The sequence below is a fragment of the Schistocerca cancellata genome, chromosome 1, assembly GCF_023864275.1.
Source record: "Schistocerca cancellata isolate TAMUIC-IGC-003103 chromosome 1, iqSchCanc2.1, whole genome shotgun sequence".
Taxonomy (NCBI): domain Eukaryota; kingdom Metazoa; phylum Arthropoda; class Insecta; order Orthoptera; family Acrididae; genus Schistocerca; species Schistocerca cancellata.
This window is the reverse complement of record NC_064626.1, coordinates 713,754,201-713,826,289: the sequence shown is the minus strand read 5'-3', so window position 1 is coordinate 713,826,289 and position 72,089 is coordinate 713,754,201. Positions and strand designations below refer to the sequence as shown.

Here is a 72,089-nt window from a genome sequence, read left to right as displayed (position 1 = left end):
AGAAATAGTGGTACAGCGCTATGGCAATGAATTACAAAAGCTGTCTCAAATTAAGAACATTTAATAAGGTTTCATAAATCTTGACAATTTTTTGTTGACATTTACTCACGTTTCCATAGCAATAATTAAATAATACTGACAATATTTATTTAGCTTTTGATCATTAATTTGTACAATCATATAGACAAGTCATTTCCTAAAGAAAATCCCAATCTGGCTGACAGAATGGAAATAAATGGAAATAATACCACGTGGAATCAAACTTGTGTATCTTAAATAGGTATAAATTCACTTAAATCTTACATTCAAATACTTACACTTACTCATCAACTCTAAAGTTGTATGTACATTTACACATTGCACTGACACCATTGCTCTCACAACATTTCACACACTCCACTTTATGCATTCAGCTGTTCTGTTTCTTTCCTAGGTTCACTTCAACACCCTGCTTAATACCTGACTACACTGAAGCAATTGCGGGGGATGCAGCAGTGATTATGTCGGCTGATACAGGAAACACTCTGGGTCAGCAGTTAGCTCTGTACCAGGGTGATCTTTGGAGTCAGTTCATTCTGAGCCTCTTTAGCATGCAAATTGGTTGTGATATATTGCTGTCAAGCACAAAAGTTTATACACTCCTGGAAATTGAAATAAGAACACCGTGAATTCATTGTCCCAGGAAGGGGAAACTTTATTGACACATTCCTGGGGTCAGATACATCACATGATCACACTGACAGAACCACAGGCACATAGACACAGGCAACAGAGCATGCACAATGTCGGCATTAGTACAGTGTATATCCACCTTTCGCAGCAATGCAGGCTGCTATTCTCCCATGGAGACGATCGTAGAGATGCTGGATGTAGTCCTGTGGAACGGCTTGCCATGCCATTTCCACCTGGCGCCTCAGTTGGACCAGCGTTCGTGCTGGACGTGCAGACCGCGTGAGACGACGCTTCATCCAGTCCCAAACATGCTCAATGGGGGACAGATCCGGAGATCTTGCTGGCCAGGGTAGTTGACGTACACCTTCTAGAGCACGTTAGGTGGCACGGGATACATGCGGACGTGCATTGTCCTGTTGGAACAGCAAGTTCCCTTGCCAGTCTAGGAATGGTAGAACGATGGGTTCGATGACGGTTTGGATGTACCGTGCACTATTCAGCGTCCCCTCGACGATCACCAGCGGTGTACGGCCAGTGTAGGAGATCGCTCCCCACACCATGATGCCGGGTGTTGGCCCTGTGTGCCTCGGTCGTATGCAGTCCTGATTGTGGCGCTCACCTGCACGGCGCCAAACACGCATACGACCATCATTGGCACCAAGGCAGAAGCGACTCTCATCGCTGAAGACGACACGTCTCCATTCGTCCCTCCATTCACGCCTGTCGCGACACCACTGGAGGCGGGCTGCACAATGTTGGGGCGTGAGCGGAAGACGGCCTAACGGTGTGCGGGACCGTAGCCCAGCGTCATGGAGACGGTTGCGAATGGTCCTCCCGATACCCCAGGAGCAACAGTGTCCCTAATTTGCTGGGAAGTGGCGGTGCGGTCCCCTACGGCACTGCGTAGGATCCTACGGTCTTGGTGTGCATCCGTGCGTCGCTGCGGTCCGGTCCCAGGTCGACGGGCACGTGCACCTTCCGCCGACCACTGGCGACAACATCGATGTACTGTGGAGACCTCACGCCCCACGTGTTGAGCAATTCGGCGGTACGTCCACCCGGCCTCCCGCATGCCCACTAAACGCCCTCGCTCAAAGTCCGTCAACTGCACATACGGTTCACGTCCACGCTGTCGCGGCATGCTACCAGTGTTAAAGACTGCGATGGAGCTCTGTATGCCACGGCAAACTGGCTGACACTGACGGCGGCGGTGCACAAATGCTGCGCAGCTAGCGCCATTCGACGGCCAACACCGCGGTTCCTGGTGTGTCCGCTGTGCCGTGCGTGTGATCATTGCTTGTACAGCCTTCTCGCAGTGTCCGGAGCAAGTATGGTGGTTCTGACACACCGGTGTCAATGTGTTCTTTTTTCCATTTCCAGGAGTGTATGTTCAACACTTGTAGTTTCAGTCATTTTACACAGCACATCCTCTGCTAGTGTTGTCTATAATGGTGACACTGTAATGAATGTCAGTACCCATTATGGATTACCCTATACACTTCATCTCATGTTCTATGAGACAACAATGGAACTATCTTACCACTGTGGTGCTGAAGAAGTATGAATTCAAAACAATGACCCCTATAGTATTCAATTTAGTTCTTTGCATCAACAGGAATAACCTTTGCCTTTTGTAAAATGTGGAAATAGCATTTTCTTGTGCAGTGGCAGTAGTGTCAACAATATCCCCCCCCCCCCCCCCCCCCGCCCCTGTACCCCAACAGACCAACAAGATGCAATTCAAGAAACTGTCACAGATGGATACAGTGGAATGTTGCTCAATTCTGTCATGCCTAGTGCATCATATACAATTTTGCCAAACTAAACTACTACGAAGCCTACCTGGCTGGACCACACATGAACCATTTCATGGGATTTCCTTCTGTGTCATGGCCATCCCAAGGCAGTCCATTGTTGATCTCTGACCAATTGTAATACCACATGCATTGCAGAATTTTGACAACAGTCCTGTTCACCTCAGCTCACGAACCAAACTACCACCTTTCTGGCAAAAATGACCAGCTTTGTAGCTGTTGCCAGAATGACAATTGCTAGGTGCATTCCCTACAACCATGTCATATCTGATGACAGTTCCAAGTCTGTCATGTTAATGAGCCACATATGCAAGAACGCAGACATTATAAGTGATATTGTTTTGTCTCCCCCAAGGAATGAACCAAAAAGGCATGGTGAAGTCAGTGCTCTTCCATCACCTCACTAAGATGTCAGAACAGCAGTTGCACCAAATTATTTATGCTGAACATTTAGGCATCAAGGCACCTTGTCACCTTTGGAGATGACTTAGAACATTTATTGATGCAATCCTCATGCCACCTTACACTCTAAGGACACCATGGATTGTACATACAACTCCTCAGTTACAAGTACCAGTGATCTCACATGCGGGTGAACCATTAGAAAAGAACGTAATTTTGGGAGATACATTTCTCAATGTATTACAGCATTGGTAATGCATTAACTCAGCAGACAACAATGACCAGCTAGACTTCAAGCAGGGACCTTGGCACAATGGTGGCAGCAGGCAGCCAAGCAGAACCAAGCCTGCAATGGATTTCACCTAAGATAGTGTTACTTGCACTCACCCGGGCAGCAACTTCCTGGCAGTAAAAATAGACAGACATCCAGCTGACAACAAAACCTCACCTACTGAGAAGAAGATGCCACCATGCCTTTCTTGGTTTGACATACATTTTGTGCTAAAGCAGACTGTACACCTTGTGATCACTCAAATTGGAAAAATAATCTGGACTGTTGCACAAATACAAAGCATTTTTCTACTCAACATGTCAGCCAATCAAGTTGCACAGCATCTCCATGTGAGGGCAGTAGATTCTACATCCAGGATCATACTCACAAACAATATTTTCTTGTCTACATTATGTCTGAGGTGAATACCATGCCACACAAGCTGCCACAACCAGAACAAACTTTATCAACTTTCAAACTCTATACTGCAAACAATTCACGTGTTACATACAGAACCATATCTCTAACCTTGGACATGTTTTTAGAAGACATGTTTTCATTGTAGTTTCTAATTGATGGAGTAAAGGAACCCACATTGGAGCTGACTTTCTAATATGTTATCTTCTCTCCCCTGATTTGGCACATGTAACTCTTCTAAATCACTGCAGCAGATGTTCTGTGACTGGGATACTGGCACTCCACTGCTATCAACACTGTCAACTTCTGCAAACTTCAGCTTGCAAATCCTTCTTTCTACTTCCACACACAAACAGGATCAACGAATACTTCAAGACTGTCTAGCTACAGCATTGAAGTTGCAGGAACTTGTAATGTTCTCCTCGGATAATTAACACTTAAATCTTGTTTGCCTGAGTTTCATTGATGATTGAAGGCAAAGATTTCAAGCTTCACAATATTTATTTACATTAGTTGACAACCAAACTAAACACTCCACACGTAAACAAAACACTGACTGACTGACCACTTTGCAGCATTGCTGTGTCGCTTTATATAGAACTTTAACATTAAATTTCAAAATAACCCATTTTTAATTTTGTACAATTTTGATGTTACATCTAAAATTTACAAAATGTAAGGAAACTCATGTTACAGCCGAATAAGGTAAAATTACAATATCAAATGCCATAATTTTTGTAGTATTATCTGTAGTTTTCCATAAGAAAATCAATCTGAACTTTAATTTCAATAATGTCTTTTGTATTATTTTAGTTACATGATTAATTACAGTTTGGATTTAGTTACTAACATTCAATGATAGTACAGAGCTCATGCTTTATCTGATTACATACTTAAAAATTCACAAATAAGGCCTCAAATTCTGGAAATAAAAAAGTTTTGTTATGTAAACAATTGGAGAGTTAATTAGAAATGTAACTACAAACAATATTAATTACAGAGGAGGACATAAAAATAGATAACAAATGAAAATACATTCCTTGGTGATAATTTTTAAGCTGTTTATCAAGATACCGGTAGTGAGGTTTTCTGTTACTGGATATTTAGATTACCATTTTGTTAATTAGAAGTATTGACTGATAACATCTCTGCAGTCTCTAGTTATTTATTGCTAAACACTTATTACTTCAATTTCTCAGTTAGATATTTAATTTAGCATTTGTACATAATTTTGTTAACAACAACAATCTATTGACAATAATGATAATGTACGTCCTTCCAGAATATTCTATACGGTTTTAGAAAGAATATTTGGTGTTTTAGCAAATTCGATTGAATCATATCTATAAAGAAACACATACAAGGCCTTGGGAAGCACTGAATCATCCGATAACTAGCTGGGTGCATATAAAAAGGTGGTATCAGACACTTCATAATAATCTTGAGGGAGTCTGTATAATTATACACTCCCTGAGCCACTCTTTCAAGTATTACTTGTATGAATGGCCCCAAATACATACTTTCAAATTACATATTTTAACATATTTAAATTTTCATAGAAAAAATTACTTTTTTTCCATTAGCTGTCATCCCAGTCACTGGTTCACATTGCACATCTTAAAGAATTTGCAGCTCACAATCATCAGTCCTTTTGCACTGTCCATCGTGTGTCTGCAACCCCTCTTTTCCTGGCAGTCTCTACACTGCAATAGCACAGTCCACTATTAGTTTTACAGTTTTTTTTTTAATTTTTATTTCCAAGTCAGGTAAGGATCTTGGATACAGTTCTGTGGGTAGGAACAGGGATGAATGCATTTCTCAAGGTACTTGTATAGGTTACAATTAAGGTCACATCAGGTATAAATACATCAAAATCATTCACATATTATCCTATACCATTAGCATATTTATAAGCAAAGTCACATATAGATAAGCATCTATAAACTGTAAAGCTTTAGCTATATATAGGTTAAAGTCAATGAACAAAAATAAATTATATATGTATCCTTTCTTTTTGATTAATATTTCAGTATATTCCACTATACAGTATATTTGACCCCCAGATCTCATTTAACTCTTTATCATATCAAACATAAACTCAAGAGACTGTTCATCATCACATCGTCTTGTAATGACAAACTTTTCACAAAATGTCTTTTGTCACAGTGCAACTTGTCCATTTAGTAACATGTGTACATTTGTACATCTCATTAGCAAATTCATAAAATCATGACCATGCCTGTATATCTCAAAGAACCACCCACAAAATCAAATATGTGCTTTACAGAGTCTAACTACAATAATTGGTCAATCACTACTGTAAGAAGTGATGTTTAAAGCTTTCCCGGCGTACTGATTGTTCCATAAAAACACAGAATAACTGCTAGATATCAGTAATATCCTGCCACAATATTTCAGTGCAGAGTCTTCTGGCTATCTTCAGGTGAGTGTCACTGTAGTAGTACTGGCGAGTACGCACTGTGCTCTGCTATTTAAAGCCATACTGAGGTGACATTGCGCATGCGCTGCCCAGCATGCGCGTTCATAACAACTCCATGCGCTGTGCCTCGCACCCTCCACGGTGAAAGCTTGGCGTAACGATATCAGGTCAATTTTCATCTTTATGCAGATAACTACGTCGACTACGAAATTTCTTTATAACGGGACTCCAAGCAGAGTTTAGCTGATAACCGCTATCTCAATTGATGAGACACTCATTGTCAGGCAATCTTAATTCCACAGATTCATTGATAATCGAGCTCCAAATATTTGATGTATGGGCCACAATTTTTGTGTCGTCATAATTCATGGAATGGTCTGTGGAAATACTATGTTCGGCGATTGTGGACTTGGTGGGTTGGAGAAGGCGGGTATGCCGTTGGTCTTCCACAATGCATTCCTGCACAGTTCGTGTTGTTTGCCCTATATATGATTTTCCGCATTAACACGGAATTTTGTAAACTACTGATTTATGCAGGCTCAGGTCATCTTTAACGGATCCCACCAATGATGAAATTTTGGAAGGAGGGCGAAAGATGACTCTCAGTTGACATTTTCTCAATATTCTGCCTATCTGTGAAGAAATATTCCCAATAAATGGTAGATAAGCAGTCGACCTGAAGGCCTCTTCCTCTTCCTTGTTCCGTTGTTTGTAGGTCTTCATCACTCTGTTCACTTGCCTAGGTGATAAGCCATTCTTCATAAATACTTTTTGCAGGTGTTCCAGTACCGCAACTAACGGATTTCATCAGTGCCGTCGAAGAAGCTGTACACCGTCTTGATACAGATGAAGCGGAGGAAGTTTGTCAAGAGTCTTGCCGTGTATTAACCAGAGGTGCACCAATGAAGAGTAACATCTCGCCCATGGAGAGAATAGCCCTCCGTAACTTACGAGCACATGTGGATACAGTAGTCTTAAAATCTGACAAAGGAAACGCTACTGTCCTCATACAAAGGGATGACTATATTAATAGGATCAATGTTTTATTATGTGACTCAACATATCGCAAAATTGATAAGGATCCCACGAGCCAAGTGGTGCGAAAAACAGCAGAACTTTTATCAAATAGTTCTCTACCAAAGGAGGTCATCAAGAGACTGAAACCAAACAGTTCAGTTCCACCAAGGCTATATGGGCTGCCTAAGATCCACAAGGAAAATGTGCCATTACGTCCAATTGTGAGTAACATTGGAGCAGCCACCTACGACCTAGCAAAATTCTTGGCATCTTTGCTCAAACCAATGATATGCAAGTGTACACATCACATAAGGAATTCTGGTGATTTTATCAGCTGACTTCAGTCACTACAACTGCAAAGTAACGACTTATTGGTCAGTCTTGATGTGGTTTCACTTTTCACAAAGGTGCCTCTAGTGGACTCACTGCACCTCATTGGCAATACGTTTGGTGGAGACATTACAGCGAGAGAGCACTCGACTCTGCCATTTTTAAACCAACAGTACTTTGGCGATACATTGACGACACTTTTATAGTGTGGCCTCATGGTCTGGACCGTCTCCAAGAATTTTTACATCACATGAAATCCGTACATGAAAACATAAAGTTTACCATGGAGGTAGAGAAAGATGGTTGTCTGCCTTTTTTAGAAGTCTTGGTGCAACAGAAGAGTGATGGCACACTTGGTCACTTGGTGTACAGAAAGCCGACTCATACAGATCTGTATCTGCAAGCTACTAGTTGCCACCATCCATCACAAACAATGGGTGTCCTCAAAACCTTGATCCACCATGCCCATACCATCTCTGACACAGACAGTCTTCAAGCAGAACTGGAACACCTGCAAAAAGTATTTCTAAAGAATGGCTTTTCACCTAGGCAAGTGAACAGAGTGATGAAGACCTACAAACAACAGAACAAGGAAGTGGAAGAGGCCTCAGGTCGACTGCTTATCTACAATTTATTGGGAATATTTCTTCACAGATAGGCAGAATATTGAGAAAATATCAACTGAGAGTCATCTTTCGCCCTCCTTCCAAAATTTCATCACTGGTGGGATCTGTTAAAGATGACCTGGGCCTGCATAAATCAGGAGTTTACAAAATTCCGTGTGAATGCGGCAAACCATATATAGGGCAAACAACATGAACTGTGCGGGAACGCATTGTGGAACACCAACAGCATACCCACCTTCTCCAACCCACCAAGTCCGCAATTGCCGAACGCATTGTGGAACACCAACAGCATACCCACCTTCTCCAACCCACCAAGTCCGCAATTGCCGAACATTGTATTTCCACAAACCATTCCATGAATTACAATGACACAAAAATTTTGGGCCATACATGAAATTTTTGGAGCTCGTTTATCAATGAATCTGTGGAAATAAGACTGTATGACAATGAGAGTCTCATTAATTGAGATAGCGGTTATCAGTTAAACTCTGTTTGGAATCCTGTTACAGAGAAACTTTGTAGTCGACGTAGTTATCTGCATAAAGATGAAAATTGACCTGATATCGTTACGGCAAGCTTTCACCGTGGAGGGCGCGAGGCGCAGCACACGGAGTTGTTATGAAAGTGCATGCTGAGCAGTGCATGTGCAATGTCACCTCAGTATGGCTTTAAATATTGGAGCTCAGGATGTGCTCACCAGTACTGCTACAGTGGCACTCACCTGATGATGGCCAGAAGACTCTGCGCCAAAATATCGTGGCAGGACGTTACTGATATCCGACAGTTCTTCCGTTTTTTTGTGGAACTACTGTAGGAAAGTCAAATTTAGTACACAGTTTACATTTTTACATTAGTCCTCAAATAATGTCACTCAATAGTCATATTACATACGGAAAACATATACTACAGAGAATGGATAGTATTTTCAGTAAGAGATAACTTCATTACAGGTATATAGATGAGTGAAAGATGTAGCATCCAAAAACAAAAAGGAAGAAAGTAGAATGCTACATAGCTTGGAGACCTAGTGCTCACCACACACTTGACACAAAGCTGTGGTGTCCTCCTGAGGACATTTACATCATCTTATTTTTTCTTGGTGTTTGACACTTGCTTATAGGGTTTCAGTTCAGTTATGTTACATAAACCAAGTAACTTTCCAGATTTTGGATACACTAACCTGTATGCATTTGGGTGTGGCATAGACTAAATTTTGATTGGACCAATATAGATGTCAAAGAATTTCTTTAGTTCATGGCTTATAGCCTTAGATTTTTCATGTGTCTTCACCAGAACCATTGATTTTAAAATTTGTAGGGTTCAACTTCTTATCATGTTTTTTTTTTTTTCCTCAATTTCCCTTGTTGTCCCATTACTTTCTTGACTATTTCTTATCTTTCCTGTGAACTCATAGCCTTGCATGCTGGGAATTCAATTAATTCATTGATCAGATTCGGTGGTTTCTTGTGATTATTTCATATGGGCGAAACCCAGTAGGCGAATGCTGTAAGCTGTTCAGTATATCTTCAAAGCTGTCTACATACTCTATCCAACTTACATGACTTTTGTTGCAATAACTTCTAAATAATCTCCCTATTTCTCTCATGTAACGACCAGCCAGGTTGCTTGAGGGGTGATAAGCAGATATCAGAATATGGTTTATGTTCTCATCCTCAACAAATGTTTCCTAAATTTTAGAAGTAAATTGTGCTCCATTGTCAGATAGTATGCTCTTCGGTTTTCCTACCTTTGTGAAATAGTCTCTTCTAATTTTCAAAATGATGTTCTTACTTGTTGCTTTCTTCAATGGATATAGTTTAATGAATTTTGAAAAAAGATCCGCCATGACAAATATGTAACAAAATCCTCCTTTAGCCTTAGGCAATGATCCATAAAGATCAACTGCTGAAAGTTGTAGTTGTTCTTTTGGCAAGATGTCTTCATATATCCTTTGCACGTTTGATTACTAACTTTTACCCTCTGGCACTTGTCATATGTAGATAATTGCTTCCTCGTCGTCCTGGCAATGTTCTAAAAGTACACATTTTCCTGAATATTTTGGATACATTTCTGTGTCCCACAATGTCCGAACTGCTCTGACCAAGAAAATCTCCAGGCAAGTCTGCACTGTATCTTCTGAAAAGTGTACCCATGTGTACTTTATAATACTGCTCTACTTTCTCGTATCCTCTCTTACCCAGATAACTTTTAACTAACTTCCAGTTGGAATCATGGTTCTGATATCTATGGATGTCATGACATATTTTTCTGATTTCATTATCATCTTTCACCCCTTTTAAATACATAATCCAAAATTTCCTTTCACACTCATCAATGTTATTTTCGCCTTTTCCCCCCCATTGTCAATCTTGATAGAGCATCAGCAATTAGATTTTCTTCACCTTTTATATACTTTACTGTATAGTTGAACTGCTGGAGGAATAGTGTCCACCTGGTTATCCTGCTGTGATGCAAAGTACACTTTGTATATAGATTAAAGCCTTATTGTCTGCATATACTAACACTTGATGGCCTTATAAGTAATTCTGGAATTTCCACTTGGAAAGAGTTGGTGTGGATAAAAAAGACCAAATTCTTGGACAGCACCATCAACCATCAGATGAGCAACAGTTTATTTTGTTAATTGTGTTCTGTGACAGTGATAAATGTTTGTGTGGGAAATTTTGTATTTTCTAATGTACTATGGGTGATAACGAGAATACAAAAATGAGTGAGGAAAAATGTCTAGGCTATGAATCTGTAGAAAACATTTCATACCTAGGGGCAAGTATCAGTGAACTATCGTCCACAGGGTGTATACGTGGACGAGAAAAAAAAATTCCCGGATTTTTCCCGGATTTCCCAGTTAAAAATACTCTTTCTCCCAGATGAAAATACACTTTTTCCATGTTAAGTAACAGTATAATTTTCCTCAGAACTGTAAAACTTATCAATCCTTTCAGTTGTTGTGGTTTTATACACTGGCGTAGAATTTCCACGCACTTTAGAAAACGAAACTCAGGGGAAAAAACACGTTTTGGAAAGATGTCTGATGTGCAGCAACATGCACACTGCATATTTTCATATTACGAAAGTATAAATTCCAATTCCACCAAACACCACAGGTTACTTTCCGAAGGACTGAATAGAGATTGTGATGCACTTTTGTAAGCCAGTCATAACTCATGACAAACAATCTCGCCAGCCGATTACAGAGGATATTCAGAGCATACGACACGTGATGTAGTCAGCCAAAAGCAACATCAGTGTTAAGCAGCGCTAACATACAAACAGGAAAAGGTAATGGTTTAAATTAATATACATAGTGTTGCTACAAGAAAAGAAATGCTTTTACGTATAATATTGGTCTCTAAGATTAATAAGCTGCAAGAGAAGCTAAGGTTTCACACATAATGTTGATTTTTTTTGCGTGTGTTACACTTTAAGATATATTACACAAAGTGCCAGTAAAATTTTTAACAATGACATAAATGTCTGATCTTCCGTGCTTGAAAATATTGTAAATGGTCATTCTCAAATTTTGATTGAGAGTCAAACGCTCTCTGATTTCAGAAATTCATCAGACATCCGCCCACAGAGTTCTTCTTGCATAAAAGGAAATTTACTTTGAAAGTAACGCTTGTCAAAGAACCATTCAGAATACTTTCCTGCAACCTGTTAGAAACAGATTCGTTTCAGCAGTTGCCAAAGAGTGCCAGATAACAGGCATCGCCACGCTTGCGCAGCAACGATGATGTGGGAAGCCCGCACATTCATACGTGTAAAACATTAAAAGATCTTTTGAAGGCATAATGCCATACTTGCAAGAAGATGAAAACGTGAACTTGATATGCAGCTAACAGTTGAAACTAGCCAACAGTGTGGAATTAAACACTTTATTTCAAATAAACTGTCTCAGCAGAAAAGATTAACAAAAGTCAAATTTCTTTAACAAAGCGACAAAAATAACTTCATTGTTATGCAAGGCGATCAACACTTGACTGTCAGAAAGGTGGAAACAAAATAAAATCTGAAACTAACAACCTATTTTAGCCTCCCGTAATTATGTGAATGTATTTTAATTCACTTGATAGCTCCTGGCGAAGACATCTGTTTTCTTTTCATTTGACGTGAGAGAATAAACAAAGAGGAAACAGCAAAATCACTTAACGTAAACATGGGTCACATAGAGACTACCAGCTCCCCACTAAAATTCAGACTACTCTGTGCATTAGGTCCAGATCTACAATATTTCCAAACCGGGGCAATACTAGATAGTGGCGCTGCCCCTCCCTCGAGCATTTGAGGTTGGACGCCAAAAATTAAAAAAAAAAATCGACTTTTATAAAATATCTTCATTTTGTAGCACACATCTTTTTGAAGAGTCTGATACATAAAACATATATGTTTGAGGGAACATAAGGCATGTTATTTGGTCTTACGTGTGCCAAGGTGCAGTGCCATGTCTCTTCACACAGCATTCTTCTATCGCACGTCTCTGCATTTCGGCTCTGTGGAATTCAAACATGTAATACTTTGTAATGGGTGCCATCAAACTATATTCAGGGCAGTGGAAGTTAAAATGTACTGTGGTGCCTCTCCTGCTCCCAGTCGGCTGGTTTGACATCCTGCCCCTCTTTTAAAAAATCTCGCAATTGATACTGGATGGGATTATTTGTAACCGGCAGAACGAGAACTCTAGAAAATTTGCAGTCTTTACTGCCTATTAGCTAATAACTTGCTGTTTTGTGTGACATAAAATTAAATATAGGGTACATAAAATGAGTAAAGACAAGTGACAAGCAAGACAGTACACATTTCTTCAATCATTAAGTCCTAGCTTTTTTTCTCTCTAACCTTGCTGCAGCTCTACATGGTGTCCTTTCCTTTCTGTGAAAGGATCTATTATCTCATCAAACTTCATCAAACGTTTTGCCACTTGAAAAAATGAAATGTTGTTGTGTAACACTAAAAAAGCTGTTAATAGAAATTGTACCCAAGACTGGTGTGGTTCCTCGATCTGATTACGGGTATTTTGTCACTGCTAGATAAAACGAAATAGGCCTGCCTAATATTGCTTGTTACACACACCAAATAAACGAGTCTGTTTTGGAACAAATGGTCATTTTTATAACACGACGGAATATAATTCACGAAGTACCTATATCAAATGCCTACAAGCAAAAAGTTTTATGTTAGGAAATGGTTTCACATTTCATTCATACTCTAGCTCCTGAAGCATTAGATCGAAAAGTAGTAGTACAAAATTTTTAGATAAATTTTGAATCCTCATATTCTTCCATAATTTGTGTGAGTCCCCGTTTCTTCTCCATCCTTGTTTTAACAAACAATTTTGTCATCACTAATTCTGTAACTATTTATGCCAGTGTCAAAACTTATTCTCTGGTTAACTTCACTAACCCTGTCACAATCACTGGTTTAGTTATCCCACATTTATTCTCCGGTTAGGCATCATTACGTGTTCGTACAACTCGTTTTCCACACTACTGCCAGAATAGAGCTTTAGTGGCTGCTAGCCAGGGACCGTATAACTGGCCCATAGTGGTGTAGCGGTCTGGCCAAAAATTTTCTGACAAAATTTCATTTTCTTGGATACACAGAGGAAACAATACGCAATATTTTTGCCTGTTATTCCTTTTAGTCGTTTATTTCCACTCTAGTAGTATGAATCTATGGAATTCGGTAGTAGTTATAACAACACTGATCATTTGCAAACCCAATGAACCACATAAACAGTGATTGGCATTCTCCCGTTCGCCTTTATTCCGCTCAGCTCGTATACACCTGTCCCCTTTGGTCTACAGGAAAGTTTATTTCTAGATGTGACGGGGATTCCCCTGGCAGAGACATCATGTACACCCTGCACACATTCAAAAATCAACTTACGATTATTTCAGAAATCAACTTAGAATTTGTTCAAAAATTTTGAAAAACCCAACAGGGATGCGTTCAAAATCATATGAATAAAAGATATACTAACGCGCGCTGGATGTTAGGCGCTTTGTGAAACAAGGTCTATTTCCTTAATAATATGAATTTGGCGACCCCCCCTCCCCCCTCTGAAACTACTGCCCGGGGCAGATACCCCTGTTCGCCCCCGCCCCCTAGTTCTGGGCCTGTTGCGCATAAGTGGATCTGGCAGCATACGCACACCAGTAAAATTTTTCCGGATAGCATCTGGCTGCTTGCCGCTATTGCTTATACTGCTAACTGCCACACTTCTGTAGCCAGAAGCAGGAGAAGGTACTACTCAAACGCGACTCAAGTGCGCGTGCGCATAAGCTTGCTCGCAACCGCCCAAACAAATCTAATGTAAACGGTTGTGACGTTATGCTCATCAGAGGTAATTTGTTGTTATGAAACACTGCATAGTCTTCCAAAAGCCTTTGACACATTTTGCTGTCGGCAAACGCTTGTATGAGCACTGTGTTTTGTTGATGTATATGGTGTATTTCCTTTGCAACTTTAAGTTTCATTTTCTTTTTTTTTCTCTTGTTCATTTTTTATTGCTGCAGTATTATTCTGCAGTAGCGAGATATTAGGAGAAAGAAAACTGGCATTCTACGGATCGGAACGTGGAATGTCAGATCCCTTAATCGGGCAGGTACGTTAGAAAATTTAAAAAGGGAAATGGATAGGTTAAAGTTAGATATAGTGGGAATTAGTGAAGTTCGGTGGCAGGAGGAACAAGACTTTTGGTCACGTGAATACAGGGTTATAAATACAAAATCAAATAGGGCTAATACAGGAGTAGGTTTAATAATGAATAAAAAAATAGGAGTGCGGGTAAGCTACTACAAACAGCATAGTGAACGTATTATAGTGGCCAAGATAGATATGAAGCCCATGCCTACTACAGTAGTACAAGTTTATATGCCAACTAGCTCTGCAGATGACGAAGAAATTGAAGAAATGTATGATGAGATAAAAGAAATTACTCAGGTAGTGAAGGGAGGTGAAAATGTAATAGTCATGGGTGACTGGAATTCGACAGTAGGAAAAGGGAGAGAAGGAAACATAGTAGGTGAATATGGATTGGGGCTAAGAAATGAAACAGGAAGCCGCCTGGTAGAATTTTGCATAGAGCATAACTTAATCATAGCTAACACTTGGTTCAAGAATCATAAAAGAAGGTTGTATACATGGAAGAAGAACCCTGGAGATACTAAAAGGTATCAGACAGATTATATAATGGTAAGACAGATTTAGGAACCAGGTTTTAAATTGTAGTACATTTCCAGGGGCAGATGTGGACTCTGACCACAATTTATTGGTTATGAACTGTAGATTAAAACTGAAGAAATTGCAAAAAGGTGGGAATTTAAGGAGATGGGACCTGGATAAACTGACTAAACCAGAGGTTGTACAGAGTTTCAGGGACAGCATAAGGGAACAATTGACAGGAATGGGGGAAAGAAATACAGTAGAAGATGAATGTGTAGCTCTGGGGGATGAAGTAGTGAAGGCAGCAGAGGATGAAGTAGGTAAAAAGATGAGGGCTAATAGAAATCCTTGGGTAACAGAAGAAATATTGAATTTAATTGATGAAAGGAGAAAATATAAAAATGCAGTAAATGAAGCAGGCAAAAAGGAATACAAACATCTCAAAAATGAGATCGATAGGAAGTGCAAAATGGCTAAGCAGGGATGGCTAGAGGACAAATGTAAGGATGTAGAGGCTTATCTCACTAGGGGTAAGATAGATACAGCCTACAGGAAAATTAAAGAGACCTTTGGAGAAAAGAGAACCACTTGTATGAATGTCAAGAGCTCAGATGGAAACCCAGTTCTAAGCAAAGAGGGGAAAGCAGAAAGGTGGAAGGAGTATATAGAGGGTCTATACAAGGGTGATTTACTTGAGGACAATATTACGGAAATGGAAGAGGATGTAGATGAGCCATCTGATGAGCAAGATGTACGAGACAGGGGAAATACCCTCAGACTTCAAGAATAATATAATAATTCCAATCCCAAAGAAAGCAGGTGTTGACAGATGTGAAAATTACCAAACTATCAGTTTAATAAGTCACAGCTGCAAAATACTAACGCGAATTATTTACAGATGAATGGAAAAACTGGTAGAAGCTGACCTCGGGGAAGATCAGTTTGGATTCCGTAGAAATGTTGGAACACGTGAGGCAATACTGACCTTACGACTTAGCTTAGAAGAAAGATTAAGGAAAGGCAAACCTACGTTTCTAGCATTTGTAGACTTAGAGAAAGCTTTTGACAATGTTGACTGAAATACTCTCTTTCAAATTCTAAAGGTGGCAGGGGTAAAATACAGGGAGCGAAAGGCTATTTACAATTTGTACAGAAACCAGATGGTAGTTATAAGAGTTGAGGGGCATGAAAGGGAAGCAGTGGTTGGGAAGGGAGTGAGACAGGTTTGTAGCCTCTCCCCGATGTTATTCAATCTGTATATTGAGCAAGCAGTAAAGGAAACAAAAGAAAAATTTGGAGTAGGTATTAAATTCCAGGGAGAAGAAATAAAAACTTTGAGGTTCACCGATGGCATTGTAATTCTGTCAGAAACAGCAAAGGACTTGGAAGAGCAGTTGAACGGAATGGACAGTGTATTGAAAGGAGGATATAAGACGAACATCAACAAAAGCAAAATGAGGATAATGAAATGTAGTCGAATTAAGTCATTTGATGCTGAGGGAATTAGATTAGGAAATGAGACACTGAAAGTAGTAAAGGAGTTTTGCTATTTGGGGAGCAAAATAACTAATGATGGCTAAAGTAGAGAGTATATAAAATGTAGATGGGCAATGGCAAGGAAAGCGTTTCTGAAGAAGAAAAATTTGTTAACATCGAGTATAGATTTAAGTGTCAGGAAGTCATTTCTGAAAGTATTTGTATGGAGTGTAGCCATGTATGGAAGTGAAACATGGGCAATAAATAGTTTGGACAAGAAGAGAATAGAAGCTTTCGAAATGTGGTGCTACAGAAGAATGTTGGAGATTAGGTGGGTAGATCACATAACTAATGAGGAGGTATAGAATAGGATTGGGGAGAAGAGAAGTTTGTGGCACAACTTGACTAGAAGAAGGGATCGGTTGGTAGGACATGTCCTGAGGCATCAAGGAATCACAAATTTAGCATTGGAGGGCAGCGTGGAGGGTAAAAATCGTTGAGGGAGACCAAGAGATGAATACACTAAGCAGATTCAGAAGGATGTAGGTTGCAGTAGGTACTGGGAGATGAAGGAGCTTGCACAGGATAGATTAGCATGGAGAGCTGCATCAAACCAGTCTCAGGACTGAAGATCACAACAACAACAACAGAGAGATACAGTAATATTCTTTGTTAGAGTATTGGTTCTTACCAGTCAAAGTTACAAAAATTTCATTGAAAACTAAAACAATGAAATATTCACAGAATTCTAAAAAATTCCCGGGTTTATCCTGTTTTTCTCCCGGATGAAAAAAATTCCTGGGTTTTTCCCGGATCTCCCAGTTGTCCCGGTTTGTATACACCCTGGTCCAGCAGTAATCCAAGTGTAGATCGAAGTTTTGATGGAGAGGATTCCAGTGAAATGTCACCACAAGTACTCCATTTGCACAAGGAGGAGTAGGCAGACATGATTTGTTAATGTTATTAATGCAGCGTATGAAAGAAGTGAAGGAACAGATGGGATGCATTAGGCAGGATATTGGCCAGCAAAGTTAACAGTTGAGTCAGCAATTAAGTGAAAATACTAATCAGATAAGGGAAATTAAGGAGGGTTTTCCAGCACTAAAAATTACTGCTGAGATAGAGCAGGGTAGACTCAATACACATGTAGGAGCAGTAGAAGAACAAGTTTATGTATTAGAAACCAATTTCACACAATAGTTGTTCAAAAATGAGGAGAAATTCGAAAAACTAGATAAAAATGTAGAAGTAGAAAATTGCAAACTTAAAAGTAGAGGTTGTTCAGACTAGGAGGATCTTAGAAGAAAAAGTAGAAGCTTACAAAAGGAACTCTGAGCTAAAAGTTACAAACATTTCCAATCACATAAGTAATGTAGAACTGAAATGTGATGAAAAAATAGGTTTGTGTAAAAATAATGTTGTAAATTTAAGTAAGAAAGTTGTAGAATTAGAAGAGGGTGTAGCTCAAAGGAATTTTGTTAGCAGTATTAACTGTGTATGTGGTGGCATACCTTTAAAATGCTTTCCAGGAGATGGGAAACTGCATCCTGTTAATTTTTTACTGCATTGTCAAGATAACTTTAGTTATGACATTACGGACAATGTTAAAATTAAATTTGTTAAGCGATTTTTGGATGGAGAAGCAATCTCACGGGCCAATCAGAAAGTAAATTCTACCATGTCATATGGTGAATTTGAAAGAAAGTTCTTAAATAAGTTTTGGTCAGAATCTGAGCACGCTAGGATTAAAAGTGAGTTTTTCAATGGTCGAATGTATAGGGAAGGTGATGGTAGCTTGAAGTGTTTTTGTGGAAACCAACTGAGGAAATTACTACACTTAGACAAACCTTTTGATGAACTAATACAAATAGATGCCTTAAAAAGGAGATTACCAAAAAGAGTACAGTGGGACTTGATTTATGGACCAGACAACTCTGTAGATCAGTTCTTGAGATATGTAGATAAGTCGGATAGAGCCTTTGAGAAAAATGAGAGGTTAAATAATGGCAGATTTGGCAATCAACCATGTAGGGGGTAGAATCAGAATAGGAATCAATGCAGGAGTGCTAATGAAGATCAGAATCATAATAGTGGTTGCAATAGAAGTCATAATAGGTGGATCAACCAAAGGAATGGGAATGGAAACATAAGACTTGACAACAGGGAGAGACCTTGGGAGAACAGTAACAGACAATTAGATAATCACCAATTGAGATGAGGCAATTTAAACTGATTGATGCCTCATTGGGAGCCTGTCAGGTTGGGGCAAGAAATAAGGTACCAAAATCAGGCTAAACACCACCGGCCTAGAGATATCGAAAATAATTACGTAAGACATAGTAACCAAAGATATTGGAGTGGAAATGACAGAACTAATGTAAGAATAGCGCATCAGATTAGCAATTTACAGTTTGACAGTAACTTCTGGAAAAGTATGAATGAAAGTGTTGAAAATAGAAGTATTAGCATCTGTAAGAATTTTGAACAGGTTCCATTAGAGGAGGAAACTACCTCAAGTCTATATAATCAGTGTGGTGAAGAAGTTTGCAAAGAAAATGTTGGTTCTGATAGTAATGTTGATTATGTTGAATTAAGTATATTAATGGAGGAAGAATCTATCCCTGTTAAGCACTTAAGTAATGATACTTGTACTGGTGTACTTGTCAACACTTCTGATGATCACTGTAAAGATGTTGTAGAAGTGTCTAGTATTGGAGATGATAGCATGTGTGGTAATATTGATAGTGAAAGTGTCAGTGGTAATGATGAATGGGAGGAAGAATTAGACAGTATGGTGTATATGGAGGTTAAAGAAGATTTAATTAATGGTGAAGAAGATGATGACAGTAATATTTGTGAAAAATATGAGAGTAAGATTGTGCCTATGGAAACTAGAAAGGTATAATCAGATAAGGAACATATGGACAGCCGTAATGATTTAGATGAGATGCAAGAAACTTTATGGGATTCTTACTAGGTTTATAGTGTCAATGATAGAGTAAAAAGAGTCATCAAGATTATTAGTGAAGAACTGCATTCCAACTGGGAAGATAGAACCAGTCAGCAGGCTTACAGTGAGATCAGTTCCGGGAAAAGTAGATAGTGTGTAAAAGAGGAACATAATGTCAAGCAATCATCTGATGTAGCTCTAAATAAAATACAGATGTGTAAGAGAAACTGTGCAGGCAAAAATGGTATAAACAACTTGGACTTTAGAGGGATTGAGAATGATTTGTTGCATGAAGATGAAGAATGCAGTGAAGACAAGTATGCTGAATTAGTGGGCACCAAACTTAAGGAAGCTGGGAGTCTAGATGAAGAAAAGACAGATCAATTAGGTAGTTTGTTGTGGTAATACAAAGATATGTTTAATGAGGAACCTGGAAAAGTGAGAAACCATGAATGTAGACTTAATCTAAAACCTTTTTTCATCAAACCATTTTTCATCAAACCATTTTTCATCAAACCATTTTTCATCAAACCATTTTTCATCAAACCATTTTTCATCAAACCATTTTTCATCAAACCATTTTTCATCAAACCATTTTTCATCAAACCATTTTTCATCAAACCATTTTTCATCAAACCATTTTTCATCAAACCATTTTTCATCAAACCATTTTTCATCAAACCATTTTTCATCAAACCATTTGGAGTACCCATCTCAAAAGGAAAAGCTGTGGAGAAAGAAATACAAAAGATGGAAGAGTGGGAAGTAATAGAAAGGTGCAATAGTGCATACAATAAGTCGTTGGTGGTTGTTTCCAAGCATGATGGTGGAGTAAGACTTGTGCTCGATTCAAGACATTTAAACAAATACCTTGAGAGGGAAACTAATCACCCTGAGAACATAGATGAGTTATTACGTAAGTCTGAACATATGAAGTACATGTCCAGTTGAGACTTAACAGCAGGTTTCTATCAGGTAACATTGGAGATTCAGTCCAGGAAATATACTGCATTTTTATATGGAGGAAGATGTTATTACTATTGTGTTGTACCATTTGGCCTTAATGTATCAGTTGCAGAATCTATCTGAGCATTGTATTTTGTTCTATGAAAAGAATAGTTAAGTAAACTAATTCTTTATGTTGATGACATACTTGTAACAGAAAAGAGTTGGGAAGAACATATACATTTACTGGGTGAAGTGTGTTATAGATTGAGGCAGGGAGGTATGTCATTAAAACCAGAGAAGTGCAAATTCAGGGCTAAACAACTCAAATTTTTAGGCCATACTATCTCAGAAGAAGGAATCTCACCTTATGAAGAAAAACTTGAAGCCATTGCAAAATTTCCTGCACCCAAGACTAAGAAACAACTAAAATCGTTCTATGGAATTTGTGGCTACTATCATAAGTTTGTCAGCAATCAAGCTTTAAATGCACCATGTTTGCACAACTTGTTGAAGAAGAACACCATTTGGGTATGGGACAATGATTGGCAGGAAGTGTTCGACAACATCAAGAAACAGATGTACAATAGTAAAATGTTACACAGACCTGACCTTACAGAGCCATTTTGCATTATGACCGACGGCAGTGACTATGGACTGGGAGTTCATTTGTTCCAAGAAAAGATTGTAGATGGTGTGATAGAGCATAGATCAATAGATTTTGCCAGTAGAACTTTGCAAAAACATGGGAAGTCATGTACTGTCACTGAAAAAGAATTGTTAGCAGTCTATTGGGCTTCAGTCTACACTTGGATTACTGCTGGACTTCACTGATACTTGCCCCTAGGTATGAAGAGTTTTCTACAGATTCATAGCCTACACATTTTTCCTCACTCATTATCACCCATAGTACATTACAAAATATAAAACTTCCCACACAAATGTTTATCACTGTCACAGTACACAATTAACAAAATAAACTGTTACTCATCTGATGGTTGACGGTGCTGTCCAAGAATTTGGTCCTTTTTATCCACACCAACTCTTTCCATGTGGCAATCATCCATTCATTCTGTGTGTCCATAACATAAATTTTTCAAAACAAATTATGCTTGGCAGTTGTGTTACGTTCACCTGAAACAGTCATTTATTAAATATAGTTCAACATTTCAAACATCAATCCCAGTTCAATGCCATCAAATGTAAGATTCTCCTTGAACCATTAACACTTACCTTATTTCATTTTCCTGTGGTTCATTGATGATTGAGGACAAAAGTTTCAAGCTTTACAAAATTAATTTACAATATTTGACAACCAAACTCCACATGTAAACAAAACTCTGACTGACTGACCTCTTTGCAGCATCGCTGTGTCGCTTTATATAGAACTTTAACAATAAATTTCAAAATAACCCATTTTTAATTTTGTACAATTTTGATGTTACATCTAAATTTTACAAAATGTAAGGAAACTGATGTTACAGCCGAATAAGGTATAGAATACAATATTGAATGACATAATTTTTGTAGTATTCTTTGTAGTTTTCCATAAGAAAATCAATATGAACTATAATTACAATAATGTCTCTTGTATTATTTTAGTTATGTAATTAATTACAGTGTGGATCTGGTTACTAACATTCAATGATAGTACAGAGCTCATGCTTTATCTGATTACATATGTAAAATTCACAAATAAGACCTCAAATTCTGGAAATTGAAAAGTTGTGTGATGTAAACGATTTGAGAGTTAATTAGAAATCTAATTACAAAGAATATTAATTACAGAGGAGGACATGAAAATAGATAACAAATGAAAATACATGGCTTGGTAATAACTTTTAAGCTGTTTCTCAAGATAGTGAGGTTTTCTGTTACTAGAGTTTTAGATTACCATTTTGTTAATTAGAAGCATTGATTTTTCTTGCTAACATCTCTGCAGTCTCTAGTTATTTATTGCTGAACACTTATTACTTCAGTTTCTCAGTTAGATATTTAATTTAGCATTTGTACATAATTTTTACTTCAGTTTCTCAATTAGATATTTAATTTAGCATTTGTACATAATTTTGTTAGTGACAACAATCCATTGACAATGATGATGATGTAGGTCCTTCCAGAATATTCTATATGTTTTTACAAAGAATATTTGGTGTTTTAGCAAATTGGATTGAATCATACCTATAAAGATACACATAGAAGACCTTAGGAAGCACTGAACCGTCAGATAACTAGCTGGGTGCATATAAAAAGGTGGTATCAGACACTTCATAATAATCTTGGGGAGGCTGCATCATTATAAACTGACCAAGTGGTACCTCGATACTACACAAGAAACACTTCACCAACATGAAGAGATGACAATATATATGATATTCACATGGATGAGCTCACAACTGTGCATTTGCACTTGGAACAGCTCACTCAGTAACAGTCTCATCATTTTGAGATTTTTCACCCTCAATCAGTCAGCAGACGTGGGGCAGCTGGTAACAGACATACACATACCATCAGATCAGCATGCAGTATCAATACCTGCACCAACACAGGTGTGTCCAGTGTATCCTTCTTCCAGTAGTCATGCTTCTACAGCCAAAAGTTTTTTTTTTCCATTTGAGGAGCACACCATAGTATATAGGACTGACATACAATCACTAATAGCAGGTGCTTCATCTCCAATAAGGAAATGATGTAACAGTACAGGTGTGCTCAGCAGACACTTTGGTGAAGGGATAACAAATTCCATTGCTGCTATTTTCTTCCCCATAGCCAATATCTGAAATATGCTGTTAACAGATTCTTTTCCATAAGTATGAACACTACATCAATTTTACAATATCCATTGATATTAGCCAACAAAGCAACTGAAAAGAAATCTTTATAATTAATAAAAAGTGATCCTCTCATCTCTGATACTCTTATGCAGGCAATGGTTTCCATATATACTGTAAACACAATTACATATATTCTGTTTCTGCTAAATTCTTATTCAATATATCTGAAATCTGATGCAGTAGAAGGTGGCATCAGTATAGGCAGCAGTCTTATTCTTAAGGGGAGTTGGAACGCCCTTTCCCGACAATGTTAAATTTAGTGGCTTGGCTGCCCTGTCTTTCAGGGACCACTGTAACCATTGACATGAAACTTTTACAGGACATTAAACTGTATGTTCTGAGTCTACAGAACTGCAATAATTGCATTTCAGCATCTGCTTTCGGAAATACAATTTTCTAATTACATGGTTAAAATTTTGTGTACTTTTTTTGTACGTTATCCTAAATAATTGTAATTATATGTAATATTATGTTCTTCTTTTAGTTCAGTAGACTCAGGATATGTATGTTATTACTTCCTGAAAATTTTAATTCTGTACCGAAAGTGGTTTCTGAGATTTAGGGAAAAATGCAACAGAAATGTAAACTTTTCAGGAATGGCTTCTAAAGTTTCAAAAGACTGTGACTCACTTAATATATGCTTAATTTTTTTTTATTTTTACTCGCTCAGAAGCACCCTGCATCATACTGTATATTATTCTCTTGATCTTTTTCATATTTTTTGTTCTTTTCTTCTTTCTGGACTTCTTAGTGGCCAACTTTGCTTCATACTTTGCTTTATCAATGTGAACCTTGTCCATTCGTTCAAATTCTCTGATAAATTTTGCTCCATGATTAATTCCCATATACTGTAGCAGTTTCACCTTACCAATGTTGCCATAATTAAAAGCAATAACAGCATCACTGACCCCCCACTTTAGTGTCTCCATTCCAACAAAAACATTTTTTGGTAAGTGAGTCCACATAAGATTATTGAACGACTCATTGGGATTTTGTGTCTGACCATGCAGACACTTCTTTAGTAATTCAGGGTTTGCCAGGTCTCTGTAAATAGGATTTATGATATCCATGACTGCTGCTGGGATGGAATGTTTATGGCTATATGAACTGTTTGAGTACTGGGCATTGCAGTAATACCACCATGAATCAGGTCCAGGAGGGCAAAGGTGGTGTGCTGATTCTTCATCAGTTGACAGTCCATGGAAAAGGTATCCCATACTGCCTGCTTCATTTTCAACAAATCCTCAGTATTATTTCTAATGGCCATCCCATAATACTGCTGTAGTTCATCTATCATTTTGTCTGTCAGCCTGCCTCTTATGGTTTTACCATCAGAAAGTTTCTAGTCTCTCAAACTTTAAATTAACTTCCTCAACCTGTGCCCACCCTCTTCTGGACATGACCAACAGATTCCAGTTGGTGATAATCTTCTCACTATAAGGCTGAGTGGCTACTACACTGTTATATGCTTCTGAGTCTCCATCACCCAATAACTTAGTGTAACACACTACCCTTTTGTTCACAAATTGAATAAAAATGTCAATAGCTGCAGAGGTCTCCATACGACCACTTGTTCCTTCATAATTTCTGTCACAGATTTGCCCTTATTCATTCCCTAATTTACACTTATAGCAGTGTTTGGTTAAAGTCTGGAAACCTATTACCTTTCCAGTATCCACACTGGCCAGTGTAGCAACAGAATTCTTAGAACTGTAGCCGCGCTTCTCCCAAGTGCCATCAAAAGCTACTGGTATGCCAGTCATGCCATAACTTATTTCAACAGCTTCATTTTCAGCACCCTTCATTGACTCACATGCAACAGATTCCACAGCAGCTCCAATAAATTCTGCATACTTGTCAATTTTAAAGGTGGGCATGGCATATTCATCAAGGCACACATTGTTTCTGCTGCAGTGTGTCCAGTTTACTTCAAAATAAATATCTTTTCAGTTATCAGAATTCAAAAATGAGTGTATTTACAACTGGCACAATTAATGATAAGTTTACAGGCTAGTCCATTTCATACATCACTGTCTTTATGTAAACTAATTGGCCCTCCATATATTTTACAACACACACATTCACCTAACACCCTTGTTAGTAGTGTAAATGTATCAGAATATAACCTAACCTACCACTTACATCACTTTTATTTTGAGAAAACTTTGTACCACAATGTTTTATTTTAGTCTTGAAGCACTAATGGGTGTTCCTCTAGATACTGACGAGTCTGCCTGCATTTCACTGTCTGTAAATTCACATGCCACATGTTGAACACAATGTAGTAGTAGTAGTAGTAGTAGTAGTAATAGTAGCAGCTTTATTCATTCATAGATCTCTTTTTACAAGGGTATAGAACATATCAAAGTACACTCCTGGAAATTGAAATAAGAACACCGTGAACTCATTGTCCCAGGAAGGGGAAACTTTATTGACACATTCCTGGGGTCAGATACATCACATGATCACACTGACAGAACCACAGGCACATAGACACAGGCAACAGAGCATGCACAATGTCGGCACTAGTACAGTGTATATCCACCTTTCGCAGCAATGCAGGCTGCTATTCTCCCATGGAGACGATCGTAGAGATGCTGGATGTAGTCCTGTGGAACGGCTTGCCATGCCGTTTCCACTTGGCGCCTCAGTTGGTCCAGCGTTCGTGCTGGACGTGCAGACCGCGTGAGACGACGCTTCATCCAGTCCCAAACATGCTCAATGGGGGACAGATCCGGAGATCTTGCTGGCCAGGGTAGTTGACTTACACCTTCTAGAGCACGTTGGGTGGCACGGGATACATGCGGACGTGCATTGTCCTGTTGGAACAGCAAGCTCCCTTGCCGGTCTAGGAATGGTAGAACGATGGGTACGATGATGGTTTGGATGTACCGTGCACTATTCAGTGTCCCCTCGACGATCACCAGTGGTGTACGGCCAGTGTAGGAGATCGCTCCCCACACCATGATGTCGGGTGTTGGCCCTGTGTGCCTCGGTTGTATGCAGTCCTGATTGTGGCGCTCACCTGCACGGCGCCAAACACGCATACGACCATCATTGGCACCAAGGCAGAAGTGACTCTCATTGCTGAAGACGACACGTCTCCATTCGTCCCTCCATTCACACATGTCGCGACACCACTGGAGGCGGGCTGCACAATGTTGGGGCGTGAGCGGAAGACGGCCTAATGGTGTGCGGGACCGTAGCCCAGCTTCATGGAGACGGTTGTGAATGGTCCTCGCCGATACCCCAGGAGCAACAGTGTCCCTAATTTCCTGGGAAGTGGCGGTGCGGTCCCCTACGGCACTGCGTAGGATCCTACGGTCTTGGCGTGCATCCGTGCATCGCTGCGGTCTGGTCCCAGGTCGACGGGCACGTGCACCTTCCGCCGACCACTGGCGACAACATCGATGTACTGTGGAGACCTCACGCCCCACGTGTTGAGCAATTCGGCGGTATGTCCACCCGGCCTCCCGCATGCCCACTATATGCCCTCGCTCAAAGTCCGTCAACTGCACATACGGTTCACGTCCACGCTGTCGCGGCATGCTACCAGTGTTAAACACTGCGATGGAGCTCCGTATGCCACGGCAAACTGGCTGACACTGACGGCGGCGGTGCACAAATGCTGCACAGCTAGCGCCATTCGACGGCCAACACCGTGGTTCCTGGTGTGTCTGCTGTGCCGTGCGTGTGATCATTGCTTGTACAGCCCTCTCGCAGTGTCCGGAGCAAGTATGGTGGGTCTGACACACCGGTGTCAATGTGTTCTTTTTTCCATTTCCAGGAGTGTATTTACAAATTTAGATCAATTTAAAATAATTCATATACACATATATTTACAGACTTCCAGTTAGAGACAATCATTAGATTTACTCCTGGTATACAATACTTGTATCAGTCACTGCACACACTATACACACATTGTTTCATAACTCTTCACTCACCACACACACACACACACACACACACACACACACACACACACACACACTGGTGATCTCTGGGCCATTTTCTGTACTGCAACTTCCCAATTGATATCCTGAAAAACTGAGTCAGCATCCCTCAATAACAAGTGAGATGTTGAGCTCAGAAAGAGGAAGAGGTGTTAGTATTGTGCTATGCATAGCTTCGTGATAAGTATTTCTAGAAAGGAAAAAAAAACATAAAGTGAAGATGTTATGTGGAATGTTGTTGGATATTTTATAATCATCATTAATATTATTTATTTGTATAACTTTTTTTATCAAACCCCTACTCTGTTTTAGCTAAGTAATCCTTCAATGTATGAAATGTCTTGCATAACAGGTAGTTTTAGCTGCCTTTTTAAATAAGTGTATTTTTGCAATTTCCTCACTCTCTTTTGGTAATTTATTGTACAGTTTAATTCCATGGTAGAAAATGCTGTTTTGAGTTTTATGTTTATTTTTTCTTGGTAAATGTATGTCGAGTCTATCTCTTGTTGCGTGGTCATGGACAGAGCTGTTTGTGCAGTAATTATCAATGTTATTTTTTATGTGTACAACTGACTGGTAATTGTATTCACACGGTGCAGTTAAAATCCCCAGTGTTTTGAACAGATCATTACCATGAGCTCGACTAGTATTTTTGGTTATTATTCTTCTGGAGTTTGAAAATTGTGTTCATATTTTGTGCATTTGTTCCCCAAAAAACAATGCCATAGCTAAGAATTGAGTGTACATATGAATAATATGTAACTAAGACACTGCATGTTAAACACTGATGATAGAATTCTAAGGGCATAACATGCTGATGACACTCTGTTTACAAGCACCTTTGTGTGCTCACACCACTTCAACTGAGAATTAATATTCATTCCTAGAAAATTTGCATTTGTTACACACATTTAATTTAACATTGTTATTTTTCTCTCCAAACTGAAATTCATGGCATTAGTTTTCTTTATGTTCAATGTCACTTTATTGCTTATTGATCAATCATAAACTTCCTTGAGAGTTTCATTTGCTTTCTTGGCAAAGAGTTTTCTTGTTTTCTCAGTGACTATAATATTGCTGTCATCAGCGAAGAGAAGTTTTTCATCATGATTAACACAACTGGGAAAGTCATTGATGTATATCAGGAACAGTATTGGTCTTAATATGCTACCTTGCAGAAACCCTGTATTAATGTATTTTGGTTCTGATAAGTGTTTTACTAAATGTTTAGATCTATTTTAAGTATGTGTTATCTCTACTCTTTGTACCCTATCTGTTAGGCATGATGGAAACCAGTCATTAGTTACCCCTCTCATTCCTAATGCTTCTAATTTGTTTAATAGAATCTTGTGGTTGACTGTAACAAACACCTAGGAATGAGCCAAAAATATGCCTGTGACACACTCATCTTTATCAGGAGCATCAAGTACAACTTTTGTGAATTCTACTATGGCAGACTCCATATTTTTGCAACTTCGGAAACCAAACTGTGATTCACTTAAAAGATTGTAGTTATTCAGGTAATTCATTAATCTGTCTTTCACAATTTCTTCTATTATTTTTGAGAATGGTGACAGCAGGGAAATGGGCCAGTTATTTTCTATGTCTTCTGCATTACCTTTCTTAAGAAAAGGCACAACTCTTGCCTGTTTTAACTGCTCTGGAAATGTCCCTGATGTGAAGGATTCATTTATTATATTTGTTAAGGGGCCTTGTATAATGCCACTGCATTGTTTCAGTACACACATTGGTACTTCATCTAAGCCTACTCACTTTTCTTTTTACTCGAAAATCTATTAGCATGAAACCCACATTTCTTAAAAACACTTCATTTTGGTGTCATACTGTACTTTTCGAGAGATTTACCAATCTATTCGTCACTTTTCCTTGGAAAAACGTTAGCACAATAAAAAACACACAAACACACACACAAATTTCAAGCTTTTGCAACCCAAGGTTTCTTCATCAGGAAAGAAGGAAGGAGAGGGAAAGACGAAAGAATGTGAGTTTTAAGGGAGAGGGTACGGAGTCATTCCAAACCCGAAGCGGAAAAACTTACCTTAGGGGGAAAAAGGACAGGTATACACTCGGACACATATACATATCCATCCACACATATACAGACACAGGCAGACATATGTAAATGCAAAGAGGTTGGGGCAGAGATGTCAGTCAAGGCGGAAGTACAGAGGCAAAGATATTGTTGAACGACAGGTGATGTACAAGGGGTGGCAACTTGAAATTAGCAGAGGTTGAGGTCTGATGGGTAACGGGAAGAGATAATATATTGAAGGGCAAGTTCCCATCTCCGGAGTTCTTATAGGTTGGTGTCAGTGGGAAGTATCTAGATCTCCTGGACAGTCTAACACGGTGCCAAGATGTGCTGGCCATGCACCAAGGCATGTTTAGCCACAGGGTGATCCTCATTATCAATAAACACTGTCTGCCTGTGTCCATTCATGTGAATGGACAGTTTGTTGCTGGTCATTCCCAAATAGAAGGCTTCATAGTGTAGGCATGTCAGTTGGTAAATCACGTGGGTGCTTTCACACATGTACACTTTCCGGGTTACAGGACTGGAGTAGGTGGTGGTGGAAGGATGCATGGGACAGGTTTTACACCAGGGATGGTTACAAGGGTAGGAGCCAGAGGGTAGGGAAGGTGGTTAGGGGATTTCATAGGAATGAACCAAGAGGTTACAAAGGTTAGGTGGACGGCGGAAAGACACTCTTGGTGGAGTGGGGAGGATTTCATGAAGGATGGATCTCATTTCAGGGCAGAATTTGAGGAAGTCATATCCCTGCTGGAGAGCCACATTCAGAGTCTGATCCAGTCCTGGAAAGTATCCTGTCACAAGTGGGGCACTTTTGGGGTTCTTCTGTGTGAGGTTCTGGGTTTGAGGGGATGAGAAAGTGGCTCTGGTTATTTGCTTCTGTACTAGGTCGGGAGGGTAGTTGCAAGATGCAAAAGCTGTTTTTAGGTTACTGGTGTAATGGTTCAGGGATTCAGGACTGGAGCTGATTCGTTTGCCACAAAGACCTAAGCTGTAGGGAAGGGACTGTTTGATATGGAATGGGTGGCAGCTGTCATAATGGAGGTATTGTTGCTTGTTGGTGGGTTTTATGTGGATGAATGTGTGAAGCTGGCCATTGGACAGATGGAGGTCAACGTTGAAGAAAGTGGCATGGGATTTGGAGTCACCCCGCACCCCTACCTTCTACCTACTTCCTGTCCATGAACGGACACAGGCAGACAGTGTTTGTTGGTAATGAGGATCACCCTGTGGCTAAACATGCCTTGGTGCACGGCCAGCACATCTTGGAACAGTGTTACACTGTCCAGGAGATCTGGATACTTCCCACTGACACCAACCTATCAGAACTCCTGAGATGGGAGCTTGCCCTTCAATATATTATCTCTTCCCGTTACCCATCAGGTAACCTCTGCTAATTTCAAGTTGCCGCCCCTCGTACATCACCTGTCATTTAACATCATCTTTGCCTCTGTACTTCCACCTCGACTGACATCTCTGCCCAACCTTTTTGCATTTACATATGTCTGCCTGTGTCTGTATATGTGTGGATGTGTGTCCGAGTGTATACCTGTCCTTTTTCCCCTTAAGGTAAGTTTTTCCACTCGCGGGATTGGAATGACTCCTTACCCTCTCCCTAAATCCTACATCCTTTCATCTTTCCCTCTCCTTCCCTCTTTCCTGATGATGCAGCCTTGGGTCACAATTCTTGACACTTACGATGGTGATATACAGTATGAAAAGGACAAAAAATCTGTAGCTAAATATCTTAAACAAATGAAAAAGAGGTAACTAATACCGTTTCCAATTATAGATGTTGACAGAAAGAAGAAGTGGAAGTTTTTAACAGACAGTTACCAGAGGTTCAAGAAGAATAAAATTAGACAGAGGCACTGCTGCCTCAAAAAATTCAATAGCCTAGTGACATGAGCAGTATCATTCCTCAATGGTGTTCCACAAGACAGATCAGGAGAAACAAATATTCCAGTGACATCAGTGCAGCCAACAACAGAGGAAACTGAAGAGGATGATGGAGACCATAGACATTAACTGCACCTTCTGGTATCACTCAAAGAAGATTTGGACCAAACAAACACAACACAAATTGGTGGTGAAACTTCTGAGTTTACAAATTGTTAATTCTGTGTATCAGTACAGGCAAATAAACACAGTAATGCTCATAGAAATGGTGACAGAATACCAAAAGTGTAAAAATAAAGGCATGAAAGTTGGAAAAATTTATTAAAAATATTTATGGAGCACTAAAATTATGACATTGACTTGTTTTCCCATCACATCAGTGAATTTATAAGGAGGTTACATCCATTTTACATGAAAAAAAGTAATACCATTTTTTCTTACTATGAAACAATGGCTGCACAGTGCAACATGCTCAGTCATCAAGTGATACCAGTAGTCCTTCAACTTCCTCACCTCTGTCACAGAATTCAGTGTTAGAAAGTATCACTGACTTACCAAGTCTTGGAAGTACAGCACAACATATTAGTATATGACATTTTGTACACTTACCTCAGTGTAAAAAATTATTTTTATTCTGTGCTTATTGCATTTCTTAGACACTGTAGTCTTATATCATATTTAATAAAACTGAGCATGAAATTAAACTGTTTTTTGTTTAAATAACACTAGCTCCTGAATATGGTTTCGCACTTCAGAAATTTTTTTGCATTGACACTGTCTAAATTCCTTCTTTTTTACATTTACATAAAGGAACTGCCAGCTTTTGTCCTTGTAACAATAAAACCTCATCAGCTTCCTCTTCTCATAGCAGCACAATAAATGAGGTGAAGTAGCGTTCCACCTCGCATAGTTCTTACAAGCAACTTCATTGTCTGTTTGCCACTCTTTTCTGCAATGGACAGACTTGTAGCATCCCTTTTCTTGTGTATAATATATATAGTTCATAATATAAATATCATATGATCGTAACCAATGTAATAAATCCAAAAAGGTAATAGAAAAGCAAAGTATGTATAACTAAACAATGACAAATGATCTTTGACTTTGGTCTATAAAACCAACAACATTATCAGTGTTAAGCTCTCTCTCTCTGACTCTCACTTTAACGTTAGTTAGACTCTTGTATTGCCTTGGGTATCATCCTTTGTCTAAATGATCAATATTATTGAAATAAAAATTGATTTTTAAAATTATGTCATGTTATTAATTTACCAAGTTATCTTCCCCATCAGCACAATGATTTTCTGAATAAATATAAATGTGGCTGTCTTTCACAAAGGCTATCAATTCATAATTTTACTGACATCCATTTTCACTTTCTTAGTATCTCTGAAATAGAACCTGCCATATTTTGTAAAAGAAGTCTGATAGCCTTTCTGATCAAATTCATTTCCACAGATTATCACTTTGTAATTGTGTGAGTACACAATTTCAAAACAAATCAGTACCAAACAGATGATGAGCCTAGCTTTGGTGGCAGTTGACTACCACCTCTGTGACAAAAAAAATCTTTGACTTATTTTACAGTATTTTTCTTGTCAGCCATCTTTTACACACTCTTGTTGTTACTCGCCATGAGTTTTGTGTAAAGGTTGGAAAGTGAGCTATCAGCCAACAAGATATTCATCAGAAATAGACAACACACACGCACACGCACACGCACACGCACACGCTCGGCACACACACGCACACACACACACACACACACACACACACACACACACACACACACACACACACACACACACACACACAGTCTGCTGAGCCCAGGCTGGCCTTCTGATGAAGGCCTTGTTGGCTGATAGCTCACTTTCTGACAGTCTTTTTGTTGTGCCTATCAGCATCTCTGTTATTTGGTGAGGAGTAACTCTCCTTTTAATAACACTGTTACATTCCATCCCAGATTTTCCATTGTTTGATGCCGTTAATAAAGTGTATATAATTCAAAAGTGTGTTTCTAGTACATTCTACTACAAGGTAGTATTGGAGAAGCCACAGGGGTGACCCTGTTATTGTGTATTTCCACATCACACTGAATTTCCTCAATGATTATCATGATTTGTTGTGAACAATGTTTCCCACAACCAGTGCTTCCTCAATGTATTATACTTTGGACATCACGTGACAACTCCTATCTTCAACTGCAGTGCCCCCTTCAACAGGAACCATCTTGGACACTTCAGGTTATAGCCCAATGAATACCTATCTTAAGCAAATGGTGCTCAAACAAGTCAAGAAGTCTTGACCCCACATCAGAGTGTGCAGCAAGCAAACATCTACCTTCACAACTTGTGTCATTTTTTCAGCCTTCTGGCTGTGCTGCCCCATCTGCTCAGTTCGAGCATTCTGGACTCTTTCATTTTATAATGGCCATGGCTGTTCCTAGCATGCTGGTCGTATCTTCCGCATCATCCACATTCACACCCACGTGATTAGCACCTACCAAGTTTGCCATGATGTGTGATGACGCGAAGTGCCGGCCCACTATGACAGAGAAATAGGGCGCTGTACTGCTGTTGCACACTGCCCTTGCTGTGTCTAGTGCATGGTTTTGTGCTCTGGCGCTGGCTTAGGCCAGACCCCCTAGCCGTTTCCCTAAGTTGCCTCCCCTCTACAAGGATAGTCCTCCCACACGGTTCACCTTGGTGGACTCTGTTCTGGATGTTAGTGGCATCACCAGTGATAATGTGCACTTTGTACAACTTACTGCACATTTTTATCCAAATCTGGAACTTATCAGTGATATCATCCTGAACACAGGCCTCATCAGCAGGTCGCCAACACTTCCGACAACCTGACACATGCACGCTGTGTGAGCCATGTTCTTCCCTCAATGACACTGCGCACTGCAGTTTGGACCGACGACACACCCACTACCATTCTGCAGACTCAACAGGTCAGTGACTCTTTTGTATCAGTGTTGTGTGCAATGCCCTCTCCCCCTCCTCACGCCTCATGGCCATTTTAAATGGTACCTGCCCCACTGAAGACCCCCACAGAACACCTGTGGGGAAGTGCCTGACAGCTAACAAACTGCACCATGCTAAGGCTGCTATGCAGGAACTATTAAGTTGCAGGTACAGTCCACCCCTCTCCTAGTAACTGGTCTCCACTTATCCACCTGGCCCTAAAAAAGATGGTACACTTAGGTTGCGCAGTGACTACTACAAACTAAACAGGTGCACAATTATCCAATTCCACATATTCAAGACTTCATGCAACAGCTGCATGGTGCATGTGTGTTTAGCATCACAGACTGATGCAATGCTTACCATCAAATCCCTATGCATGCTGATGACATCATTACACCATTCAGCCTATTCAAATATTGTTTCATGCCTTAAACACTGAAAAATGCCATCCAAACCTGGAAGCACTTTACTGTTTCTCTACTTTTCCTGCAGCCATTCTGCTGTCCATATCTGAATGACACCCTTATCTTTTCCTCTTCCGAAGATGAGCATGAGAAACACCTATTGCACTTGCTACAAGTCTTTGCAGACAATGGTGTTGAAATTAATCACGATAAAACTCAACTAGCATCATCTTCCTTGGTCAAGGGCATTTGCCCAACTTCCAATCATGCCACCTTCATCTCCAATCTACTGTTACCTGAAACCTCCCATGATCTCCACAAAGTTTCTAGGTGAGGCATACTTTTTCAGGTGCCATATGTCTCCCCCCCCCCCCCACTATCTCAATTCAAGCCCCATCCATGGACACTTTAGCTGGCATAAACACTTCTGGATCACTTAGTATGACACTATGTTACAAGCTTTTGAGAATCTCAAGGTCACAGTCTCCAATGCTGCCACACTTGGGAGTCCATCCCCGATGAGCACATCTCTATAACCACAAATGCCAGTGACTCCTCTGTCAGCGTCATGCTTCAGCAACGTATAGGCGACATCTCAGAGCATCTTTACTTCTTCTCCAAGCAACTGTCCTGCTCCCAGTGCAAATGAGCTCTTCCAACAGGGAGTTATATGCCATTTACAAGGCATCAAAGTACTCCTGAGAAGACACTGAAGGCTGTTATGTCACCATGGATGACTGCTCTCTTGTGGAAACATTACAAATCCCTGGTGCTGACCTCCCCCTCATTGTTTTTGACATATGGACCTTATTTCTCAGTACTCTACAGATGTCTGCTACATCAGAGGTGCTGTTATATCATTGCATACTAGATGTCAAGTATTAACTCCTTTACTTCGACCCTTTACCTGGCCAAGATGCCTCACTTGCAGCAACAAGACCTGATATACTGAACTAGTTACAAGACTCATCTACAGCCATTGTAGTGGAATCATGACTGCTACCTGGATCAGCTACTCCAATGTTGTGTGACACTTCTACTGGCATGCCATGTCCCATAGTTCCTTCTTTTCTGCAATGCAAATTTTTCAGTTCCATTCACGATCAGGCCCAACTGAGCATCAAAGCCAAAATGCACCTGCTCACCACGCATTTTGTTTGGCCGACCATCAAATGTGTCTGCCACACCTGGGCACACACGTGCATTCACTGTCAATATAGCAAGATCAGTCAATTTGTGTTAACTCCTCTGAGATGTTTTGACATCCCAAAGAACATTTTTGCTACATACATCTCGACCTGAATACTCCATCCCTCTCTCAGTAGCTTTCAAATACATTCTTTCTATGATCGGGACTTGTAGGTGGGTGGAGGCTGTTCCCCTCATTGATACATCAGCCAGATCAGAAGCCCACGCTTTCATTTACACTTGGCTGGCCTGCTTCAGTTGCATGTCACCTGTCACTACAGATCAGCACCAGCAATTCAAATTGCTCCTTTTTGCCAAACTTTGTAATCTATGTGGTGTTGCCAAGTTCTGCAACACTGCCTACGATTTACAAAGTAACAGACTTGTGGAGAGCTGTAATTGCACTCTGAAAGCTGCACTGATGTGTCACACCAGTAGATGGGCAGAAGCATTGCTGTATGTCCTCTCGGGCACACATACCACCTTCAAAGAGGATCTTCAATCATCTTTAGCTGAGGTACTTTACATGAACCTTTGGTCCATCCCGTAGAGTATATCAAGGACTCTGATCCTCTTCCCACCCCACCCCCCACCCCTCCATCACCACCCCTCTCGCCCCCTTGTAGCGGGGCTTTAAATTTCGCCGCGCTACACTCGTTCCCTCAGATAAAAATATCCCGTCGCAGCGGTATGAGCGCTCGACGGCAGAGAAAATACCAAAATTGTAAACTTTTTTGTTTTCTATCCGTTTTCAATTGTCTCTTGTTAGCCGTAGCTTAAGGCAGGCGTGATCGGATGCTGATGTAAAAACTTAATGGCTAATCTTGATTTGATTGTAATGTGTAGACATTGTGGAAGTTATTAAGAAATTCGGTGGATGGAAGTAGCAAAGTGAATTAAATTGCATACAGTATCAAGATGATTTTAATTGGTATAGATTAGTGATCCCTGGACTATTGCAAGATTTCGGAGCAGATTTTTTCACGCTGAAATGGAGATTTTTGAAGACGTGGACGCCGCCCGAAAGAAGATAAGTTAATCTGGTAAAGGATGATCTCTCTTCTACGCCACTTTCCCCTGTCAGTTACATTCTGTTATTCTCTGTTTCTTTTCAATACTTTTTGTAGTGGAAATTGGTTTAACTTTTGCTCAAAAACGCCACAAGGACCACCCCAACTATAGCTTTTCTGAAATACGAAGTCCGATCTGCATTTCTTTCATTCTTTCCCTTTTTTCACGGTCTCTCTTCTCCCATTTTTCATCATTTTTTTTTTTATTAACCACTACAACTGGCGACCGTGACAGGACGCAATTTTCGGATGTGTCGTTTTTGAGCAAATTTGAAACTTTAATTTGTATTTTTCCCAACAGAGAATAAAATCCTGAAGTTTAAAGGGTAACGAAAACACCAACTTTATTGTACCTAAGCAAATGATACAAAAATATTGTAAAGAATTTTTGTAACTAATTCAATCTGTTTTTCTTTTCATGACATACATTGATGCAAAAATGTTGTTTTGAGACCTTTTGGTGATTATCCGATGGAGATGTATTAAGAAAATCCATATTTTAACGAATACGATTTATGCAGAAGTGATTGACCAGCCGCTGCAGGACAGAAAATTTAATGGTGAGTCACACAATTATGTTTCATTCAAACATTCAATAGCCAACTGCAAAATCCATTTTTCCCTTTCCACACATCCTGTAGTTCTCTTCTAGATTTTTCCAAAATTATCTATTTCTATTGTAGTTTGTGGTAATTATAGTATTGTTGTAGCTGCATATGAAGATCGTGAATTTGACCGCCAAACAGTCATTTGTTACGAAAAATTTTATCCGCCCTGCTGCATTTTTCTCAACCATTGTTTGCAATAGAGCAATCATTTACATTGACGAGAAAATATTTCAACCTAAATTTGAGTCAAATCTTTATTAATCAGACTTATATTATTCCCTTTTTGACTTACTATTATACATCCTATTACAATGGAACGTGGTAAGGTAGAGATAGTTTCGGCAGATGAGTTAAGTGAAGTAGATTCATCTTTCAACAAACAAGAAAGTCCGCGTTTCCCTCCATGGACGAGTTCACAGATCAATGCAATGATTTTGCCTCAAACTCGCGACATTTGTGATAATACACAGATGGCGACTTTAAATGACGAAATGTGGAATGGACGCGATACTAGACCGTCAGCGCCATTGCTAACATCAATGTCAGAACCGAATATGAGACAAATTCAGCAATGTGACACAAATCGGACACAGGAAACTGACAAACTGGACCGACTATTAGAGTTATTTGCAGACATGAAACGAGACGTTAGTCAGAAAATTGACATATTAAACCATACTATGACCGAAAATTTTGAACGGACGACAAAACAGATGACAGAATTAAATAACACCACTCAACAGCTCAGCCAGCGATTTGAGACATTGTCCGATCGAGTCACTAAACAGGAAGAAACTTTAGTTACATTCACACACGAAACAAAAAACAATATCAACCGATGTGAGAGTCAGTTAACTCAAATAGTTAATGTGCAGCAGGAAGTGAACACTCGTGTGGAAGAGTTAGCTCAGGCCCACACTTCAGCTACCTCCATTCAAGAAAAGCTGACCGAAGAAGTGGGAAATATTACCCAACAACTCACAATAGTAGTTCTTGAACAGACCCACCTCAAAGAAAAGATAGGAAAATTAGAAGACCGAGCGGACCTCGCGTCACTAAACAACGACACCAACATGGCCGAAAGAATTGTACATGAATGTAAATTGTGTGACGACTATCTGGACAAAAAACTTGAAACAATTACACAGGACATACATTCAAAAGCAAAGACACATGTTAAAGACGAGACAAAACACACAGAAGACGAAGTGACAAAATTACGAGACAATGTTGTGCCGTGTTTGGCGATTGGTGCAAATGCATCGCTAGGAAACGACAAAACAGCTAAAACCATGGCTAACGACACAGACAGGACACCTATTGTGGAATCACCTATTTCCAATCAAAATTACAATGTGCCGCCTTCTTTTCCACCAAACGAGCAATATTACGATACGACACCTAGAGTAGCAAGTGACACAAACTACGTCAATACAGTTATGCCCAACCGGCATGACCGATGACACGTTTGTAAGACATGGGCATTTCCAGACATTTTCCAGTGAGGACAAGCACAAAGTCCACCCTATTGTGTTTATTAGATCATTTGACGGTGTTTTTCCACGTAGTTGGTCAGAAGTCGATAAAATCAGATACGTCACCAATCTCATGAGAGGACGAGCAGCTAAGTGGGGTGCCGCTATGAAGCGGCGGTGCCTTACGTTTGAACAGTTCGAACAAGCCTTCTTGGACGAATTCTGGTCCGAGAATGAGCAACAGAGTCTAAGGAGAGAAGTGTGCAACCCCGAGACCTATGACCCTAAAAAAGAGACGTTAAGACAATACTTTGATAGGTACCTAGACAAGACGCTGTACTGGTCCAAACCAGCCGACTTGCCAGCGATAATTGACACTTTAAAGAGCCACTTACCCTTTCCATACCGAGACAGATTAATAGGAGTACCGGAGAATGACGTTAAGACTTTCTTAAACTTCTTAGATCAAATGGACGTAGTTTACAGAGGCGATTCACGCCATTCAAATTATATTCATATTAGTAACCAAAACCAGCACCCACCCCAAAGGAACCGTAGTGACGGTGTTTGGTGGAACCATCCGTCCGCGCCGCGACACAATACGATGCCTGCGCGCGAAACATATTCAAATGGAAACGTGTATGACAGTAGGAACATCCGCAGAAATTCGTGGAATAATAATAATAACAATAATTATCACCCATATCAAAATGGTAACTACAAGCAAAATGAAAATTACAGACAGTACAACAACAACAACAATAGGAGACGTGAGAATAACCGGTACAACCCGGGCTACTTTAACAGGAACATGACATATAACAGACATAATTACCACCAAAACAATACCAATCCCAACAATCACCGACAGAATATGTGGAACACACAAAATTCACGCATGACTAATCATAACCCTCCACGGAATCCGCCCCCGTTCCCCAGTACAGTTTTGCACTCCCCGCCACGAAGTAGCAATAACAATTGCGGCGCGCCATCAGCTGACGCGTGGGCGCCAACCGGCCGGAATGTAAACATAGTGGAGCTGGTCAATGAACCCGGCCAAACACAGCAGACGACGGAAAACAGTCGACGACCGAGCTAAGCGCTCGTGCTACGGTCGTGAGGTGTTGTAAGAGCGCAATGGCTGAGACGGTTTGTTTCCTCAGGTACGATGACAAAATGACAGCAGAACAGGAATTAACCGACGAGATAAACATTAAATCAGACAGTTGTGTTAAAGAATTCATACAAGCTACGGCATGGGTTAAGTTTAACGATTATGATGTACAAATTTTATTCGATACTGGTGCCGCTGCAAGTGTGATGTCAACCGCATTCTATAATGAATTGAAACAAATTATAAACATACCCACATTACCTGTACAGAATTGCCACGTGGTTAGTGCCACAGGTACTAAATCTAAGAACATACGCATGCAAGCTCTTGTTAACTTCACATTTTCCAATACACAGTTCAAGTGTAATTTTCTGATTGTAGACAAGCTTATCGTACACTGCATCCTAGGGATGGATTTTTTGAATGAACACAAAGCAATCATAGATTTAAGTAATGGCATATGTCAATTATCCGTAGGAGAACAACTAATTAATGTTGAACTTAACAAGACGATTGAACCACGACAAAAACATTACGAAGTAAGTCAATTTCAATTGGTATATCCTACCATAGTTAGTGTATGTAATTTAACACCTGAAGATTCCGACTATCAGGAGATTGAGCAGGATTTATTGTATCAGAAATGTGTCGAATCTGACTACTTAACGAAACCACAGCAAGAAGAATTGTACAAATTATTGTGTGATTATGCACAAGTTTTCAGTGAGAGGCCTGGTGTAATCAGAAGTTATAGCTACAAAATGGATGTTAAGCCACATAAGACTTATTGTAGGACACATTATAATATTCCATGGGCGAAGAAACCTGCAGTTTTACGTGAAATCGAGCGTATGTTGATCTGGGGTGTTATAGAAAAATCACATTCCCCTTACTGCAGTCCTATCCTGGCGGTAGGCAAGCAAGATGGAAATGTCAGATTGGTGCTAGACGCACGTGAAATCAACAAAATTGTTATACCCGTTAACACAAGACCCGTCAACTTGGATGAACAGTTGCTAAAATTTTATAATGTACAATACCTAACTAATATTGACCTCCGCTTATCGTATTGGCAGGTGTCCCTTCACAATGACAGTCGTAAATACACTGCTTTCCTCTGTGAAGGACGCAGTTATCAATTTTGTGTGTTGCCTTTTGGTTTGCGCGTAAGCGCGGGCGTGTTCACCGAGGCGCTTGACGCCGTTCTCGGCCCGTGTTTGTTGTCACGCGTTACGGCGTACGTCGATGACATCGTCGTGGCAACAAATACGTGGGAGGAACATATTGATCTGTTACAGCAAATTTTATTTAAATTTTCACAAGCTGGAGTCACAGTAAATCTTTCGAAGTCCAAAGTAGGAAGGCGTGAAATCAAGTTTTTGGGCCATATTGTCTCGCCGGAAGGTATTCGTCCCGATTCTAAGAAGATTGATGCTATTCGTAATTTCCCTCCTCCACAAAACCGCAAACAGTTGAAAGCATTCTTAGGTTTATCTTCTTTCTTTCGGAAGTTTTGTTTCAAAACAGCTTCTGAACAGCTCTCACCTACTAACTTTACTGAAAAAGAACGCAATTTGGAGATGGACAGAGTTTTGCCAAGCTGATTTTCAGGCTATTAAAGATGCATTGGTGAACGCACCCCTCCTCTGCCACCCTGACATGACGTCAGATTTTTGCCTAGCCACGGATTCGTCATCATACGGCCTTGGAGCTTTTCTATTTCAAATTCAATCCGAATCAAGACAATCTGTCATCAAACCGATAAGTTTTGCGAGCCGCACGCTCACTGAGTGCGAGAGGTCGTATTCGGTGACGGAACGGGAGGCTCTTGCCATTATTTGGGCATTCCGTAAGTTTCGCTACTTTCTTTGGGGTAAACATACTCGCATATACACAGACCACCAAGCCCTTTCTTTCTTGCTATCATGCAAATTGCTTCATTCACGGCTCACCCGGTGGTGCCTTTCACTGCAAGAATACAGCTTCGAAATTATTTACATTAAAGGTGAATCAAACGTAGTAGCCGATGCCCTGTCCCGTTTGCCCCAAGGCACACAGGATTTTTCGGAACTTTCTGAGCAAACATCAGACTTTAACATCTTACTTATGTATGATGGCACATACGCCCCATACTACTGCAATATGTGCAAGAACTTTGCTTCACTTCAGGACAGCGACCCCAGGTGGTCAAATATCAAAAAGAAATTACGTACAGATCCTTCTTCACATTTACAAAAATATTACACAATACACAAAAATGTACTTTATCACAGGCGTACCCCAGACTCGCACCATTGGTGTGTCTGTCTACCCGACGCGCATGTTGATTTTATTCTGTTCACACACAAAACTTGGGGACACTACGGAGTCACCAAATGCACTGATAAAATAGTACAGTACTGTTATCTTCCCAATCTGCGTCGGAGAGTGTTGCAAATTGTTCGTAAATGTATCATCTGCCAAAAAGCAAAATTTTCCAACCGATCATCTTTGAATGAATTACATCCTATTATACCAACCCGACCTTTGGAGTTAGTATCGTTGGATATCGCAGGACCTTATCCCAGAGCTCGTGGAGGTGTGAAATACATCGTTGCTGTACTTGATGTCTTCTCAAAATACTTAAAATTGTATGCTATCCGCACTGCCAACGCCATCTGCTATTGCTAGACGTTTGACTAACAGTTACTTTACAAGGTTTGGCAAGCCCCATAGCATTATCACGGATAACGCACCCTATTTTACGGGAAGAAAATGGAAATCTTTTGTTGTCACACATAACATCAAACATATTCTTACATCAGCATTTCACCCGGAAGGGAACCCCGTAGAAAGGATTTTTAGAGAATTTGGTCAATTCATGAGAATACATTCACCTCGCAAACACACCAAGTGGATCGAATTTTTAGCACCCTTTGAGCAGATAGTAAACAACTTGCCTCATGCCTCAACAGGATACCCACCACAGGAATTATTATTAAACAAACCTGAACAGAACAAGTGGGCTATGCCCATTCCAAAGCTAACCCCATCCACAACACATATACCTTTGGAAGAGAAAGTAAGACAGGCATACACTACGTTGTGCAATAAAGCCAAGATCAGGAAAGAGAAGTATGACAAACGTGTTACAAATACACAAATCTATCAGGTTGATGACCTTATTCTGTTGCGTTCACATCCCAAGTCTACAAAGTTAAAACAACTGAACAGAAAATGGCAGCTATTATATTCAGGTCCTTTTAGAATAGCAAGCATACCTCACCCAGGTTGTTACTCCCTAGAATACCCGTTATCTCACAAGCCGAGGGGGCTGCATCCCCACAGACATTTGAAACCCTTTGTGCACTAAAACAACATAATATAATGATAACTAAGTTGAACATGAGCAAGTTGCTGTGAAACGAGATCATAAATATTTGTATTGAATACACGAACATTAAGTTATACAGCCTAAGAACACAAACATTTATTTATGGAAATTATATACTGAAGTTACACTTGTACACATAATTATGAAGAGAAGGTAAACCCAGGTGAGTACACTTACTGAATGAGAAAAGATGTTCCTATAGGAATGGGACCTACGCAGGTTAAATTTGTTGTTAATTGTAAATTATAAGGTGAATCAACAATTAGTTATTTCAAGGCACTCTAATGACAGGAGATAATAGCTGTTGAAATCAGTAATGACATAGGTATGTAGCAGAATGAATGAGGATGTAAGAATGAATGATCAGTATGAATGAGTTAATATTTAAGTTAATATAAGAAGTTACTGTGAAGTAGTTGATGGAGAGAGATTATTTGAGGAAAATATTATTGGAAGTTTATGAGAATGGAAGTGCCCCACGTATGTGATATATTAATGTTTGATGAGGAATCTGTTTAAGGTATAAGGATATATATATTATGATGAATATGTGAGTAAGGAATGAGTGAGAATGTTTGGTAATATTGTGCTACATAGAGAAGTGAGTAAACAGTCTACATCTTTAAGATTATATAAGAATTTCAGTTTGAGAGAAAACATTTGTGATGAGTTAGAACACGTGAGAACAAGACGTTAAAAGTGAATCTGTTTACAGTGCCCTTGAAAATGAATGAATGCAAGAAAAGCAGAGTGAACACAATGGTGATTACAGCTGTTGAAAGATGTGTAATAAGAATGTAACTTGGAAACACATAAGCTTTAATTTATTTCAGAAGTGTAACATAGTAACCCTTCGTTAAGTTTTGTTAAGCCACTGTGTGGAAGAGAACATTTAGAGTTCGTGTTCAGACAGGAGAATGATATTTTAAGGAACTTAAGTTGGAAGAAATAGTTTTTTTACACAGCCCTCATGTGAATACATTTGTAAAAATTTTTTTTTACGAAAGTGAAATTAGTGCCATGTTAGCCTTTATTATACTTACACACCACAGAAAACCATGAGGAAACAAAAGATAGGAGAGTTATTAAGGCCGTTTTGCGACTCGTACAACACCTCCACTTAAGCGAACAGATGACAAAATTACATCTACGTTGAAGACATTTGACTTTTTAGGCTATGCAAGGTAAGTGCAAAGGAGCAGTGACCATCCGTGCAGCCGGCGTCGAGCAACGGACAGTGAGAAAGAGACATTTTACTGTCAATTATAATAATATGTTCTTTATTTATAATTTATAGATAGAAATGATATATATACTACATACATGATGTTTAACCTTCACTAAAGTAGAAGAAAGTTCATGGTTGAACTCTTGAGAGGAAATTTGATATGTTATCATATAATACACATTATGAGAGAGAGAATCTCTGAGATACATTTTCCATTTGTATAGACGGTATCCACAAGAAGTGGAGATATTGAGGATGTACTGAGCAGATATGTGATTTACTCATGCAAGGATTTGTTAAGGTATAATACACTAAGTCATATGAACAGTCAGAACACAAACAGAGAAACTGTCATGATGTTACACTACACAGACGTGACGTAAGGACACTTACATTTACCCATGATTTGGTAAACTGTAAGCACCTCCTTTCACACACCCCTTGAAGGTGATGCAAACGTTATAATGTATTATGTTCTCTTTCTTTTTTGTATTAGCAGTAGGATTTGGCAGTTTTTTAGGTAGTGAATAGTTTCTTCCAGCCTATCTTTCTTTCCCTATTATCCTACCACCTACTGCAGCTGGGTATTGTTTGTTTATGGAATGTAAGAATATAATGTGTGACAGTAAACTTTCAGGTATGAATAAAAAGACATGAATATTAATGGCATTACAAGCCTGGTTAACCACTAGCCAGCCAAGATATGGAACCAAAAGAAAGAAAGAAATAATAAATGAAGGAAAGCCCGTGCTTTAAACATTAAGTCTTATATCCCTTGGCACGTCAAAACCTTAATAAAGAAAATCAAAATGACCATAAACCCCAATAAAAGAAAGCCAATGGGACTTAGTATAATTTTTTTTTTGTGTAAATATTTCACGTGTATATTCTTGTAAATTTATATGTATTTGTATATGTATAAAACTTTGCATACGGTCAACATATTTTGAAATGTGACCACGAAATGTAAGCTTTCAGAATTAACGATGTAAACATGCTTGGACAAAGTGAACTTTGTTAAAATGTAAATGTGGCAAAAAGTGTTGCAAACTGTGAACGTTATAAACGACGAATTTTGTGTTGTTTGTGAAACTTATGGCGCATAAACAGAATAACTGTTTGTAAATCGATATAAACTGCAATTTACTTCGACGATAATGAGGATTTTCACACTGCAAATGAACGTTTGTTGGCAAGTGTAAACAATGTGGTGAAACACCTACCTTTGCGAACATCGACGCCGTTGTTCCTGGCCGGCCTTCAGATGCTTGGAGACTATAAACTCAGCACCTGTCGTAGGCGATGTGGAGGCTAAAAACTACATCGACCATATATGCCCCGGGAACAATAGTCATGAAAACGCACAAGGACCTGGAGTGTTGTGTCGTAACAGAAGACATGGACGTTGCTTCGGATCACGCACACGCTCAATCTTATGGTGTCACCGGACTTAACACGCCATTTATGCTGGAATAACAACTTGTAATGAACACTATGTGAGAGCGAATACTGTTGAAGACTGTCATAACGCAGCGATTTTGAAACTGCCGCACGCGAAATTCAGTGATGCTATTGCGCGTGCGCAAAGACTACGTGCTGCCAGAGATGCATTGGGAAACCAACGCTGGGAGTACACAACATTAACTGCGCTGGTGAGCAGCTTGCTCAAACACACACTATGTAAACATATATATATTAATTGTCTAAAAAGGATCAAAACTGTAACAAGTGTATGTAGTATATAGATTTAGAAACCAAGTATTGGCAGAGATAATCCTCTAAGTATGCACGTGGCGTTTCCTGGGAAAATATGTATAATAGACATTTAGGTATATCTATTCTATTGTTTGCTAGCCTGCCACGCTAAATGTTTTATCGTGACAGTCGAGGGGGCGATGTAGCGGGGCTTTAAATTTCGCCGCGCTACACTCGTTCCCTCAGATAAAAATATCCCGTCGCAGCGGTATGAGCGCTCGACGGCAGAGAAAATACCAAAATTGTAACCTTTTTTGTTTTCTATCCGTTTTCAGTTGTCTCTTGTTAGCCGTAGCTTAAGGCAGGCGTGATCGGATGCTGATGTAAAAACTTAATGGCTAATCTTGATTTGATTGTAATGTGTAGACATTGTGGAAGTTATTAAGAAATTCGGTGGATGGAAGTAGCAAAGTGAATTAAATTGCATACAGTATCAAGATGATTTTAATTGGTATAGATTAGTGATCCCTGGACTATTGCAAGATTTCGGAGCAGATTTTTTCACGCTGAAATGGAGATTTTTGAAGACGTGGACGCCGCCCGAAAGAAGATAAGTTAATCTGGTAAAGGATGATCTCTCTTCTACGCCACTTTCCCCTGTCAGTTACATTCTGTTATTCTCTGTTTCTTTTCAATACTTTTTGTAGTGGAAATTGGTTTAACTTTTGCTCAAAAACGCCACAAGGACCACCCCAACTATAGCTTTTCTGAAATACGAAGTCCGATCTGCATTTCTTTCATTCTTTCCCTTTTTTCACGGTCTCTCTTCTCCCATTTTTCATCATGTTTTTTTTTTTATTAACCACTACACCCTCCACAGCCTACTCACATTAGTCGAGTTTGTCCCATTCCCACACCCAAACAACACCATCCATCTTAATTCACAGTAGTGTCACCACCTGCAACTATGCCATGCTATGTGACGACTCAACTCACATGGCTTTGCAACCCCCTTATTCAGGTCCCCACAAGGTACTACCACACTCTAACAACACCTTTGTTATTCTCAGCAGCCTCAAACTGAATTCTTGCACAGGCTAAAACTGGCCTGGAAATTGAAGACACCATGATGCACGACCTGCCACGCAGAGAACCTACTCCAGTCGAGTATGGTGACTCATCACTATATCGAAGCACACCGATTCTTGCATCCACGTCTGACAACCCTTACTGCCTGTGTTACTGTGATTCCCCCAGTGTTGTGCTCAAGACAAGTGATTCTCACATGCTCATTCTGATAACTCATCTCTCACCAGCACAGCTGAGTGTCGCAATTATCTCCATCAACATCTCACCTTTCACCCAGAAGATCTTCCGATCAAACAATTCTCTCTTCCTTCTTCATCCCCCTGCCCATTCCTTCACTGACCACAACACTGCTTACCTTACCCTTCTGAAACATTACCATTTTCCACCTTCTACAGACAAGGCCAACATTACTTTTTTTGAAGAGATCCCTCTAAACCCAACGAAGCAATTGAATGCAAACTTTGAACATGTGGCATCTGAATTATGTACTAAAGTAACAGCACTGATAAGTTCAGCTATGAACATTTGGCATCTTAATTATATTCCAAAGTAATTGAACAGTTACATTCAGAGATGAATATGAACTTTGAATGTGTAGCATCTGAATTAGAAACAAGATACGGATCTCAATTGAAGCAAAACTTTCAACATTTTAGGATGGAATTTACCAAACTGAAGAAAGCATACAAAAATTTGCCAGAGACTGTGCATAGTTTGTCTTGGTAGGTCAAAAAAAACTCAAAACTGCACAGAAGACACTGTTAAGCAGCTTTCTGGACATGTGTAAAACGTTTCCACAGCATGAGACAAACAGATACAAGAAAAATTTGAAAGTAAATGTAAAGCGATTACCTTTCAGGTTATTAACTATCAGAACAAGATGGATGATCAGCTGAGGGAGTGTTTGTAAAAGGAAACACCAGTTGTGGTACAACATGCTAAAAACAAAGATTTGTTAACAGATAATAAAACTAACAAAGTAGGTAACAAAATGTCCCAGTGGCTAAAAAGGCAATTGGAAAAAAAAAAAAAAAGATTTACGAGACATCCACACCATACACCTTTCCTGTGAAAAACTGTAAAATAGTAGGTGCTTTGGGCAACAAGTCTAAAAATGTTAATGTACAGAGTCAAGTTTTAGTTGAGACAGGTGACTGAGCAATAACAAGCATGTTCTTGGTCACTGAGAATTCACTAGTGTGCTGCATGTGGGTAATAGATGTTTTGCAAGAGAGGAATACAATGGTAAGCCTCTCTTGTGATAAGTGTATATTTTATGTAGACAGGAAAGAAATAATTTTAACCCTTATAAAGAGTAAGGTACATGGTAAGTTATGTCAAGGTGTCAGGATTAGATTTGTAGTGCTGAGGTAATGTCTAAAGACAAAAGGTTTCCTTCCTTTTCACAGGGTATAAGTGCAGGTAAGAAAAACAGTGATGTAGAGGCTTGCAAGAATCAAATTAAAGGAAAAAGTGCACAGTCAACATATTTACTTTTTGAGCAACAAAATAATTAATTGATCTGCTCTATAGTTATATTAAAGTACTCAACAAAAAACCTGGTACTATAAAAAAACTACATAGATAAAATGGAAGTCAGAACCCACAAGACATATTGCACTCTACTTACTATATTCCATGGGCCCAACAAGAGTCAGTTACCCAAGAAACAAGATAATCTATTGCATCACACGTCACGTCCAGCTGAGTAAGAAGCAACAAAATTTACAGTACGTATCAAGTAAATAAGACGAGATAGAAGAATTAGTAGCAGCAGAACTACTGCATATATTTATTATGACAGAACATGGGTTAACCTCTTCAGGGATATTGGCACATATGTGGCCATTAACATTCTGCTGAATGTATTGAAGAAAATGAGGTCCTATGATGGGCAGTGGTTACATTTGTGGCCATTGTGTTCCCATAAGTTGGCTACCCTGTCCCTAGTTCATCATCTTTGACTGTTATGGAGAGAGATGTTTTTATATCTGTGGATAGTCAGTGGCTGCCTGTTGTTCAGTATGTACATTTGAAATCGTAAGTTACACTTTTTTGCAGGAGAATTTTTCATCTACAATTTTTTATTGTGTGCTTTGAACATTTATTATTATAATGTTACTGTTTAAACAGTGATATCTGGGGACTATTTTGTATAAAACGACTTTTTACAAAGTTACAAATTTGTGGACACAGTGCAATAGGGAACATTACCTGAAATACAACATAACCACCAGTGTCTCAATGATAAAATACCGTTTTTGTCATTTTGTTACTTTCATTTATTTTACAGTTTCTCTTCCAGCATTATTAAAAATGAGTCAAAGGTAAACACACAGCCCAGAGGAAATTTCACTCATTTTAGATTCTGTTGATGATCCCAATTGTTCTGATTTGGACATAATCACAAGTGATGAAGACAATGATATTCCTGATAACGATTCTGATGATGGTAGTGTTGTTGGTGATGACATTGTTGCTAGTGTTGATTTAGCTGTTGATAGTGCAATTCAATCAATAACAGTGCAGACCAATAGTGCAACTACAAGTACAAGTTCCACAGTTTCGAATTCTTCAACATCTTCCCATATTATATGGCATCCAAACAAGGACAATGTCTTCGTTGGTAATATTCCTGTGGTGTTTACAAAAGTAATGGTCATCCTTCAGTAGAAAGGACACCATACTTTTTACTACTGCAGCATGTTCACTCCTGAAGCCCTGGACGTGATAGTTAGAGAGACAACACGATATGCTTTTACAAATGGTTAATGCAATTTCTCTGTCTCAGTAAGTGAAATTCATTGCTTCTTAGCGATTAATTTGATTATGACATATATAAAGTACCCAAACTATTGTATGTACTGGTCAAGAAACCCAGCTTTGAGAATGGATCTTATTGCTGACATTTTATCCCTAAAGAGATTTGAGAAAATAAAAACGTATTTTCATTTTGTGGACAATGATGAAATCCCTGAAAACAATACTGACATGTTTGTGAAGCTGAAACCCATTTTGGACATACTGAAAGAGACATTTTCAGGGACAGTAACTCCTACTGAATATCATTCTATAGATGAAATGATTATCCCCTTCAAGGGTAGAAGCAGGGCAAAACAGTATATAAAGTCTAAACCCAATAAGTAGGGATTCAAAGCATGGGTACACTCTATCTAAGATGGATATGTGACATTTTTTGAGATATACCAAGGGAAAAGGCAGGAACAGAATAACACGCTGAGCCCTAACTTTGGTCCTATTGGGAACACTGTCATAAGATTGTGCCAGAGGCTAGAAGGAAAGAATCACAAGATCATTCTTGACAATTTAGTCACAACAATCACATTGCTTTCGTATCTGAAGCAAAAGAAAATTCATGTATTAGGAACCATAAGGTCGAACAGACTGAAGGATGCAAAGAGTAAATTGACCGACAGCAAAGCTCTAACGAAATCAGGTCGAGGTTCACTGTCTATTGCTACTTCTAATGACAATATTACAGTTGTGCGATGGGTGGATAGAAACATTGTCCACATGGTATCTATCTTTGCTGGAGGGACACCAACTGATACTGTCAAAAGATGGGATGTGAAGAACCATGCTCACATAGATATAAAGAGCCCATATGCTGTAGCATGCTACAACAAATTCATGGGCAGAGTAGACATGACTGAGCAGATAGTCACACACTACCCTCACAAAATGAAGAGCAAGAAGTTTTATTTGAGAATATTTTTCCACTTTTATAATGTTGCACTAGTAAATGCATGGATTCTTTACAAAAGAGACACTGAAAGAAATATTTCTTTCGGGGAATTCGAGGCATCAGTTGCTTCAACAGTTACAGAGCTTGGAAGCCAGTAAAGGAAGAGTGGCAGTCCATCAAACACCCCTGACCATGCTCACTTGAAGAAAAGGCAACACACTGTATGTTCTGCAGATATAAGACTGGATGGAATAGCCCATTATCCTGAAAAAAGGACTGTAAGAATCCTCCTAGGTGCAGAGATAAAAACTGCAAAAGAAGAACAAGATACATCTGCAAAAAATGCAAGATCCTGTTTGACCAGAATGTATGGAGTTCTTTCACAATACATGATGTGAACAATTTCTTGTTACTTAAATTTTTCCATTATTTATCACATTTTTTGGTTTCGTTATGTTTTCACCATGTTTGCTCTCATGTAACCTGCTATGCACCATGTACACAAATGTGGCCATTTCCTATTTTCATTATTGTACAGTAAAGTGAAGCAGTTATTGAAAAAATATTTTTGTAATGAACATCTCAAATATAGTGTTAAAAACTGTCAAAATTTGAATTATTAAAAAAAATTTGTCACTGAAGAGGTTAAAGGAAAATGAAATTAATGTTTACAACATACAGGACTATGAAAAAGTGGCTTCCTTCTGCAGATGTCACCGTAAATGTGGAGCAGTTGCAGTATATGTACATAATGAAATGAGGGATTCGAATCATGAATAGCGGACAACTGTACAGAAATGCTATTTGAAACAGCAGCAATACAGACAAAATTCAAAGGGGGAAGTGTTTTGGTATTGACATACAGATCACTAAACAGTCAAGTAAATGGTTTTCTGAAAGAGCTTGAAGTTCTTTTAGACAAGGCTGTTAGGCAATTCACATATGTAGTAGTAGCAGGCTATCTAAATATTAGGACACTGAAAGAAAGCTGTTATACAATGACTGTCAGAGATTTAACTCTAGAAGGATTGTACCAGTCAGTCAGACTGGTGAGCATTGTTTAATGTTTAAGAAATAACATTCATTTTAATTTGTGGTCCTTATTTTTCATGATGAGCAAGATGTATGAGATGGGCAAAATACCTTTGGACTTCAAGAGGAATATAATAACTCCAATTCCAAAGAAAGCAGGTGCTGACAGGTGTGAAAATCACTGAACTATCAGTTTAATGAGTCATGGTTGCAAAATACTAACACAAACCCTTTACAGAAGAATGGAAAAACTGGTACAAGCCAATCTTGGGGAAGATCAGCTTGGATCCCAGAGAAATGTAGGAACATGCAAAGAGATACTGACCCTACTACTTCTCATGGAAGATAGGTTAAGGAAAAGCGAACATACATTTAACATTTGTAGACATAGATAAAGCTTTTGACAATTCTAAAGGTGGCAGGGGTAAAATACAGGGAGTGAAAGGCCATTTACAATTTGTACAGAAGCCATAACAGTCAACAGGCACGAAAGGGAAGCAGTGGTTGAGAAGAGAGAGAGAGAGGGTTGTAACCTAAGCCCAGTGCTATTCAATCTGTATACTGAGCAAGCAGTAAAGGAAACAAAAGAAAAATTTGGAGTAGGAATTAAATTCCAGGGAGAAGAAATAAAAGCTTCAAGGTTTGCCAATAATATTGCAATTCTATCAGAGACAGCAGAGGACTTGGAAGAGCAATTTAACAGACTGGAAATTGTCTTGACAGGAGGATATAAGATTAACATCAACAAAAGCAAAATGAGGATAATGGAATGTAGTCAAATTAAATCTGGTGATGTTCAGGGAATTAGATCAGGAAATGAGACACTTAAAGTAGTAGAGCAGAGTTGATATTTGGGAAGCAAAGTAACTGATGATGGTCAAAGTAGGGAGGATATAAAATTTAGACTGGCAATGGTAAAAAAAGCATTCCTAAAGAAGAGACATTTGTTAACATTGAGTACAGATTTAGGTGCCATGAAGTCTTTTCTGAGTGTATTTGTATGGAGTGTAGCCATGTATGGAAGTTAAACATGGACAATAAGCAGTTTAGACAAGAAGGGAATAGATGCTTCTGAAGTGGGGTGCTAAAAAAGAATACTAAAGATTAGATGGGTAGATCACATAACTAATGAGTTGGTGCTGAACAGAATTGGGGAGAAGAGGAATTTATGGTACAGCCTGACAAGAAGAAGGGATTGGTTGGTAGAACACATTCTCAGACATCCATGGATCACCTATTTAATACTGGAAGAAAGCATAGCCATAAAAATCATAAAGGGAGAGAATGAGAGAAGTACATTAAGCAGATTCAGAAGAATGTAGGTTGCAGTGGTTACTCAGAGATGAAGAGGCTTGCACAGGATAGAGTAGCATGGAGAGCTGCATCAAACCAGTCTTTGGACTGAAGACCACAACAACATCAACACATTTTTCATGACTGTTAATGTTCCTGGTTGGTTTATAATTTCTGTAAAACACAAACATCTATTTTAAAAACTGATTAAAGTATTAAAGGTGCAACAACAAATTTTTTCATCTGCTTTGTTTATCTTATTTCACTGTTGTGATCTCATTCCCTCTTTCTCTTTACATTTTATTTTATTTAGTGGGAAGAGGACACACTTTAATTGATGTTCCCTGTCAACATACTGTTGTGCACTGCAGAAGTTTGGTGTCAGTGTTTTCATTCGGATGAAAAATTGCTGAATTATGTGAAGAGTTTACTGGAAGAAAATTCTGAAGGAAAAGATATTTTTGATTGTGATGAGCTGTATGATAAAGACAACAAAGATTATAAAGATGACATGGAGTATCAGCCCCACAAAACAGTCTAAGGCAAATCATCAGAGTCAGAAGATGAATATTCAGAGCCTGTACAACAACATACAAATAACCCAGTGCTTACCTATTTGATTCCAGCAGCACCACAAATTCCTATTCACAGCTGAGGAAAGAAAATGTGAAATATCACATCCATCTCAGCATCCAGAAGTTGGAAGTGCAGACGGAACAGTGTGGACTCGAATTGCACCAGATCATGCTCCTGGAAGATTAGGTTGTCACAGTATCTTGGTAGAAAGCCAATGTGTAACACTAGACAGAGGCAGTTACTTGAGAGCATGGCGAGTGTTGATGGATGATAATGTTCTGCAGAATGTAAAAAATGTAACATAAATTGGAGCCTGAGAACTTCAGAATGACACAGGGGTAATTGATGTTACACAATTAGAAGCTGCCATAGCTACAATGTATACACTTGGAGCATGTGGATGAAATACTGTATCCAGAACTATAAACCAGGTGTATTTACAACCATAGATGAACATCTCTGTCCATGCAAAACTTGGTGCCGCTATAAACAATGCATTAGTAATACACCAGACAAATTTGTTTTGAAGTTCTTGGTTGCAGCAGATGCCAGTAGTAAATATATGGTGAATGGATTTCCTTACATAGATTAACAAAGTGAAGGATCAACTAAGATTCCTGTTGCAGAGCATGTTGTTACATGTCTCATGCAACCTTCAACCTCGAAAGGAAGAAATGTAACGTGTGACAATTTCTTCACAGCCAAACATCTTGCAGAGCAGCTGAAGCAGAAGAACACAACCATGGTGGGTACACTGAAGAAAAATAAAAAATAAGTTCCTCCATCAGCAAAGTTTACTGCTGGATCTTTCTATAATACTATTTTATGCATGTCTTGTGATACAACAATTACTTACTATCAGTGGAGACCAAGAAAAATGTTCTTCTATTGAGTACAATGCACCAGTCATTTGCTGTGGATGAATGAACACTGAAGAAACTCCCTGAAGCTGCGAGCTTCTACAATTCCACTAAATTTGGAGTTGATATTCTGGACCAGATGTCTCATCCATACACTGTCAATTTTGGCTTCTACAAATGGTCTATGTATGTGTTTTTCAATTTCCCTACACCTTGCTGGAATCAATGCCTGGATCCTTTACAGAGAGGTAAGGACCTGTTGATATATTCCCTGCAACCACTGAAATACGTAAGGTGCCGGTACAGAAGACCTGACAGATAGGACAATGCAAGAGTTCGAACAAAACTAACAATCTGTGTGTGCAGTACAAGAAATTCCTATGTAGTCAATGTGCTTGAAGTGTTCAGTATGTGTGTGGAAAGTCTTTTGAGAAAGATGGTGACTATGACTGAACAGATGTTACAGAGAGAAAAAATGTTATTTCCTCAGTATTGGTACAGCAATTTGTGTCCATTTTTCTTTATTTTTTGTATTAAATATATGTTTATAGCCCATTTATGGTTTGACTGAGTACAAGTCATACAGATGAAAAATGCTATTATGTAATTATTATGTTAATTCGCATTTGTAAGTTAAGTTTAACTTGCCCATGAAAGGCGAAGGTCCTGAGTTAAAGGATCAGTCTGGCACACAGTTTTAATCTGCCAGTAAGTTTCATATCAGCACACACTCCACGGCAGAGTGAAAATCTCATTCTGGAAACATCCCCCAGGCTGTGGCTAAGCCATGTCTCTGCAATATCCTTTCTTTCAGGAGTACTAGTTCTGCAAGTTCCACAGGAGAGCTTCTGTAAAGTTTGGAAGGTAGGAGACGAGATACTGAAAGAAGTGAAACTGTGAGGATGGGGTGTGAGTCATGCTTGAGTAGCTTGGTAGAGCACTTGCCCATGAAAGGCAAAGGTCCTAAGTTTGAGTCTCGGTCCGGCACACAGTTTTAAACTGCCAGGAAGTTTTATACCAGCAGACACTCCGCTGCAGAGTGAAAATCTCATTAAGTTTAAATTGATTTTGTATTTACATTGTGCTCTTTACTTCAATCTTTTTTAATTAATTAAATATGCTTTCTATAAAAAATTTTAAGCATAAATCATTTGTACGCTAAGCATAATGCACTTCTGACCTATAAAGACACTGTACTGAAGTAACTGAAGAAGCAAAACTGATACCAAAGAAGAAAAAATTCACTGGTCAAAATGAACTGTAGCGGTCCTTTTAGGTAGTTCACTAATTCTGGTCCTCCTAGTGTTAATTGACACTTGTGACCTAATTCTAATAGTAAATAGTCTCACAAGGTGCAGTAAAGACAGACAGACATTAATAGTTCATGTAACTATCAATATACAACAATAAAGACCAAAAGTAAGTCATGAACACAGCCATTGCTGCTCTCCTTAGTGCATTAAATATGTTATTAGATAAGATGACAATCTCAGAAAATATCTTCAAAGAGTTGTGACAAAACAAAGCAAGCAAACCTACAGAGGCTACAAAGATTAATGCAGTCTGAAGACTGGAGTGATATATATCAAACAGTTAATGTAAATAATACATGGGAATCATTGTCAAACAAATTATCCTATTGCATAGATTTTGATTTTGCTTTGCTATATAGTGATAGAAATGTTAAGTGTAATAAAAATTGGGTCACAAGAGATGGAAAAAGGAAGAGGAAAAGTTAAAGTTACATATGAACAATAGGGACAAGAATAGAATGTACAATAAATTACTACATAAACAGAATTACAACTTCTAATAATAGCACAAAGATCATATGGTCACACATAAAGAAAGAGAGAGAAGGTGTAGACATTAAAAACAGTGAGAACATAACTATAAGAAAAAGTAGGAAAGAAATCAGGAACCATAAAGAAGCCAGTAATATTTTAAATCAACATTATGCTGAGGTAATGGACAAATCAATAAAGTAAAACTCTCATGATACAGAATGCATAGAAAGTACTACTCATGAGATAAATAGTTTGTTCCTGCTCCAGCATATGAACCTGAATTAACAAAAATAAGACACCAATCAAAAACATAAAATACTGAGGGACTAGACAATATATCAACTAGACTAATTAACCATTTAACTTCTGTTGACTTCTTTGGAAGTCCACTGTAATCAGGCCTTAAATATGGCAGACTGCTGAAGATGTCACCTGGGAAACAGATGTTTCCTCCACTGGACTGCTGTAGCAGTCCAGCCTACTCTGAGAGTTTACCCTTTTGCTAAGTTACATTGTTATTGAAAGAATGTCCCTGGCATTGTCTAAATGGCATGCTGGAACATTTAGTGGCATTGCCATAGGAATTCACTCTGCATTGTGTTACCAGCAAAGAATTTTGGGCATTCAGTTATCAGTGCAGTGCAAGCGAATACATTTTTGCTGTCAATATATACAATGTGTATTGCCTCTTTTCTTGCCTGTAGGTGTTGCATTTTGTTAAGGTTTTTAGTTTGAATATGAGCTGACTCTTTTACTCAGCTAACGAAGCCTTGAAGTTGCTATTAGACAATGATCTCAAGATCAGCAGTGAAAGTGAATCTGACAGAGATTCACTACCATAATCAAGTGTTTCAGCAGAATAACTACCTTCTGCAGGCAATTTAATGATTTCAGATATACTGACATCTTCAGGTACATTGGCGTTTTCTGGCCCTTCATCAGTACCAGATGCAGGAACATCTGATGACTCATCAGAAGACAAGGAGAACAATGAAGAAGGGACCATGCCAACAGAAACTGTTATGGACAATAATAATATAACATCATGAAAATATCAGTTTTTGTCCACGGATTCTTGACTAAGAAGTGTAGTTGATACAAGAAGTTTCTTTAGCTTATTTTCCATTTGTATGTGATGAAATTGTGGCTCATATTTGTAACAAAATAAATAGGTATTTTACTTAATGTTCTGACTATCCGATAGACAGAATGGAGAAAGAGTGGACAGATGTGACACCAGATGAATTCTTTATTGCAGCAGCTATGCCTCAAATTATGTTAAGAATAAAAAATTGTCTTTATGGCAGTATTGATAAGAACATCCACTTTTGGAAACTTTGATTTCTTTGTTACTTTTGTTACATGACAGATATTTATCTATCCCATGATTTTTACACTTCAACGATAATACCATGACTACAACAGACTACTTGTTCAAACATCATTCCATTTTGGGTCACTGTCATATTGTTTTCAAGAGCATTTATATCCATTTGAAAACCTCTGCATGGATGAATAACTCCTTCTGTTCAAAGGGATGTGAGGTTACAAGGCATACTGTAATAGTATAACTAATTTGCTAGATGTGGTAATGTTTACTGTGAAAGAACAGTTGGGGTGTAACAAGCACAAATCAATATATTTATGGAGTCACCTTCTTGATAAAGAGAGGAGGCAGCACATAATAGTTTCACATTGAATTACTTAGTTACATAATTGCCTATGTCTCAGTGCATAACTTGGTACATAAGTTAATAATGTAAGGTGTGCTTGTCTTGCTAATCATTGGATTTGCTGGGTATGAAATAGGAGTACTCCATAAACATAAGTGCTCTTCAAAATAGTTCAAAATTCAAATTTGAAGCATAGTAGCAGGGATAATATTTTGGACATTAAAGAACATGATTTATATAAAAATTAAGTTGCAAGGATGTTTGAGAACCTCTGCGTAATAAGTTATTGTCTTTTATTGTGAAGGTACTGCTCAGTTTTCGATCTATGTAGAGCAAAATGAGTATTTCATATGCCACACCTTTTAGGTAAAGATGTGATTAAACAAAAGATGAGGAGTGAAACTGTCAAAAAGTGGAGTGCCCTTAAATATGTAAATAATCTGATGATTGTCTACAAAATAATATAAGGTATTTAGTTTACGTATTTTAATATTGTAACATTGTAAATGCATGATAGCCATGTTTAGAAATAATATATTTGACTAATGTAGTGTCACGTGACTGGACACAGGACAGAGGATAGGGACAAAGGTCAGGGTCTTTTGATCGTGGTCGGTCGGTGCGGTAAGGTCAGTGTGGCTAAGAGCCGCCGACATAGTATCACGTGGCCATCAGTTTGTTTTGTGGATGTGATTTAGTAAAATAAAAACATTTTCATTCTAAACTGTTGTCGCTGTAAATCATTTGTGAACGATTGTGATTTAGACAAATACTTGAATTCATTCACTGCTGTACTTAGGCTGGCTATTTACTCAATATAGGGCGAGAATGCAACTGTGCGCAACCGAACCCCTTTTGCAGACGAGTCGTGATAAAAGGTTGTGTACTAGCCCAAGTGAAGTTACAGGGAAACTAAAAACAAAACAGTATGTCTCAGAAAAGTGAAATCATTTTGGAATAAAAATGCTTTTGATTTGTGGCATTCAAACAAATTATATTTTGGACCTCATTATTTACTGCAAAAGTAACACAGATGTCACAAAACATGATCTCTGGAGATATCATCACAACTCTAATTGAGCCATATTTGCAGAAGGGGCACGCATAGCTTTGTGATAATTGGTACATAAGCCCAGCACTCTTTATGGCTGTATGAATGGGCAACTACTGTACGTGGTGCAGTACTGCCCAGCTGAATGGTGGACACGCCCAAAATGGCAGAAAAATTGCCAAAGGATGAACTGACATTCAGGTCCATTTCAGGGTTAATGTGGGCAATGAAATGTTGTGACAGAAGGGGTGTCTACAAGCTGTCAACCTTTCATTCAGCAGACACACAAGAAACATCTGAAATGGGCTACACAACAACTGCAAAACATATGAAACCTTCTGTTGTATTTGGTTATAACAAGTCAATTGGTAGCGTTATTAGAGTAATATGATAATAAAAATCATGGAAAGTGTCAGGAAGAGCACCAAATGGTACCTAAAAATTTTCTTACATAGGGTGTCTACGTGGACAATGAAAAAAAATTCCCGGATTCCCCAGTTAAAAATACACTTTCTCCCGGATGAAAATACATTTTTTCCATGTTAAGTAAAAGTATACTTTTCATCGGAACTGTTAAACTTATCAGTCCTTTCAATGGTAGTGGTTTTATACACTGGTGTAGAATTTCCTGGCACTTTAAAAAACGAAACTCAGAGGAAAAATACATTCTGGAAAGATGTCTGATGTGCAGCAACATGTACACTGCATATTTTCGTATTACGAAAGTATAAATTCGAATTCCACGAAACACCGCATCTTACTTTCCGAAGCATTGAAATGGACATTGCGATGCACTTTTGTAAGCCAGTTGTAGCTCATATCAAGCAATCTCGCTAGCCGATGACAGCGGATATTCAGATCATAGGACACGTGATGTAGTCAGCCAATAGCAACATCAGTGTAAAGTAGCGCGAACAAACAAATAGTAAAAGGCAATGGTTTAAATTAATATACATAAATACATAGTGTTGCTACAAGAAAAGAAAAGCTTTTACGTTTAATATTGATCACTGAGATTAATAACCTTCAAGAGAAGCTAAGCTTTAACACATAATGATCATTTTTGTGTGTGTTACACTTTAAAGATACATCACAAAAATGTGCCAGTAATTTTTTTTAACAATGGCATAAATGTCTGACCTTCTGGGCTCGAAAATATTCTAAACGGTCGCCCTCAAAGATTTGAATTTTGAATAAGAGTCAAATGCTCTGTGATTTAAGAAATTCAACGGTCATTTAAGCGCACAGAGTTCATCTTGCATAAAAGGAAATTTACTTCAAAAGTAACACTTTCCAAACAACTATTCGCAATATTTTCACGTGACCTATTAGAAATAGAGTCATTTCAGCAGTTGCCAGAGTGCGCCAAATGACAGGCGTCGCAGCGCTTGTGCAGCTACGATAATGCGGGAAGCCTGTATGTTCATACATGTAAAACATTAAAACATCATACATTATGTCATAAAAGAAACAAGACATTAGACGACACTCCAAGAGCATGGGAATTTTGTCAACTATACTAAAACGCATCATTCAGCTTAAAGTGCACATTCGTATGTCCAGCTTCAAATGTAAATTTTCTTGGTGTACCTGTACCGTATTATCTCATGTTTGGTTCTTTATTAAGGCATAATGCCATACATGCTAGAAGATGAACACGTGAACTTGAAATGCATCGAACAGTTGAAACTAGCCAATAGTGTGGATTTAAACACTTAGTTTCAAATAAGTTGACTGCCTCAGCAGAAAAGATTAGTAAAAGTCAAATTTCTTTAACAAAGCGACAAAAATAACTTCATTGTTCTGCAAGGCGATTAATGCTTGACTGTCAGAAAGGTGGAAATAAAATAAAATCTGAAACTAATTACATATTTTAGCCTTCCATAATTATGTGAGTGTATTTTAATTCACTTGATAGCTCCTGGCCTTAGAAATCCGCTTTGTTTTCATTTGAAGTGAGAGCAATAAACGGACAGGAAACAGCAAAATTACTTGATGTAAACACGGGTCTCATGGAGACCACCACCTCCCACTGCAACTGAAGACTGCTCTGTAAATCAGGTCCGGATCTAGGATATTTCCAAACCAGGCGATATTAGAGAGTGTTGCTCCCCCCTCCCTTGAGCAATTGAGGTAGAATGCCAAAAAATTAAAAATCGACTTTTCAAAAACATCTTCATGTTGTAGCACATATCTTTCTGAAGAGTCTGATATATAAAACATATATATTCAAGGGAACATAAGACATGTTATTTGGTCTTAAGTGTGGCAAAGAGCAGTGCCACGCCTCTCCACACAGCGTCCTTCCATCGCACGTCTCTTGTATTTCACTCTGTGGAATTCAAACATGTAATATTTTGTAATGGAATGGGTGCCATCAAACTATATTCACGCCAGTGGAAATTAAAATGTCCTGTGGTGCCTCTCCTGCTCCCAGTCAGCCTGTTTGATATCCTGCTCCTCTTTATTGACATCCTGCTCCTCTTTAAAAAAATCTCGGAATTAATATTGGTTGGGATTATTTGTAACCGGCAGAAAATTTTCAGTCTTTATTGCCTATTAGCTAATAACTTGCTGGTTTGTGTGACATACAATTAAATATAGGATACATAAAATGAGTAAAGACAAGAGACAACAAGACAGTACACGTTCCTTCAAACGTTAAGACCTAGCTTCTTTTCTCTCTACTTCTGCCACAGTTTTATATGGGGTACTTTCCTTTCTGGGAAAGAATCTACTACCTCATCAAAGTTCGTCAACGTTTTGTTACATCAAAAAATGAAATGTCATTGTCTAATACAGGAAAAGCTGTTAATACAAATTGTACCCAAGACTGACGTGGTTTCTCGATCTGATTACGTGTATTTTGTCACTGCTATATAAAGTGAAATAGGCCTGCCCAATATTGCAGCAGTTGTTACACACACCAAATAAACGAGACTGTTTTGGCACAAATGGTCATTTTTATAACATGACAGAATATAATTCACGAAGTACCAATATCAAATGTCTATTAGGCCTACTACAAGCAAAAAGTTTTGTATTAGGAAATAGTTTCACAATTTCATTCATACACTCTAGCTTCTGAAGCATGACATCAAAAAGTAGTAGTACTAAATTTTTAAATGAATTTTGAATCGTTATATTCTCCCGTAATTTGTGTGAGTCCCCATTTTTTCTCCTTCCTCATTCTAACAAACAATCTTACCACTAATTCTGTAACTATTCCTGCCAGTGTCAAAACTTAATTCTATGGTTAATTTCGTCACTGGTTTAGTTATCTGGTTGGGTGTTATTACATGTTCGTACAACGCATTTTCCATGATTCTCCCAGAATAGAACTTCAGCGGCTGCTAGCCGGGGACTGTATAACTGGGCCTTAGCAGTGTAGCGGTCTCGCCAAAAATTTTCTGTCAAAATTTTTTTATTGGACACACGGATGAGACAATATCCAATCTTTGTTGCCTGTTATTCCTGTTTGTCATTTTTTTCCACTCTGATAGTCTGAATCTATGGAATTCACTAGTAGTTATAACAACGCTGATCATTGGCAAACCCAGTCAACCACATAAACAGCGACTGGCATTCATCCGTTCGGCTTTATTCCGCTCAGCTCATATAGACCCGTCGCCATTTGTCTGCAGTAAAATTTATTTCTAGATGCGACGTGGATTCCCCTGGCAGAGGCATCATGTACACTATGCACGCATTCAAATATCAACTTACGATTCTTTCAGAAATCGACTTGGAATTTGTTCATAAATGTTCAAAATCATATGAGAAATCGATAGACCAACGTGCGCTGAGTGCCAGGGGCTTTCTGAAACAAGGTCTTTTTCCTCAGTAATATGAATTTGGTGCCCCCCCCCCCCCCCAGAACTATCGCCCAGGGCAGATAACCCAGTTTGCCCCCACCCCCTAGTTCCGGGCCTGTTGCGCATACGTGAATTTGGCAGCTTAGGCGCACCAGTAAAATTTTTCCGGATAGCATCTGGCTGCTTGCTGGTGTTGCTTATACAGCTAACTACCACACTTCTGTAGCCAGAAGCAGGAGAAGGTACTACTCATACAAGACTCAACTGCACATGCGGATAAGCTCACTTGCAACCGCTGAAACGAATCTAATGTGAAGTTGTGACGTCACACCCATCAGAGGCAATTTGTTGTTATGAAACATTGCATAGTCTTCCAAAAGCCTTTGACACATTTTGCTGTTTGCAGACGCTTGTAAGAGCACTGTATTTTGTTGTTGTATATGGTGAATTTCCTTTGCAACTTAAATTTTATTTTCGTTTCTTTTTCTCTTGTTCATTTTTTATTGCTGCAGTATTATTCTGCAGTAGAGAGATACAGTAATATTCTTTGTTAGAGTATTGATTCTTACCAGTCAAAATTACAAAAATTTAACTGAAAACTAAAACAATGAAAAATTCCAGGAATTCTAAAAAATTCCCAGGTTTTTCCCGGTTTTCTCCCGTATAAAAAAATTCCCGGGTTTTTTGTGGATCTGCCGGTTGTCCCAGGTCGTATACACCCTGTTATACCTAAATGATGTTTAATGCATTTTGTCTGTACAAACTGTCATCTGGTAAACTGCCATATGTGAATTTCCAACTGGGCTTGATTCAAGAAATATTGGAAAAATACACAGTCAACAAAAGGAGTCCAAGTCGGGGTGGCAGCCAAATTGATATCCCGCAAAGGCTGATTGCTGGACTTCATCTTTCAGGTCAACTGCCAAAGTAAGCGACTTGTGTTGTCTGTAAGAAAAATGCAACAAATGCAAACAGATAATAAATTTCAGTAAAACCTAAGAGCAGATATTGCGTGAATTTCTTTGTTTGGTTATGTATCATGAAGTGAAAAACATATTCCCCACTGCCGATATGTAAGTTAATGTCATATGTCAAAATATTATGCCAGTATTTTTGTACAAAACCCAAACATAAGCAGTAGACAATGTGTTTATTTCTGTGTTCTCAAATAGTACATAATTATGTGTAGAACAGGTGTAAAATTATTGCAGAAACTGAGTTTGTTTCTACCAAGCTGATCCATGAACAGTGCAAATAATTTACCTATTATTTGTCTGAAAACAATCATCACTAAATTTGAAAACACATATTTTCATCAGGTGGGTATACCAAAAACAGTTTTCTCTGATAAAGGTTCTCAATTTACTTCACAAGCTTGGAAAGATTTTGTTGATCACACTATAATCAAGCATATTCTAACCTCAGTGTTCCATCTGTACTCTGCAGAAATATATATGAGAGAAATTGGAAGACTGTTTAGAACAAATTGTAGTAAGAATCATACCAGTTGGATAGATTATGGCAGTATTTTGAGGGTATTATGAATGGCTTACAACATTCTTCAACAGATTTTTCACCATATGAAATCATGTTTAATCGCAGGCCAGCTAACTTTATTTCTGAGAATGTTGAGTTTCCACCATGTAAAATTCTGTCACCACAAGAGAGAGAAGAGTATGTTAGGGAGATGATGAAAAAGCAGAGGGATAGGATAAGCAGAGACATGATGGTAAAGGAAGATTATCTAAGTTTGAGGTTCAAGATCTGATCTATGAAAATTTAAATACATTAAAATATGTAATTTGAAAGTACTGAATTGTGTATATGTATTTCGGGGCCATTCATACAATTAATACTTGTGAGAGTGGCTGGGGGAGTGTATAACGATACAGATTCCCTCAAGATTGTTATGAAGTGTCTGGTCCCACTTTTTTCTTATGCACCTGGGTAGTTATCGGACGATTAAATGCTTCCTAAGGCCTTCTAGGTATTATTCAATCAAATATAGAAGATTCTGGAAGGATGTTAATTATCATCATTGTCAATAGATTGTTGTCGTTAATAAAATTATGTACAAATGCTACATTAAATATCTAATTGAGAAATTCTACATCTACATCTACATCCATACTCCGCAAGCCACCTGACGGTGTGTGGCGGAGGGTACCTTCAGTACCTCTATCGGTTCTCCCTTCTATTCCAGTCTCGTATTGTTCGTGGAAAGAAGGATTGTCGGTATGCCTCTGTGTGGGCTCTAATCTCTCTGATTTTATCCTCATGGTCTCTTCGCGAGATATACGTAGGAGGGAGCAATATACTGCTTGACTCTTCGGTGAAGGTATGTTCTCGAAACTTCAATAAAAGCCCGTACCGAGCTACTGAGCGTCTCTCCTGCAGAGTCTTCCACTGGAGTTTATCTATCATCTCCGTAACGCTTTCGCGATTACTAAATGATCCAGTAACGAAGCGCGCTGCTCTCCGTTGGATCTTCTCTATCTCTTCTATCAACCCCATCTGGTACGGATCCCACACTGCTGAGCAGTATTCAAGCAGTGGGCGAACAAGCATACTGTAACCTACTTCCTTTGTTTTCGGATTGCATTTCCTTAGGATTCTTCCAATGAATCTCAGTCTGGCATCTGCTTTACCGACGATCAACATTATATGATCATTCCATTTTAAATCACTCCTAATGCGTACTCCCAGATAATTTATGGTATTAACTGCTTCCAGTTGCTGACCTGCTATTTTGTAGCTAAATGATAAAAGATCTATCTTTCTGTATATTCGCAGCACATTACACTTGTCTACATTGAGATTCAATTGCCATTCCCTGCACCATGCGTCAATTCGCTGCAGATCCTCCTGCATTTCAGTACAATTTTCCATTGTTACAACCTCTCGGTACACCACAGCATCATCTGCAAAAAGCCTCAGTGAACTTCCGATGTCATCCACCAGGTCATTTATGTATATTGTGAATAGCAACGGTCCTATGACACTCCCCTGCGGCACACCTGAAATCACTCTTACTTCAGAAGACTTCTCTCCATTGAGAGTAACATGCTGCGTCCTGTTATCTAGGAACTCCTCAATCCAATCACACAATTGGTCTGATAGTCCATATGCTCTTACTTTGTTCATTAAACGACTGTGGGGAACTGTATCGAACGCCTTGCGGAAGTCAAGAAACACGGCATCTACCTGTGAACCCGTGTCTATGGCCCTCTGAGTCTCGTGGACGAATAGCGCGAGCTGGGTTTCACATGACCGTCTTTTTCGAAACCCATGCTGATTCCTACAGAGTAGATTTCTAGTCTCCAGAAAAGTCATTATACTCGAACACAATACGTGTTCCAAAATTCTGCAACTGATCGACGTTAGAGATATAGGTCTATAGTTCTGCACATCTGTTTGACGTCCCTTCTTGAAAACGGGGATGACCTGTGCCCTTTTCCAATCCTTTGGAACGCTACGCTCTTCTAGAGACCTACGGTACACTGCTGCAAGAAGGGGGGCAAGTTCCTTTGCATACTCTGTGTAAAATTGAACTGGTATCCCATCAGGTCCAGAGGCCTTTCCTCTTTTGAGCGATTTTAATTGTTTCTCTATCCCTCTGTCGTCTATTTCGATATCTACCATTTTGTCATCTGTGGGACTATCTAGAGAAGGAACTACAGTGCAATCTTCCTCTGTGAAACAACTTTGGAAAAAGACATTTAGTATTTCGGCCTTTACTCTGTCATCCTCTGTTTCAGTACCATTTTGGTCACAGAGTGTTTGGACATTTTGTTTTGATCCACCTACCGCTTTGACATAAGACCAAAATTTCTTAGGATTTTCTGCCAAGTCAGTACATAGAAATTTACTTTCGAATTCATTGAACGCCTCTCGCATAGCCCTCCTCACACTACATTTCGCTTCGCGTAATTTTTGTTTGTCTGCAAGGCTTTGGCTATGTTTATGTTTGCTGTGAAGTTCCCTTTGCTTCCGCAGCAGTTTTCTAACTCGGTTGTTGTACCACGGTGGCTCTTTTCCATCTCTTACGATCTTGCTTGGCACATACTCATCTAAAGCATAATGTACGACAGTTTTGAAGTTTGTCCACTGATCCTCAACACTATCTGTACTTGAGACAAAACTTTTGTGTTGAGCCAACAGGTACTCTGAAATCTGCTTTTTGTCACTTTTTCTAAACAGAAAAATCTTCCTACCCTTTTTAATATTCCTATTTACGGCTGAAATCATCGATGCCGTAATCGCTTTATGATCGCTGATTCCCTGTTCTGCGTTAACTTTTTCAAATAGTTCGGGTCTGTTTGTCACCAGAAGGTCTAATATGTTATCCAATTGAAGTAATAAGTGTTTAGCAATAAATAACTAGAGACGGCAAAGATGTTAGCATGAAAAATCTGTGCTTCTAATTAACAAAATGGTAATCTAAATATACAATAACACACTACCTCACTATCTTGAGAAACAGCTAAAAAGTTATTATCAAGCGATGTATTTTCATTTGTTATCTATTTTTTGTTCTCCTCTGTAGTTAATATTATTTGTAATTACATTTCTAATGAACTCTCCAATTGTTTACATCACACAACTTTTCAATTTCCAGAATTTGAGGCTTTATTTGTGAATTTTAGGTATGTAATCAGATAAAGCACAAGCTCTGTACTATCATTGAATGTTGGTAACGAAATCTAAACTGTAACTAATTACATAACTAAAATAATAGAGACATTATTGTAATTAAAGTTCAGATTGATTTTCTTATGGAAAAGTACAGATAACACTACAAAAATTATGTCATTCAATATTGTATTTTATACCTTGTTAGGCTGTAACATAATTTTCCTTACGTTTTGTAAATTTTAATTCTGACACCAAAATTGCTCAAAATTAAAAAGGGATTATTTTGAAATTTATTGTTAAAGTTCTGTGTAAAGCAACACACCAATTCTGCAAAAAGGTCAGTCAGTCAGTGTTTTGCTTATGTGTGGAGTGTGTAGTTCAGTTGACAACTAATGTAAATAAATTTTGTGAAGCTTGAAACTTTTTTTCTTCAATCATCAATGAACCCCAGACAAACAAAATTGAAGTTAAGTGTTAATGATCTGAGGAGAACATTACAATGTGACTTCTAGAGTTCTGTCTTTTCTGTTGACTGAGTTTAAATCTATAACACACTATGTTTGGAGGTTCATACAACTATATATAGCTATGTTTTGTAATAGATTTGTGCTTTAGAATTTAATATACATATGCCATGATAATAAATGAGTAGATACTTTTACAATTTTGAAATGAAACGATGCCATTAAATATCTAGTACTGGATTCTCATATCCTGTACTGTAAAAATTAGGAATAGTATCTTAGTATACTGTGTGTATCACCTTACTAGTTCATTTTTTCATAGCAATTAGCTCTGTTCATTAAAGTTTCATTTGTGTACACTTTTTAATCCAGTCTGATGTAAACCCTGTATACTTGCGTTTGCAATTTAAATAGGCAGAGCGTATACTGTTTGATGTGAGTAAGGTATTGAACAGTATACTTAGTACATAAAACAATGTTTCAGGATTTTATGTGAAAGCTAGACATGAAGTAATATATCCTTTGGAGCGTATGACGAGCAATCTGGGGAGAAAACTGAAAGATAATGGTGGATCCACTCACACACTGCTGTAAGGCTGTACCCTGCTGGTCCAGTCAACCTACAATAGGTCATAGGTGCTGGGTAATGTACTCAAGCATGTGCCAACTACATCAGTGCTGTGACTGAGATTTATAAATTGTTAGCCACGAAATTATCCTATATGAAGAATTCATGGAACTATTTGCTTATAAAAACAATTACTGCTACAGACAGAGTTAATCCACATAAATGTACGTTCATTTTTCCCCCAATACATTATGTATTTTAATGAGTTGTTAAATGAATATTCTAGGCCTCTATGTATGTAGGTTAGTTTGTATGAACAATTAGCACATAGTGTGAAAGACATTTGTTAGTGTAGACAGTATAACAAGATGTGTACATGTCTGACTTCATACACTGATTTTGGTCCTCAAGCTACTCAATTATGTCATCATTCAAAGCTATTTATGACTCTCGATTACCTGTATTTATCCTGAGTACTGCAATATTGTATCTCATTGGAACTAGAGTTGTGGGCGAACTCATTCTTAACTCTGTTTTGGGTACCCTGGTGTTCACGATTGTGTGTGTGTACTCAAGAAGGCATGCAACTATTGATTGAACTTATTGATATGATTATGAACTTTATTCATTTTGTTGTGTAAAATATTTTTGCTGTATTTTTGCTGGTCTGGACCCGTTGTGGTCTGGATTTATGGGTCAGTCCCCACAGCATATAGATATGTTTCTTGTGTTTTCTGTAATACGTTATGTAACTGATCCTTCTATACATCTGTATTATAGCTTTTGGCATCGTTTCGTACATCATTTAGCAAACCTTATAGTCTGTCACAAAATATTGTGCACTCATTGTTTCCAAATTTTGTGAGAGGGATATTGTAAATGGACATCCTCCTCTAGCATTACTTTTCCTCAACGTAAGTACTCAATACCAGAAATACTTTTGAATTTTGAGCAGGTTAATGTTATCTCAAATGTTTTTCTAAAGAATTTCATATGATTTTGTACACAAGGTGTTATATTTCTAGTTAAAATCTGTAAAAAGAAATTACTTTATTTTCGTGTTACAGTTGATGTGTAGTAGCTCTGAATGTACAGTTAAAATTATTTTTTTTATAAACATTTGAAATTTTGAAATATTTGGCACACTTAAAATTTCTGTTATTAATTACACAATTTAGTGCTGTTTATTATGTTTATTTCTGAATTCATTTATAAAATAATAATAGAAATTAATAGAAATTCATTTGTCAAGAAAATCTGTAAAACTTTTGGAATATTGTTATAACCTCAGAGAGAATCAGTAGTGGGCATGCCACTGACAGAACCGGACATGTTTTTGTATGTAGGAAGAACACTGTAATTATGACTCTGTGATATATAAAAATTTGAGAGAATAAATTATCGTGAAGACAATAACATTTGTGCAGACTCACTTCAAAGTTAATTATGTCAATTGGAACCGTGAGATCCTAACATAGGAAAATTTCAGGTTCAAGAATCAACCCCTAATCATGAAGAACTTAAGCCAACTATGAGAAAAGAAAATAACTAAAAAGTTTATTGTAGATCTTACTCCTCTCGTATTTTGGAAAAAATGAATCTTTACCATTGAAAATAGTAGTGATAACCACAACAAATTTTGGGAGGGGGAAATTACAGTATCTAGCTTTGAATGTGTAAGGAGGACATGCAATGCTGTCAGACCATGTCTCCAGCAAATAACAGTATTGCCTGCTGTGTACAGTGACTTTTGAAGCAGATTGTGCTATCAGAATGTGGCAATACTCAGTGCTTACTTCCGATTGTTGTCACGCTATGCTAACTGCGCAGCATTTTAAAAATTCAGAGCTTCATGAAAACCTAAGATGTTTATGCTCATAAAAGACAGTTATACACTGCACATGTAGGCACTAATCGATAAAGAGAAAACATAATAATGGAAAAAGATGACACAGTGCACTAATATACAAATCACATACAAGATAGCTGCTTGAAACAACACAAAAACATTGAAATCAATAATTCACAGCTACAATGAACAATAAACAGTTGTAGTGTATAACACTGTATATATGTGTATGAATGTATGTGAAGAAATGAAATTCTCTCTAGGTCCAACATGATAAACAACCAAATATTCTGTTGTATTGATTCAAATATACAGATGTTTCATGGTGAGCTGTTGGTCTGGTGTAAGAGAACTTCATGTAACCTGAAAAATGTTGTCATCTGACAATGCCCCAGCCTGCACACAATGATCAATGTCCACATCCAAGGATCCTGCCTTCAGTCCACAACACCACTTTTTACTGCCAGCCTGCTCATTTCACCAGCATCAACTACCAGCATGCCAGCACTAAACACGCAACAATACAAACCACTACATCAATGTCACTGAATACAAATGCATCCCTTAAATCTGGAAAAATTTCAGTTTGAATTTCTCATCTTATAGTAGTTCCAGTGGAGGTTGCAACAGGCAGTTTTGAAAGCCATAGGCATCTAGTAAACAATCAGAACCTCAAAATAGCCAAGACATTAAGGACAAATGCACAGTTCAATCGAAGAGCTGTGATTATCAAAAGTCTCTGCAGTGGGCGTTCGCCCACAGAAATAATTTGATTGCTTGGGTACCTGGGGTCAATTGTTTACAATATTGTGGGCCAACAATGCTTTGGAGAAGTCTGGGGTTCACATTCTAGGTGTTTTGTCCAGTGAAACTGATATCGTGCCACCACATTTCTTTGAAAAGGGACAAACTGTCACAAAACAAGTTTATCTATAAGCTTTGATGAATGTTGTGAAACCATGGATGGTAACTGTGTCCTCAGGGAGACAATATGTCTTTCAACAGGACAGTGCACCAAATCATACAAACCATTTAGTCCAAAACTGGCTCTTGGATAACATTGACATGTTCTTGTCAAAGGAGTTAATTCGACTACATTCCATTATCCTCGTTTTGCTTTTGTTGATGTTCATCTTATATCCTCCTTTCAAGAGACTGTCCATTCCGTTCAACTGCTCTTCCAAGTCCTTTGCTGTCTCTGACAGAATTACATCATTGGCGAACCTCAAAGTTTTTATTTCTTCTCCGTGGATTTTAATACCTACTCCAAATTT

At 38.6% G+C, this 72,089-nt stretch overlaps 1 protein-coding gene across 1 annotated transcript; it reads left to right on the top strand.

The window, feature by feature from the left end:
- Positions 1 to 49,475: 49,475 nt before the first annotated feature.
- Positions 49,476 to 51,370, top strand: LOC126097157 (piggyBac transposable element-derived protein 3-like). The gene is made up of 6 exons (XM_049910592.1): positions 49,476 to 49,546; positions 49,640 to 49,701; positions 49,800 to 49,833; positions 49,963 to 50,132; positions 50,298 to 50,606; positions 50,718 to 51,370. The coding sequence occupies exons 1-6, from the start codon at positions 49,476 to 49,478 to the stop codon at positions 51,368 to 51,370; spliced, it is 1,299 nt and encodes a 432-aa protein (XP_049766549.1).
- The last annotated feature ends 20,719 nt before the right edge of the window (positions 51,371 to 72,089 follow it).

Coding starts and splice junctions, on each gene's coding strand:
- LOC126097157 (XM_049910592.1), top strand. CDS start 49,476: ATGGAGAGAGATGTTTTTATATCTGTGGATAGTCAGTGGCTGCCTGTT. Junction 49,834..49,962: donor TTATTAAAAATGAGTCAAAG/GTAAACACACAG, acceptor TGATGATGGTAG/TGTTGTTGGTGATGACATTG. Junction 50,133..50,297: donor CAAGGACAATGTCTTCGTTG/GTAATATTCCTG, acceptor TCTCTGTCTCAG/TAAGTGAAATTCATTGCTTC.